This window comes from Narcine bancroftii, chromosome 2 (genome assembly GCF_036971445.1).
Source record: "Narcine bancroftii isolate sNarBan1 chromosome 2, sNarBan1.hap1, whole genome shotgun sequence".
In the NCBI taxonomy this organism is placed as follows: Eukaryota; Metazoa; Chordata; class Chondrichthyes; order Torpediniformes; family Narcinidae; genus Narcine; species Narcine bancroftii.
Window position 1 is genome coordinate 348,935,939 of NC_091470.1, and position 72,089 is coordinate 349,008,027.

Sequence of the window (72,089 nt, forward strand, 5' to 3'; positions counted from 1 at the left end):
AGAAATACTATGTAAATGTAAAAGGAAAATGTTTATTTTGAAACAAAAGTTTTAGCCAAAATTTTACCTTCAGTACCTATAATTCCTTTCTACTTCGTCCATAATTCCATTAAATGTTTCAACACTGGCAAATTATAATTATGTAACTGAGAATTCCATCTATAAATAAACTGATCTATCAATAATCTGAGATAATTCAATATTAGCCCATATCAAAGGTTTATCCACTTCAAACATCTTATTAATACATTTCAACTGTGCCGATTCATAATAATTCTGAAAGTGAAGAAGTTGCAACCCTCCAAAAGCATACTTAATTTCTGTAATGACACCCTCGCCATTTTACCTTTCAACAAAAATTTCCTCACTGAAGTATTCAGATCTTTGAATTTTTTTTGAGGAATCTTGCAAAGTATAGACTGAAAAAGATATTGAATACAGGGAAAGATATTCATTTTAGCACAATTAACACTTCCTATTAATGTTATATGGAAATCTTTCCACCAATTTAAAACATGTTTAATTTTAGACAATAGATGTAAATAATTAAATTCATATGTCATTATAATTACTAACTATTATAATACCTCAATATTTAATCCGGTCAGACCACTTAAATTTCACAATCTGCCTGCAAAGCAAATAATCCACATCAGATAAAGGTATAATTTCACTCTTTTCCCAATTAATCTTATATCCTGACACTTCACCATACTGCTCCAACCTGTCATGCAGACTCCCCAAAGACAACAAAGTTTGTGTTAAATATATCAAAACATCATCTGCAAACAAATTTATTTTATACTCATATGCTTTCACTTTAATACCCTTAATATTATTATCTTGTCTAATCATCTGAGCCAAAGGTTCAATAACTAATGCAAATAGAGCTGGCGACAAAGGACAGCCCTGTCTAGCCAATCTAGATAACACAAAAGATGAAGATAACTGTCCATTTGTCACAACTCTAGCAGTACAAAGCCTTAATCCAACCAATAAAAACTTTTTCCTTTTACACTTAATAATCAACTTTTGAAGTTGTGGGAACAGAAAGGAATTAAATTGGTAGAAGATTGTTATGAAGCTGGATATTTTATTTCATTTCAAAGAATGAAAGAGAAATATGAAATATATTTGAATACTCTTTTTTCTTATTATCAAGTTAAAGCATTATTGTTGGATAATTTTGGGTGTATGTTGTGGCTACCTAGGGTCTCTAAATTTGAAATTCTACTTACTGATGGCAGTAAGAAAGGATTTATATTGGAGATGTATGCTTTATTGCAGAATAAAATGTTTAAGTCAGATGTTTATAAATCTAAATTAAAATGGGAAAAAGATTTGTCTATATCTATTTCTCAAGATGATTGGATGATATTATGTGAGGATAGTATGACTAAAATTGTAAATGTAAGGTATAGATTGGTTCATTATAATTTTCTTCATCAGTTATACTTCAGAGAAATTAAGGAAATACAAGCTTATTTCTTCTGATTTATGCTTCAGATGTCATAAGGAAGTTGGTTCTCTTTTTTTACATGCTACTTGGTTATGCAAGATGGTGAAACCCTTTTGGAATAGAAGTAAGGAACTTTAAGAAGCTGTTTTCAAATTTAAGATTTCACTTGACCTTTTAGTATTTTTATTGGGTTATATTAAGAAATTGAGTTTGGAGTTAAAATTAAATAAATTTCAAATTGCTTTTTTGAGATTAACTTTAGTTTGGCAATTACTTGGAAAAATGAGACTAACTTGTGTATTCAACAATGGCATATGGAAATGAGATCATGTATTCCAATGGAAAGGATAACAATTCACGTAATAATTATTCCTTTTTTGTTAAAACCTGGAGCTCGTATATGGAATACATGCAGTTAAATTATTATTTATTTTCTCACTCATTGGTGGTGGTGTCCAAAACCATGGCAAATAATTGATGGGTGTTATGTTATTTTATCTCCTCTTCTTTCTTTCTTCTTTTTCTTTCTTTTTGGGGTAGTTTAGAGGGAGGTTGGGGTTGTAAAGGGTTAAAATGCTATGTCTTTGTTTATATTTTTATTGGATGAATAATGATGATTAAATAATTTTTTTTTAAATACTATGTAAATTACCTTGTACATGCATGACAGAATTATTTCTTGCCATTTATCAGCCCAAACTTTCCTCCATTCAGACACAAGTTAACTTTTATGAATTAAGATCATCATTAAGCAGCAGTCAGATAATGATGGAGAAAAACTGGACGACCTTCAATGGCCTCTGCATTTCAGTTTTTTGAAACCAACAAGAGCATGCATTTCCCTTGTGTGAAGCATAACTCCACCCTATCAATTTACTTCTTCCTTCTCTCCCCACCTTCCCTCCCCCTTCCCCCCCCCCCAATCCCTGCACACCCCCTCCCCAACAAATTTACTTTTCTTCATGTCTCCTTGATAGAACCCTTGGGAAATTTCAGGTTGACAGCAATGGGAGTGACTCTCACCAAGGTCAAATGTGACAGTACAAATTAATCTGTATTTAGTTCTTTTGTGCAATAAGTGGAGAGGAAATAATTGATAGAATCAAAACCTCAATATTTTAACATTTGACTTACTAATTAAAGTTATAACTTTAAAAATTAATGATACATCACACATCTCCTAATAGTGATACCATGGTATACTATTAATAAAACAATTAAATGAATGAAATAACCTTTGATTTAAAGGTCAACAGCTTTGGATCTTGCATTATCCATTCACAGCATGTGGTCATCACCTGCAAGACCAGCATTTATCTATCATCTCCATTTGAAACAGATGAAGGAGATACAGTAGTTGCAAGTCAGCTACATTGCTTGATCTGCATTAAGATGGCAAATATTCTTCTTCGAACGTCTCTGAAAAGTGGCACAGTTAGCATAGCTGTAAGCGCAATTTGACTTGGGTTCGAATCTAGCACTGTCTGCAAGGATTTTGTATGTTCTCCCCTCCTCTTCCTCCAGGGGCTCTGGTTTCCTCGCACCTTTAAAAATGTATGGTGGTTGTAGGTTAATTGGGAAGCATGGGCTCATGAGCCGGGGAAGCCTGTTACCACACTGAATGCCTAAATTTTTTTTTAATATATTAACATTTTTAAAAATTTAACCTCACTCTTGGAGAGGACTTGCTTTTACACCATTCTTCAAGATTCAAGAATTTTTTTGTCATGAAACCAAAAATGTTGATATTACATAAAATTTTCTTTCATCTACCATAAAGCAAAGATTTGCTATCAGCAGAAATTGCCCAGTGCCTCTTACAGTCAAGAAACGAGAAGCAATAGAGAGACCACCCCCCCCCCCACCAGAGTCACTGAGTACCCTTCTACAGCCACACCATCAGCACCCCAAGCCCCAGATGCAAACCTCTGACACGATCAGGAAACCTTCAGCACCCTCTTGCGTCCCAGTTCAGATATCTGGTACCCCTTCAGCCAGTCTTGAACCAGTCTCCAGCAGTTCGCAGCCTGGACATTAGGTCCCTTGGCCATAGTCATCAACCATCTGCATGGGTTCCTCGCCTCCAGTCACCAACAGCACGCTACCCATGTGCTCTTCAGCCATAGACCTGGTTTGCCACCACAGTTACAGTCCTGTGAGTCATCTGCTTCTCCTTCTCAAATGGGCAATGGTCTCCTCAGATTTTGGTTCCCTGCACCATTCCTCTCCTTCTCAACTATATTTACCAATTTTAGCTTTTTTCATTTCAAATTTAGTTAGTTGAAAAGCTGGATTCAAACTCAGATCTCCACGTTCAAGTTCAATAACTTATACATTCTGTGATCAAAAAGGTGCCTCAAGGAAAATGGAAAAAAAACACTCTTGTAACTATCCAAGACCATTGAAAGGAAAGTTTTATTTTTTAAAAAGTCCTCTATTTTGTATTTCAAAAAAAAAACCTCCGGCAAATATTTGGCAAATTCATGATCAAAGTTCTTTCATCTACTAATAATGTTGTGCAAAGTGGACCATGAGAATTTTGAAGGACACTTAACCCACACAAAGATCCAAAGACCTCACAAAATGTGGTGTGGCATTTAGTCAAAGAGCCAAGCTAAGTGTCTCTTAAATGTTAAGAGATGACATATAAGATCATCATTCTGCAGAGAATGAAAAAGGGTGACTTACCATTAGTGTCTCAGGTGAAAGACTCATCTGTATCAAAAGGAAATTCAGATGGGCAGTGGCAGGATTAAACAACTGGTTAAGTTAAAATCTGTTTCACGGTGTCAGTAATAGAATATGGAAAAATGCGCAGGCAAGTGAAGTTTTTTTTTCTGAATACAAACAAACTGAGCTGAAGACCTTCCAAATCATCGAAGTACAGGTGTACCTCACTTTACAAAACTAGAGCGTTCCTAGGAAACCTTTTGTAAGCCAAAATGGTACAAAGCATAGACCCCATTCACTACAATTGGAGGCTATTTTTGTAAAAAGCTGAAACACATTCAAATCCTTTCATAAAAGTGAAATTTCAAAATTCGAAAATTCGTAAAGCGGGGTATACTCATAAATGTCAAACCTTAAATTAATTAATAATGAGAATAATAAAATAAAATTATATCCCAAAGGTTTAGCAACTGTGTAAGATGAAGTTCAAAACAAAAATGACCCTTATTATATGTCAAAGGCCTTTAGTGTGTTACTTGAGTTCAGGTGAAACAACTTAATTTCACAACCACGTTGGGGAAACATCAAGCTGATATCAATCACTCCCCAGTGAAATAATTGGATGGTCATCAAGTGACTATCAGATTTTGCACTGAAAACTTCCAACATTGGGACAGTTTATGAAACTCCCCTTGCGAACAGTTAGGAAAATTTACCCACATCCATCAGAGAGAAATTATTTGGTTAAGTTAAAAAAAGTAAATATTCCAAATAAAGCCCTATGCAACAATCAAACAGTGCAAAGAATAAAGTGCATTAAATACTAAAAAATTAAAATCAAGAACATATCAGCAAGAGAGTCCTGGAAGAAATGTTGATCATTATCTTTTTTGGCATTAGGTAAGAAATCTTGCCTTCAGCAAATTAAAAAGCAAGTAGGTTTAGATCATGGTTTACATCTATGGCAAGCAAAGGAGGCTTTGTACATACTTATAGATAGTTCATCTATCTACTAATGAAAACCAATGACGTAAAATATAAAAATGTCCATATCACTCATTGTAACGTGATATCAAAAGGGTGTGGATTAAAACAAAGGAATGCTAAATTACAGAGTTGGCCATTACTCCAGTGATATTATTTGGTGAATTGTACATATGGAATTAGAATACATTAAACGGTTACTCACTGACGTCACTAAGAGGGTACAGGGAGTGCGGGCCTCACTGGGTGACACCATCAGAGGGGATGACACCAAAATGATTGTATGTAAAACTTTTGTGCAGTGCTTCAACAGAAATGTATTACCTTTTATGATAATATCCCTGTAATTGGTTATAGCAACCAAAAAAAATTTTTGTAAGCACAGCTTACATGCATCAATATACTTACAAGACTAAAACTCTATTCTAATTTACATTTTGAACCTTCTAATGCACTCTGGTCAGAGCTGTCATTATTACCCAATTACAATGATGCTTTGAATCACATGATTTTGTTTGCACAATCTACCAGCACACGCTGTTGTTTTTGTTGCTGCTGGTGTTTTTATAGTCACTGCTTTTGTCAAATTTTCTGGTGCTTTAGCTACAACATTGTGGTAATTAGTATTTGTGAACCTACATCAATAATCTTTTTGAGAATGAAAGAAAAGAAGGAGAAAAATCAAAATAAGGCTTCCGCTCAATTCCTAACAATGTTGTAACTAAAAATGTTGTATTCAAAGTACAACAATTTTACAAAATAATTTTGTTGTTAGTATTCATGTAATCTAAGAAATATTACATGTAAGCAATTTGCAACTATATTATCACATATTATGCTATATTTAAACAACTTGTTTTTCAAATATTGCTAATTTGTCGTTTTTATTTAAAGGTGTAATTTTAATTTTGCTAATTGTTTATCCCATGACTATTGCCACTGATATACAAGAATTGCAATTTACAAGTAACATTAGTACCAAAAATATTATGAAGTATTCTGTATTGTCTGGTATGGGAGGAGGTCAATGGTGTGGGGTGGTGGGGGGGGGGGGGAGATGACACCATGAGATACTGTACTGGGTGACACCAACCTTCGTGAAGCCACTGCGGTTACTCTCCCACTTGATACGCCTACCCTCAAACTTCATGGTTCCCCCACCCCCAAGCAAAACCAAAGGCGAGGATGCCATTTATTTCTATGTATACTTATCATTTATGGTGCTATGGCCGCATCTAAGCACAAGGAGATACAGATGGAAATTGCTCCTAGTGTTGTGTGCATTTGGGATGAATCACAATTACATTACTGACAATGAGATAGAGATACAATAATTCTTTTTTTTTTAAATTTTCACTTAACTCAAAAGTATCAGGCCCATTAAATATGTCAGTGAACATTTCATTGCCCATTACAAAGTAGAAATTGTGCAGTTTATTTTTGAGGGGGGGGATGGGAGCAATAGTCTGAAATACATTGTTCAGTGCAGATTGGGGATTTGAGGAACTCACGAAACAAACGACAAAGTCCGTTGGATCTGACCAGGGAGAGGTGCTCTGCTGTCTTCAAACCCACACGTACACTTACAATGGGAATTACATTTTATTAAGGTACTAATCAATTTCAGATTCTGCAAAATGGGGGCTTATTGCTGAATATATTGACATGTTCACATTTAATTTGTACAATTAATTACACCTGTCTGCTTTATCTTAAGGAAGTATTTTTATGGATTGAAAAATGAAATAATTGGGAGATTTGTGAAGAATTCCTGTAGTAGAGTTTGTCGTCACCAAACATCCTGGGATTTGTGGGGCAAATACATCTGTTTCCTTTTAATTTATTATCTAATCCAAAACGAGCTCGAAAGGTTGTCATTGCCAAATGATGGTAGTGGGGACAAGCTGCCACTAACTACACAAATGCCCTTCATGGCGTGTGTCTCAAACAGCCTCTGACGTCCAAGTCAAACTCTTGGCCTTCATGAGTGGGTTAGTTCTTATGCCCGTCAGAGCTGCTCTCACTGACAGGAGAAAGGGCAAAAAGCGGGCCACTGCTGCATTGAAGTTAGTTGCTCTGGAGAGATAGAGCTCATTAACCATGGATGATATTTCATCTGGGAGAGGGGGAAAACTCCAATTTCAAACCTCAGCTGCCTTGTGGCGATACCCACTCATGAGAAAGGCTTTGGGAGTAAACCCCGAGGAAAAATCCAGAGTCGGAGTTGTGAAGGCAGCTGACTGCTGTACGTACACCAGCATGGCAACTCCTGCAATGTTGCTGGCACCAAACTGTATTGACTTTCATCATTTCTTTGGACCTGTCATTAAGCATGGTGGAGGAGTGGGGTGACCCACTGCATGGGCAACAAGCGGATCTCTATATCAACTCTTACCTGGCTTACACCCTAGAGAAGCCTCTCCAGTTTCACTTAAAGGCACAGCATGGTCAACCATGGCCAACAGAGGACACAAAATATGCAAACAAAGTGCAGTTTTAGTTGAATCGGAATTATAAAAATGAAGGAGTGAAACATGGAAGTCTGCAGACACTGTGATTGAAGTAAAAATACAATTCTGAAGAAACCCAGTAGGTCAACTGGCATGCCTTAAAATTTATTTTTAAAAACTCAGCAAAATATTATGAATTAGGAGGATGAGCACATAATGTCTTATCTTGGGAAGTGAAGTCAGAGGAAGAGGATAAATGCAATTAAAACAGAAACTGATATTTTAACATACAATCAAAAAGAGATTAATGATATTTTTAGACAATGCTATACAAAACTATATAAATCAGAATCTGCAGGCCAATAAGACTCCGGAGTAGGATGGGTTCCCGCCTAAATTCGATAGACAATTTAAGGATCTGTGGATACCTCTTATAATGGGCAGTGGAGACTCAGACTCTCCCGGACACTTTTTCAACTGCTATTATTAATGTTGCTGAAAAGAAAATCAGAGACCCGCTAAAAACCTTATCAAATAGACCTATCTCGCTTTTGAAAACTGATTATAAGATATTGTTAGCTAATAGACTGAGATAATTGATACATACAGATCAGGTAGCACTTACTAAAGGAAGACACTTTTCAAATAGTCTGGGTAGACTGTTCAATGTAATACGTATGGCTAAATCAAAATTGAATTCCAGTATAACAGTCTCCCTCGATGCAGAAAAGGTATTCACCCGCTTAGAATGCCCCTTCTGATTTAAACCATTGGAGAAATTTGGAATAGTTAGAATATTTATAAATTGGATAAAAACTCTTTATTATAAACCACAAGACAAAATTATAACTAATAGTCAAATGTCAGCAGATTGAGTAGACAGGGGTGTCTCCTGCCCCCAGTGCTTTTAATTCTTATTATTGAGCCACTGAAGGAGATGATAAAGAGAAATCTGGATATTAAAGATTTCAAAGTGGATAAAATGAACATAAAATCAGCCTATTTGCTGAGGATTTGCTATTATATTTATGTGTCCTGGCTGAGTCTCTGGAGAAATTGCAAACAACTCTCAAAAAATATGGAAGAGTTTCAGGAATTTTGTGTAGTTTTCTGATATAATATTGTAATCATACTATTTTTTTTTTTTAATTTTTCTTTAAATGTAATTCTCTATTGTATTCATGTTATAAAATTTTAAATAAAGTCTTCAAAAAAAAGCAAGAGTTTCAGGTTATAAAATTGCTGTTGATGAATTTTGATTATGAAAGATATCAAAAAGGAAGTCAATTTAAATGGAATTAAATACTTTTGGAACATGATTGATAATAATCTACAAAATTTGTAGAAATTAATTTATGCTCCCCTGTTGGGGAAGATAGAGAAGGATGTGAAGAAATGGGAAAATTTGACGATTACTTTGATTGGAAGGGTTAACTGTGTCAAAATGAAAGTGATGCCAAGATGACAATATACTTTGATTGGAAGGGTTAACTGTGTCAAAATGAAAGTGATGCCAAGATGACAATAGACTTTGATTGGAAGGGTTAACTGTGTCAAAATGAAAGTGATGCCAAGATGACAATATCTTTTTCAATCGCTGCCTATTTCTTTGCTAAAAAATTTCTTTAAATTATTAAATAATTGTATTAGGCAATCCCCATGGAATAATAATGTGCTGAGAATTTCACTGGAAAAATTAATGTGGGATTATAAATTAGGAGGATTTAGGCTAAGGGATTTTAGAAATGATCATTTGACAGCACAAGCCAGAATTCTTTCTTGTTTCTTTGAGGAAGGCAACCTTCCTCTTGGATGGGATTATACTCAATGAAAGGGGAGGGCAGCAAAGGATTTTATCTATAAGTGGAATGTTATCTCAATAACAAAAAAAATGGATGATCCTATATTAATACATATGATTAGAGTATGGCAAGAAATCAATGAAGGAATTGGGAAAAAGGACGGGATATTATTAAGAAGACCATTATGCAAGAATGAATATAGAGAACAGTATATTAAATTCATGGTATGATAAAGGAATAAGTTACATAGAAGAATGCTATGCAGAGGGGACTCTTACATCTTTTGATCAACTTAAACAGAAATATGGAGTAGCTAATGGAACTTACTTTTTTTTCCAGCTAAGATCATTCTTGAGAGAACGATGGGTGCCAACATTGGTTCCAACTGAAATTAGTGAAATGGAGCAAACAATCTGGCTGGTGAATACACCCAAATTTATAACAAAAATGTAATATACTCTCCAGATTGAAAGTTCAAAACCAGGTCAAGAGAGAGAGAGAAAGAGATGAGAGTTGGACTTAGGTGTCGTAATATCAGAAGGATGTTGGTCTGATTGGTGTTTGGATAGTATAACATTAATTATACCATGGTTGATTCAGTATAACTTCCTGCACCAATTACATCTTACGCCACAGAAGCTACATCAGTCACAATCTGAAATATCAGAGATGTGTTTTAGATGTGGGATTGAAATAAGAATGTTTTTTACATGCTACATAGTCGTGTGTGAAGGTGAGGCCCTTTTGGCAGGATATTGCAGAAATGTTAACAAGGATAACTGGAGTGCCCTTTGCAGACGACCCAGAGCTTTATCTTTTGGGTAATTTTATTTAAATATGTAATAAGTCAACTAAATTACAATTTTCTTTTGTCAAAGTAGCTCTAGCAGTGGTTAAGAAGTGTATTGCAATTATTTGGAAGTCCGACGCTCCCTTACTTAGAGCATGATGAACTGCAGAGATGAACAGTTGTAGACGTATGTAGAAAATTACATACAATCTAAAAACCAAGTATCACACATTTGTCAAGATATGGCAGCTGTATTTGGGCCATGTAGGGGCCTGATGATAATAAGAGATGCTGTCACAATATAAACAGATGCGACTTCTCCGCAGTTCTTTTATGGATAGTATAAATGTGACCTCTGACGGTGTGCGGATTTATATTTTGTGGGAGGAGCAGAGGGGTTTATCATTGTTTGCTTTTTGTATGAACAAGTTAAATATATTGTTATATTGAAGATTTTGTTATGTATATTTATAAAAAATGAAAAATAAATATTCAAAAAAAAACTAGCATTCTATACATGAGCAAAGATAAAGATGCATGACCTATGTTTTGGGCCTGAGCCCTTCATCAAGTATTGAGCAAAATGTAGGCAGGCACCCAAACAAAATGGTGGGGGGAGGGGGAGGGGCAGGAGTAGAAGTAGAACCCCGTGGGCAGGAGATTATAGATGGATAAGGGAGGCAAGGCACCAGAGAAAATAGGGGGAGCATAGCTCTGTGAATAGAGAGGGAAGGGAGTGGAGACCTGGAGGAAAGGAGACAGAAAGATAGGGAAAAGAGAGAGAACAAGGAGAGGTCCACCAGAAACTGGAGAAGTTGATGTTAATGCTATCAGGTTGGAGGATGCCCAGATGGAATATTAGGTATTTCTTATCCAATTTACAGGTAGCCTTAGTTTGGCAATGAGGCAATGGACAGACATGTCAGCAATGGAGAGGGGCACTGACAGATCACTGTAATTGATGCAGACAGAGTGAAGGTGCTCTGCAAAGCGACCTCCCAGTCTGCATCCAGTCTCTCCAAAGTAGAAAAGGCCACAAAAGTTGCAGTAGATGACACCAGTAGATTAACAAGTGAATTTAATCTACGGGTGTCATTTACTTGGACTGTTTGGGGCCCCTGAACGCTGGTGAGTGAGAAGGCATGGGTGCAAGTGTGGCACTTTCTGCAGTCACAAGGGAAGGTGCTGAGGGGGTGATTAGCAGGAAGCAGTGAGTGGATGAGGGAGTGGTCCCCACAGAAGGAGGAGAGGGGAAGATGTGTCTGGAGGTGGGTCAATGCAGTAGGTGACAGAAATAAATTGTAGGGGATAATATGTTCGATGTGGAGGCTGGTAAGGACAAGGGAAATCCTGTTTTTGTTGTGCCTAGGGCAGAAGGAGCCAGGGCAACTAAGTAAGAAATGAAGGAGATACGGGTAAGGTGTGAGTTGATATGGTACAAGGGAAGCCACATTCTTTAAAGAAGGAGGACATAGTAGATAATCTGGACTGGTAGACAAAAACTCATAAATTGGAGCAGCAACACCTAATATTCCATCTGGGCACTCTCCAACTGGATGGCATGAACATAGACTTTTACGGTTTCTGCTAGACCCCTTGCCACTCTCCCTCTCTTCCCTATCCCTTTGTATTCTTGCCTCCAGTTCTCCATTCCCTTCTCTCTCATTTCACAGAGCCATCCTCCCTCCCCCTTTTTGTGGTTGTGCCCTCCCTCCCTCATCCATTTATTACTGCTTGCATGTGGGCCTGTGCTCCTCCCTTGCCCCTCCCGCCACCATTTTATTCAGGCACCTGCCTACGTGGTCCTCGTCCCTTGATGAAGGGCTCAGGCTCAAAATGTCAGTTACGCTTCTTTATCATTGCTAAATAAAGCAGGCTGTTTGACCCACTGAGTTTCTCCAGCATTGTGCTTTTACTCTTTATTGCAAGCATAATGTCCATCCAAAATTTGTTTGTTCTGTAGACAAGTAAGTCTACAGATGTTGGGCTCAAGTGCAGTCCAAAAATGTGCTGGAGAAAGTCAGTAAGTCATGCAATATTAAGAAGAAAAGGGCAACTAACATTTTGGGCCTGGGCCCTTGGTCAAGCAAAAGTGAAAATAGTTAAAATGCTCTATATCCATTATATTGCAATGTGTGAGGAAGCCTACACCAGTTTTGAAGACAGACACTGCCAAAAACCGATAGAGACATGAACAATAGCCACAGTTATTACAATGGACTTCCAGTGCCCCCATTGTGTTAGACTTTGCGCTTTCAGACTGGGGCTGCAAAGTCACATTCATGTCCACAGATGAAGTGGTCAACAATGTGTCTTCTTCAAACCGAAGGACGACCAGTAAATGATAATAGTAATAATATTGCAATGTTGAAATATTTTCATGAACACCCACCTCATGGATTGACAAACAAGTTGCCCACCCTCAAAGAAATGAGTCACTTGACTACTTTGAAAGTGAGACTGATGACATTGTGCTATTTGGGCAAGAATGTTAACACCTAATGCAGTTTCTTAGTTTGTAATAATAATTATTTTTTTTAAAATTTTATTCACATCCACTTCCTCTTCTTCCAATTAAACTGTTTTGGTAAGTTGCACCTTTTTTTGCTTCTCGTGATGTTCATTCATTGGTACATTTCCAAACGTTATCAATATTCTGGATTTGAATGCAAGTTTTCAAAGTAAATTTGAATAGAAAAATCACAAATGTGAAACGATAATGTTGTGGTTAGGTGATAGGACTAGCGTCCTGAGATCTTGAATATTGATTTGGATGTGTAAATTCTGATTGCATCGTGATGGCAAGGGAATTAATTATTGGAGTAAAACCTAGTCGCCAAAAAAAACCTAGTCGACAAATGAAATGGAGCTGTGCTCCTCTAGGAAATAAATCTATCAACCTTGCCATGTATGGTTTGAATACAGGTCCATATCCATCAAACATGGCTGACTCTTAATTGCCCTCGGAAATGATCCATCAGTCTATTCAGTGCCAAGGCCAGTCATGGTTAGAAGAAACGCAAGAAGAAATACAATGAGGAAGCAGATGGTTTCACTGTAAGTGGCACTCCATTTCAAATGGATTTGGGGAACAAAACTGGAGTAAAATGCACAGGCTTGATCTCTTCTAGAACGATGTAGTTCCCACACATTAGGTACAACCGAGGCTCACAAAGTTGATTTCTGTGTGAGACTGGCATTCCAAACAGAGAAACTGATTATGTTGTGGATATTTTCTTCTAATTTAATGAAAGAAAGGTGATCTAATAGATACACTTGAAATTTTTGAAGATTTGAGAGGGCAAATGCTGTGAGGCCATTCTTCTGAAAGTTGTGGTTTCAGGATATTATGTCAGACAGATAGGACTGAGGAAAATGCAATATTTTCATAAAAGATCTTCAAAATGTTCTCACCCAATGAAATGTAAATGCACAGTGGTTGATCTTGTCCAAAACTGAGATTGAAAGATTTTGAGATCTTGCATCCATTCCTCCATAAATAAGATCATGTTTGATCTTTTCCTTTTGGATCAGTTTCTAGTACATCCCTTGGCCTTCTTGATATCCAGACATCTACTCATCTCCACCTTGAGTATATTCAATGACTGAAAATCCACTGTTGTTGTGAGTAAACAAATCCAAAATCTGACTCTGCTGTGATGAGGAAATTTTCCCTCATATCAGTTCCTCATCTCCAGAAAATTCTGCATGACCATTGAGAACTTTAGATTCTTCTTTGTTCTTAATCTACTTTTATCAATATTTATTAACTGGTCAAACAAGCCGTGAAAGAACGACAGGTAGAGGAAGACATAAGTTCGCACCAACTTGGTCAATTGCAGTGTTCCTCGGAGATATTTCAAAAATCAAAATTTTTCTGCAACTAATTCATGCCCCATACCATAATCGATTGTTTTGTTCTGACAATAGACAGAAAATAAGTCACTTTCAATCATAATTTTTTTTAACTATTATCATCTTACTGTGTGAGAAAGATATCCTTTCCCCTCTCACCTTAAATCCACAACCTCAAGTTTTAGTTTCTTTCACTCTGGGTGGAGGGGTGGGGGGGGGGCAGTGAGAAGATTATGCCTATTTATAGTAAGGGGCTGCAGGATATGGTATCAGGATCACTTTGTTCCGACATAATCTTCCCTAGTTCCCAGACTCTCTCTAGATTAAAGGGTTTTATTTTGTTAAATTTGTTGCTTTATAAAGATTTCCTATCTGACAAAAAGGATATGAGACTGCCTTTCAAATATAGGTCTGTGAAAACCAGGAACATTTCAGTCTTTTTGCTTGATTTAATGGGAAGATGTCTGTGAAGTAAACAAGCAAAACAGTTCTTGAGCCCTCTTCCACATGGCAACAATGACCACTGGTTGAATGATTTGTACTGTGCGGCTTGTCAAAATAACCATGGTTTATCTTTGATTTATTGTAGAATTGCTTCTGACTTCTGCCCACCCATGGTAACCAGTAACCACTGTGGAAATACCAATTTATTAGAAAGGATCATTTAGTAACCTCACCAGTTGGTTAACTAGGGGACGACTTGCATATTAATGATACTGAGCTGGGTATAAGTGTAAAACTCCAAGTTTGCTGAGGGAGAAAATGTTTTGTTTTCATGAGAGGGAATAATGATAGATTTCAATAACTGGGACGTGGCAGAAGCAACGAGGTAAATGTTCCAGCAGTAGGATCATATGAATTCTTTCCTAAACCTCTTGTCAAAATGTGTTACTTCAAAGTGGGTGCAGATATAAGCAGATCCCAAATTAAAGCTAAAAGGGCAAATGGGATCATTTCAAAACCTAATAGGACCTTGGCTTTATTAACAGAAGATGTTCTGTTCAGATAGAAATACAATGTGGAAAGAAAGAAACAAAGCGAAACAACAATTGTCATGGCAGCTTCTGTAAATTTGCTTCTGGGTACAGTTAGCACCACACTGTTGCTGTACCAGTGATCAGGACCTGGGTTCAACTCCCACGCTGTCTGTTAAGGAGTTTGTATGTTCTCCCCATGCGTGCATGGGTTTTCCCCGCGTGCTCCATTTTCCTCTCGCCATTCAAAATACACCTGAGATTGTAGGTCCATTGGGTGTCATTGGATGGCACGGGCTTGTGGGCTGAAAGGGTCTGTGACTGTGCTGAGTGTCTAAATTTAAAACAAATTTTTCATTCAACATCTTAAGAGAATCCAATAACTGGGATGGGAGGAGTTATAAGGAGGCAAAGTTATATTAAAGAGTCATTTGAACAGGTAAGGAATAAATATGATTTGCCAAATAAAACCTTCTTCTCCTATCTTCAGCTAAGATCTTTCATAAGGGATAATTTGGAACCGTGTGTAGTGACATGGAGATTCTAATTCGAAGGGGGAATATGCATAAGTTTATTTCTATGATGTATCTCCTATTCCAAAGTGAGGGCTTACATAAGACAAGGGAAAAGTGGAAGACGGACTTGGGCACAACAATCCGTGAGCGGTGCTGGTCAAACCTGTGTCGAGACAGCATGACAGCTGTCATTAATGCCAGGTATAGGTTGGTGCAATACAATTTCCTGCATCAACTGTACCTCACACCACCAAAATCTTGTAGAGGTGCTTTTGGTGTGGTATGGAGATTGGAAGCTTTATCCATTCAACTTGGCTGTGTACAAAGGTGAGATCCTTCTGGGAGGACCTAGCGGACATTCTGAAAAAAAAATTATAAAGGTGGTTTACCACAGGATCCGGAAATGTACCTTTTAGGGAACATTATGGGTGTGTGTTTTAAACTGATCAAATATCAAATTCAGTTTGTGAAGGTCTCCTTGGTGGGAGCCAGGGAATATACAGTGGTCACAAGGAAGTCTGATACCCAACTAAATGTTTCACGATAGAATACGGAAATGCAGAGTAGTATTCCCCTGGATAAAATTATGTACAATTTAAGGAGGAAATATTACACATTCGTTGGGGTTACAGCAGCCTTATCTGCAACATATAGGTACGCAGATATAGTTACACCCCTTCTAAATAGAAGAAAGGTTAAAATACATATTAATAGTGGAATGACTGAGATAACTGAAATGGGTCCGTGCTCTTGTTTCGTATCTTTTTCATTTTTATGTTACTCTGGGTTTATACTTGATTCTTATAAGGGTCAGTGACCCTATAGATTTTTGGTTCTTTATGTTTGTTTAATTTAAATAATCTTTTCCTTGTGGTATTAGGGTATAAGAGGGAAGGGAGGAGAAGGGTGGGCGGGGTGGGGTGGGAATGGACTCTGAATGTAATATATCATTGTTGTGAAGGTTGTACCGTAGTTTTGGATTTGTGTGAGTCTTGAAAAATCAAAAATAAAATATTCCAAAAAAAAGAGTTGACACATACAATGGGGCAAACAGCCTCCTTCCCCACAATTTCATATAATGAATAATTCCAAGAACCATTCTTGCAAACTTAAAGATTTCTTGGAAACCAAAACATAGAAGTTTTATTGGTTGAGATTTGACTATACTATATTTTAGAGATAAAATTTCCACTAAATTTTGCTGCTTAATGCAAAATCAAAATCTGATATGGTATTTGAATTGACATTGAATGTCTCATAATGTTATTATAAAGATTTATTTGTCTCAGCAGACTGCATAGTTGATGGGGTGTGTTGGTACAGTGTAGTAACAGCTGTTGCAGTAGATGCATTGGCATACTGAAGAACTTCAACTGAAATATATCATTTGTAAGGTCTATGGAGCAAAATTCTAATATAACTCATTTGATTACTTAGCATCACAGACTCAGCTTGAAAACAGGCCTTTCAACGCATCACATCCATACTGACCAATTGTAATGGGAGGGTCACATGACCTCTCCAACAGGCAAAAGATCAGAAGTGACCTCACCTGACAATTAAATTTAAATTAAAATTGTTTTTAAATTACAATTTAAATTTAAATTTAGGTATACAGCACAGTAACAAGTCCTTTCGGCCTACGATTACACCCATTTAACCTATACCCCCCCCGGATTCAAACAGTTGGAGGAAACCAGAGCCCCTGGGAAAAATCCACGTAGACATGGGGAGAATGCACAAACTCCTTACAGACAATGTAGCATTCTAACCCAAATCCAAACTGCTGGAGCTGTAACAGTGTCATGCTAACTGCTACGCCAAATGTGCTGTCCTTCATTAGCTGATGTTAGGCTAATGTGTAATTGGCCCTTGCAGTTACCATGATTGGACCCCCAAATGCTAATCAATCATTAGATCTGCCCACAGGTCACATGGGCGGGCCCTGCATTGTAAGAGCCTACCACGTGGATCACCTCTCTCTCTTTTGGTGCTCCATGGAGATCATCACTGAGCTCCAGGCTGCAGGCCACAGGCGGCATTGGAGGGCGGACTGCAATGTGACCATTGTGGATCCTGAGCCGTGGGCAATGCTGGAGACCAGTCTCATGGTTAGTTGTAGTTAGATTATTGTTTATTAATGTGCTGTGACTGGTAGAGAGAGGGGGGAGGTGGGTACTGTTTGTTTCATCCTTGCATTGCCAATCAGGAATTGAGATGGTTTAGCATTGATGCATTTGCACCCAATGTGCAGTTATTTGTGCATTATTCCTGTGTAAGTGTGTGCCCTTTTGTGAATTTAATAAAGATTCTTATTGTTAATAAAGAATGTTTATTGTGTGCCGGTGCACATTCTCATGGCGAACCTGCCCCGCATGTGATGCCACGTGTCAGGGCAGCCATGGGAAGATGGCGCCGTCAGGGTTTCTCCCTGCTTCAAGTCTCCTGCCCAGCGTGCGCCTAGAGCAGTGATTATGATGTCACCAGGCACGCAGTGATTGAGCTCACGCTCCCCTTAAAGGGGCATGCGCTGAATTTGAAAATAAACAGTCATTAACGACATTCAACATGGTGGATGTGTCTTTCTTGGCTGTGGCCAGCTCCACATTGGTTACCCCGTCGAGCCTCTCTGGTCTCAAGAACATGGATCCGGCAGAGATCAATGCCGTTGCCATCAAACTTCTCCCCTTCTGGACCCATTGCCCACGTACATGGTTCAGACAGGCGGAGGTGCAGTTTTAACTGAGGAACATTTCAGCGGACGCCACAATGTCCTACCACGTCGTGAGCGTGCTGGACGAAGAAATGGCAGCCATGGTGGATGATCTAATACACAACCCACCAGCTGAGAGTAAATATCCTGCCCTCAAGAACCTGCTCCTAGGCACTTTCAGGCTCTCCCCTCAGCAGCATGCCTTCAGGCTTCCGCACCTCGACGGACTTGGGGACCGCACACCATCGACCCTAATGGATGAGCTGCTGGCGCTGGTGGAGGATCACAAACCTTGTTTCCTATTTGATCAGATCTTCCTCAAGCAGATGCCCGAGGACATTCAACTACTCCTGCCAGATGAGGACTTCGTGGATCCATGCTGAGTCACAGTCCAAACGGACACCCTCTGGTGCACCAAGAGGGAGAATGAGGCAGCCTTCAGTCAGGTTGCGCGACCAAGAGCCAGCCAGCTGCAACACTCCCCCAAGCACAAGCCAGAGGAGCACCATTCCACCTGGTGTTTTTACCATCAGTGCTGGGAGCACAAGCTCCTAAGTGATGACAACCATGTGACTACCATGGAAATGACCCGGCCAGCCGCCGCTGATGGCTGCGACGGCTGACCACATGAACAGCCTCCTTCATATTACTAACAAGTCCACCGGCCGGCATTTCCTGGTGGACACATGATCGGAGATGAGTGTCCTGCCCCCACCGCCCTCGAGACATGCACCCAATCTCATGGTCCCAACCTGTGGGCAGCCAATAGTTCCACCATGAAGACCTTCAGTACCCGCAGGGCGCAGATCCAGATCGGGAAAGAGAAATTCTGTTGGAAGTTCGTGTTAGCTTCTGTATTGTTGAGGGCCAACTTCCTGAGGGCACATGGCCTGTTGGTTGACATGAAGAGCAAGAGGCTGGTCAACGCTCGCACCTTCCATTCAATGCGCCTGGATGCCACGAACACCTGCAAGCCCAAGATCACAACCATCGCCACTTCCAGGGACGAGTATTCTAGCATACTCCATGAGTTTCCCACCATCCTAAAACCACGATTCAGCGCCACCTTACCCCAGCACAGGATATACCACCATATCTCCAAGCAGGGCCCCCCGCTGCACGCCAAGCCCAGACGACTTCTACCCGAGAAACTGCAGCTGGCAAAAGAGGAGTTTTCCCTACTGCAGGAGTTGGGGATCGTCCGTCGCTCGGACAGCATCTAGGTATCCCCCCTTCACATGGTTCCCAAATCGTCCGGGGGCTGGAGACCCTGTGGGGATTACCGGAGTTTGAACGACGCAACCACACTGGACAGGTATCCAGTTCCCCACATTCAAGACTTCACAGCCAATCTCTACAGCGTGCAAGTCTTCTCCAAGGTCGATCTGGTGCGGGGCTATCATCAGATCCCAGTCCACCCTGAGGACATCGGCAAGATGGCGATCATCACCCTCTTTGGCCTCTTTGAATTCCTGCGTATGCCTTTCGACCTCAAGAATGCGACCCAGACTTTTCAGCGCCTCATGGACACAGTGGGTAGGACTTGGACTTTGTGTTTATCTACCTGGACGATATTCTTATCACCAGCCGCAACCATGAAGAGCACAAGGCCCACCTCCATACCCTGTTTGCCCGACTGGCAGAGTTTGGCATCACGGTCAATGTGGCCAAGTGCCAGTTCGGCAAGCAGACGCTGCAGTTCCTGGGGCATACCATCTCGGGAGCAGGTGCTGCCCTGGAACCAGAGAAGGTTGTGGCTGTCCAGCAGTTCCCCAGGCCAATCACCTCAATGGCCTGCAGGAGTTCGTGGGGATGGCGAATTTTTATCATCAGTTCATCCCCAGTGCCGCCTGCTCCATGCGACCGCTGTTCACATTGATCGCCGCTAAGGAGAAAGTCCTGACCTGGTTGGAGGAGGCAGAGACCGCTTTTGCTGCAACAAAGGAGGCCCTCGCAAATGCAACTCTATTGGTTCACCCATGCCTGGAGGCACACACAGTGCTCTCGGTGGACGCCTCAGCCACGGCGTTAGTGGGCATACTCAATCAGTTGTTCAACGGACAGTGGTGCCTGCTGGCCTTCTTTAGCAAACAGCAACATCCACCAGAGCTCAAGTAGAGTGCTTTTGACCGGGAGCTTCTGGCGCTGTACCTGGCCATCCGGCACTTTCGATACTTTCTGGAGGGCAGGCCCTTCACAGTGTTTGCGGACCTACAAGCCCCTCACACAGGCACTCGTGATGGCCAAAGATCTGTGGTCTGCTCATCAGCAACGCCATTTCTCTTACATTTCAGAGTTCACCACTGACATCCGGCACAGGGCAGGTAAAGACAATGTCATGGCGGATGCGCTTCTCGCCAAGCGATAAATGCTCTCGCCCCTGGCCTTGACTACACATAATTGGCACAGGCCCAGAAGCAGGACACAGAGACGTAGGCTCTCTGGACCGCCATCTCTGGCCTCGAGCTCCAGGATATTCAGTTGCCCAACATCCCGGACATGCTGCTCTGCGACATCTCCACCGGCTTGCCACGTCCAGTACTCCCACCACAGTGGAGGTCGAGGGTTTTCAACTTAGTCCACGACCTAGCCCACCCCTCGGTGAAGACATCGGTGCGAATGGTGGCAGAGCGTTTTGTGTGGCACGGTCTCAAAAAGGAGGTGGCTGAGATGGCAAGGAACTGCACCAGGTGCCAGGCCTCCCAGGTCCACTGGCATACGCAGGCCCCAATCCAGCAATTCGACCCGGCGGTGCGGAGATTTCAGCACATCCACGTTGACATCGTAGGCCCCTTGCCGGTGTCCAGAGAGGCGTGCTACCTTCTCACAATAGTCGACCGAACCAAAGAGGCTTCCACAGAGACATGCGCCCGGAACCTAGTCAGCCTTTGGCTTGCTAGGTTGGGTGTCCCAGCACACATCACCAGTGACAGGGGCGCCCAGTTCACCTCCGCACTCTGGGCTCAGCTGGCGAACCTCCTGGGGGTTAAATTCCACCACATCACAGCCTACCACCCACAAGCAAATGGTTTGGTGGAGATATTTCATTGTCATCTGAAATCCTCCCTCATGGCTTGTCTCACTGACCCAGGCTAGGCAGACAAACTGCCCTGGGTCCTCCATGGCATCAGAACAGCACCCAAGGAGGACCTACAGGCGTCTTCTGTGGAACTGGTCTACAGCGCACCGCTCTTACTGCCCGGTGAGCTCTTTGGCCTGGATCCCAACGCCACGACTGAGCATGCGAACCTTTTGGCGGATCTCCATAAGAAGTTATCCTCGCTAGCCTCCCTCACATCACAGCGCCCAGCCAACACATTGCCCCAAAGAGCGGGACTCGGCGGAATTCGTATTTGTTCGGCGTGGCCCACATACAGCACCTTTGCAATGCCTGAATGAGGGTCCATGCAAGGTCCTCCAGCGGTCTGGGAACTTACACTTTCGACATGGGGGTAAAAACAAACTTTTCACCATGGACCATTAGAAGGCAGCGCATTTGGACCTATCACAGCCGGTGCAGGCGGCCATGCCAAAACGCCGGGGCCACCTGCCCAAGCGGCAGGATGCTTAGCTGGTTCTGCGGGGGTTGTGTGGCGACACACTCTCTCATGGCGAACCAGTCCCACGTGTAATGTCACATGGCATGGCTGCCTTGGGAAGATGGCCCCGTCAGGGTTTCTCCCTACCTCAAGTCTCCTGTCCAGCGCACGCCTGGGGCAGCGATTATGACATCACCACGCATGCGGTTACTGAGCTCATGCTGCCCTTAAAGGGGCATGCGCTGAATTTGAAAACTAAACAGTCATTAATGACATTCAATGTGGTAGCTGTGTCTTTCTTGGCTGTGGCCAGCTCCACAATTGTTAATAAAGATTCTGTGTTTGGATTGGTTAATTCCCAGACCCATTGACCTTGGTCCTCCCAACACACCAATGGGGACACATTTGTTCTAATTTAAAGTTTATATGTTGTATTTTTACCTATTATAGTGAGAAAGGATCTTTTGTGAGCAGACTAACAGGTTAGCTCTAACACTCATATGGCTGTGAAAGCTGAAGAACACAATTTACAAAGTATAGCATTACAATGGTGAAGAAAATCAATTCGTACCAAACAAGCGTACTTATACACGTACACTGGCAGCACGGTTAGTGTTGCAGTTTGTGCAAAACTATTAAAGCTCCAATGACCCGGAATTGAATCCAGCGCTGTCTCTAAGGAGTTTGCATGTTCTCACTGTGTCTGTGTGGGTTTTCTATTTTTAATTTTTTTTAATTTTTCACACTGTGAACCATATCAATCAAAATACATACAAACATTTCCCTCTTAATTATACACAGTGGCATTTTCTCCCCTTTTTTTCCCCCTCCATTCCTTCCCTCCTTCCCACCCCCTCCAAACCCATTAAATGTTCAACATATACAATACAATAAACCCATTAAACAATGTCATCACACAATGAAAATAAACAAGAAAATTGTGTCATCTACTGTTACACACTGGATCAAGTCATTTTGTCTTCTTCTCATTCTATCATTTTAGGGGGTGGAGGTCTGCGGTAGGCCCTCTCTGTTATGTTCCATGTACATTTCCCAAATCTGTTCAAATAATGAGACTTTATTTTTTAAATTATATGTTTTTTTTTCCAATAGAATACATTTATTCATTTCCATGTACCATTGCTGTACTCTCAGGCTCTCTTCTGATTTCCAAGTTGAAATTATACATTTTTTTGCTACAGCTAAGGCAATCTTAATAAATCTTTTTTGCGCTTCATCCAGTTTGAGGCCTAATTTTTTACTTCTTATATTACTTAGAAGAAAGATCTCTGGATTTTTTGGTCTGTTGCTTTTTGTGATTTTATTTAATACCTGATTTAGATCTTCCCAAAACTTTTCCACTTTCTCACATGCCCAAAGTGCATGTACTGTTGTTCCCGTTTCCTTCTTACAGCGAAAACATCTATCTGATACTGTTGGGTCCCATTTATTTAACTTTTTGGGCATGATATATAGCCTGTGTAACCAATTATATTGTATCATGCGTAACCTCGTATTTATTATATTTCTCATAGTTCTGGAGCATAGCTTTTCCCATATTTTGTTTTTTATCTTTATGTTTAGATCTTTTTCCCACTTTTATTTGGGTTTATAGCTTATTTCATCATTTTCTTTCTCTTGTAGTTTGATGTACATGTTTGTTATAAATATGTTAATTATCATTGTGTCTGTAATCACATATTCAAAGCTGCTTCCTTCTGGTAATCTCAGTCTGCTTGCCAATTTGTCCTTCGCGGCGGGCAGCAACCTCCTTTAAAGAAGACCGCAGAGCCCACCTCACTGACAAAAGACAAAGGAGGAAAAATCCTACACCCAACCCCAACCCACCAATTTTCCCTTGCAACCACTGCAACCGTGTCTGCCTGTCCCGCATCGGACTTGTCAGCCACAAATGAGCCTGCAGCTGACATGGACATTACCCCTCCATAAATCTTCGTCCGCGAAGCCAAGCCAAAGATCTCAACCTGGAAATTAGAAGATAGCCTGAGAATACAGCAATGGTACAGAGAAATGAATAAATGTATTCCATTGGAAAAAATAACATATAATTTAAGAAATAACATCACAGTATTCGAACAAATTTGGGAACCATACATGGAACACAACAGAGAAGTCCTATCGCGGACCTCCACCCCCTAAAATGACAGAAGTAGAAGAAATCGAAATGAACTGACCCAGTATGTAAAAGTAGATGACACAAATTTCTTGTTTATTTTCATTGTGTGATGACATTGTTTAATGGGTTTAATGTATCGTATAGGTTGAACGTTGAGTGGGTGGGGAGGGGGGGTTGAAGGAGGGAGGGGGGAAAAAGGGGAGAAAATGACACTGTGTATATTCAAGAGGGAAATGTTTGTGTGTATTTTGGTTAATATGGTTCATAGTGTGAAAAACTTTTAAAAAATTTAAAAAGTAGGTTTTCAGTTGATGGTATGCAAACATTATACCTTTTCTCTCCCATTCTCTAAAGGAAAGGTTATCTATTGTGAAAGGGATGAGTTGATTTTGTGCACCCTGCTCTCTGCATTGTTTTTCATTTTCCTCCTTCCCCTGCTCTCTTTCTCTATTTCTGTCATTACTGTAGTTATGGGTTTGAGTTGAAGTTTCTCAAGTCCACAGAGAAAAACTAAATTCAAATTTGGGTGACAGAAAGCTTGGGAATTTTCAGAACAAATGTTTCAGGGTAAAACTTGAAGATCAGGGCAGCACAGATAGCATTGCGGTTAGTGGATCGTTGTTACAGCACCAGTGACCCAAGTTCGAATCCACCACTGTCTGTAAGGAATTTTTACGTGGAGATTCATTGCTTAGGATGGAACTTTTCAGTAAGGAGGACAGACTCAGGGCAGGCCAGTTTTCCTGGAATGCAGACCATTAAGAAGAGAGGTAAAATTATGAGGATCATAGATGGGGTACACTGCAGAAAACTTTTCCCCTTATCAGGGGGGAATAAAATCAGAGGGCCATGGATTTAGTCCAAGGAGAAGGAAATTAGAAGGGATCTGAGGATCACAGCCTGAGTGAGTGCTGGAGCAGAGTTGTTGACAGTGTTTAAGGACCTCGACAAGCATTTGAGTTTCCTGGCCATAAAGTTAAGAATTGGAAGATGGCATTAACGCAGCTGTGAATATCATGCAATTTTAAATTTCGATATACAGCATTGTACAGCCCACTCGCCCATAATGCTCAAACACACCCATTAATCTACAAACTCCATAGGTTTTTGGAGGGTGGGAGGAAACTGGAGCACCTGAAGAAAACCCACACATATAAAAGCTCACCGGTACTGCATCATTTACTCAATATATGGAAGAAGATTCACTTAGAAAGGAAAAAAATAAATTACCAACTACCAAAATTATTATTGACGAAAAATCAACTAATTCCTTTTACAATAGATAACCTTTCCTTTAGAAAATGGGAGAGAAAAGGAATTAAAAGAATAGAAAATTGTTTTTTGGGAAATAATTTATTAACATTTTAACAAATGAAGTAAAAATATGGAATAACTCATGGTACATTCTCCCCACATCTGCATGGGTTTCCTCTGAACGCTTGGGTATCCTTCCATCTTCAACCTACAGTTTAAATGGGCAGTACGAGATCATGGGTCGGAAGGGCCTGTTACTGTGCTGTATGTCTAAATTTAAATTAAGTCCGAGGCACCAAGAATGACTGACGTGGTTGTACTGCCAGATGAGACAATAAACAAAGGTCTAAGTTTCTTTTCAATTGGACCTAAAGGAATTTGGGGAACAGAACACAAAATGTACTCCCCTCTATATTACACATTTTGCCTATGACACGGATGGAAAATTTCGAGCCCCTCAATTTTATAACACTAAGGAATCCCAATGTATTCAACTCACTATGTCACTTGACACTATCCCACAGACTCACAGTAATGGCACCTCATGCTAAATCATTCACATAAGTAGTCTCTATGCCCTAGGTGCTTTCTGATCACATACTATTGCTCTGGACCCAAATGTTACTGAAATATTTTGTTTGAGAAAAATTGTCATTGGCTCATTTCCTTTGGAGTTATGAAACCCTGCACATAAAGAGTCAATTGGGTACGATTAAAACAGTGGTTTTCAAACCCTTTTCTTTCCACTCGCACACTTCCTTAAATCCCTTACTAATCACAGAGCACTTATGACCTAGGGATTACTTAAGGTAATATGTGAGTGGAAAGAAGAAGGTTTGAAAACCACTGCTCTGAATTGTGATAGTGATGTCACAAGCTTTTAATTGACGTGTGATGTGCTTAACATTTTGCTGATCTTGAAGTGCAATAGCCCATAACAGGATTTTTTTTGTCATTTACTGCTCAATCCTAGTCTTTACACAAAGAAAAGTAAAGAGGATAAAAGAGTACCATTCCTTATTTTAGAAAATTCCAAATCTGAGACATGCTTCTCGGGTGGCCCAATGAAAGAAAATCTATTCTTTGTGGCTTTGCTGCACAACAAGTGGTCTGTCGGCCAAATCTGCCTTGTGATGGCATTCTGTTGGGCCTTCCCCAGAGCCTCAGTAAAGTATCCTATCACTGTGATCAGTCCTAGTTTCCTGTTACATGATTGCTGAATTTTTAATATTCCAAACTAAATGCCTAAACTCAAACAGACAGAGTGGTGAAGAAGGTTATTGGCATGCTTGCCTTCTTCGGTCACAGAGTTAAGTGTAAGATCAGAGACAGCTATACAAGATATTAAATTTAGATTTTAAAAGTAATATTTAGACATATAGCACAGTAACAGGCCCTTCTGGCCCATGAGCCGGTGCTGCTCAAACACCCTGATGCACCATCAATAACCACAAAAGATTAAAGTTGTGAAACTGAAAGGCTTTTATTATCTATAGACTGGAACAACCATCAACCTCATTGACTGATCAAGGCAGAGTGGAATGGGGAGCATGCAAAGAGCTATGGGTAGGATCAGTCTCAGGAGACGTGTCCAGCTGGCAGCAACCGATCATAGCATAACAGTGGTTTACCACATACCCCAATTAATATACAACCACCCCCCACACCCTGTATATTTCAGAAGGTTAGGAGGAAACTGGAGCATCCACAGGAAGTCCACATGGATACAGGGAGAATATACAAACTCCTTGCAGATAATGCTGGATTAGAACATGAGTCGCTTGTGCTGCAATAGCTTTGCGCTAACCACTATGTTAACCGCGCCACCCATATTGGCGTATTGTGTGAAGTTCTGGTCACCCTGCTACAAGAAAGATATCTGAACTGGAAAGGGTGAAGAAAACAATTAAGACTATTACAATATTAACAGATTAAGAATATCACCCAAACTGGTGGACAAATTACAAGGAGAGGATCAGTAACCTGAGACTTTTCTTCTGGTGCAGAGGAGGCTAGGGGGGTGGGGGGTGGGGAACTTTATTGAGGTTTATAAAATAATGATGCGTATGGATAAGTGGCATGGACTTTTTCCCAGTGTTGGGGAACCTAAAGTGATAAGGTATGGACTAAACTGAGAGGGGAACGATTTAAAACATGCAAGCGGCATTTCGTCTTCAAACAAAGAGTAGTGGGTGCCTAGAAGGAGCTGCATAGGAAGTGGGAGAGGAAGGTCAATTTTAATGTTTAAAATAGATTTGGATAGGTAGATGGGTAGGAAAGGTGGGAAACTTTTTTTTAAACTCACATTCTACCTTAAGCAAACTCTTTGCCATCAGTGCTCTGTGATTGGTAAGGGATTACTTAAAATGGTAGGTGAGTAGGAAGGCCAGGTTGAGAACCACTGCTCTGGACCCAATTGTTACTGAAATATTTTGCTTGAGAAAAATTGTCATTGGCCCGTTTCCTTTGGAGTGATGAAGACGTGCACATAACGAGTCAATGAGGGATGATTAAAACGGTGGTTTTCAAACCTTTTTCTTTCCATCCACAAACCACCTTAAGCAATCTCTAATTAATTACAGAGCACTTATGGCATAGGGAATGTGAGTTTTTTTTAAATAAAGTTTGTCCACCCCTGATTTAGAGGGACATGGGTTGAGTTAAGGCCAATGGAATGAGTTTGGTTGACATGGACAAGTCATGTGGAGGCTTTTTCCATGCTGTCAGACTCCATGATGCGAGTATTACAAGGTTGGTGGGAAATTAATTAATATTTTATACAGCTAGTTTGTTGTTCTAGATAGGGGGTAAGAATTTCACTTGGGTGTGAAATGACCTGGGTTCAAATTCTGGAGGATTCCATGATTTGTTCTTGATTGGTAAGTGTGTCAAAAGTTAGGGGGAAAATTGAAGGAGAATGGGGTTAAGGGGAAAAATACATCAACCTTGATTTGAATGGCAAAATAAACTCTAGATGCCTAATGGCCTAATTCTGCTCCAACATTTTGTGATCTATGGTCTTACTCTAGATAAGATGTACAGATATAGATATGGAATGTTAATGTCTCTTGTTGGCTGATAGAGACCAAAGCTTATCTCAAGCAGATCACACTGTCAAAAATATGACCTGATGAGTATTAATACCCTGTATTTTAAAAGGGATATTTCTCTGGAATAGTTTGAATCCGAATAGAAACTAGACTTTGATAAATTCTAGCACTAAATTATCAGTTTCTGGTCATAAGTGGTTCAAATAATTTTTGATTCATTTGTAAGAAGTTACGTAGAGAATGGATTTTCAATCTGGACTTCTTAAAATAAAAGGATGTGCGCAACACCTTCTGAGGGAAAAGGGAAAACATTTAATGGAGAAACTTTTTTTGACCAAGTTCCTGATCATGTCCAGAATACACTCAAGAGAGGAGCCTGTGAATTTTAATTGAATAGGAACTGTCCCAAGGGTATATAAAAAAATACAGTGAAACAGGTAATTGCAAAGGTGAATGAGATTGTTTCAAGGGAAACCATGTAAAACACCACCAGCAGATAAATCTGCAGTTTTCAAACATGAATATGACTGATGACCAAAGAAAAACCTGCATTTCTTCATTCATGATGTTTTAACAATTGATCCGATTTGTCTCTATTACAAACAGCTGATATTCATGTGAGAAGCAAGATGCTCTGCCACTTTGGGTACTTAATTTTTAAGTTTTGCCTTGAAGCGTTCAAGCAAAATAGAATTGGAATGAATGTGATCAGTGCACTCTCTGAGTTGCATTCTTTGCTAACAAATTGAAAAGGAATAAACATAATTAAATTAGCATTTATTTTTGTCTCGGTTAAATATTATTCATCATTAACTGATGTAAGCCAGAAGAACTTTAAAAAGAGAAGTGCTATTGGACAAAACAAGGATAACTCTGGTATCTGGCACCTATGGCAATTGGTAGATACGGGAAAAGTTAATTTTCTGTTTGCTTGAGATTATATGTTGCGTGAATGCAAGCTGAGGAGCGCCAATTTTAAACTACCTCCTTTTTTACCTATTTATTTTACGCGATTTTTTTTTTTTTGCCGGTTGCTTGAATTCCATTTAACATGGGTCTTACTGTATAATAATTGTTCCAGAATAACAACTCCAAAATTTCCTGATGCAGGATTTTGGAACATGCCTTCTATTTGCTGAACTTGTTCCTGTCCATTTCCTACTGAGGTTGTTTATCCTCGCAGTTTGTTAACATGGCAATTTGAAAACACATTGCAGTGTCCTGCAGAACATTTGGAATCTGACAAAACAGGGCAAATTGCTCAACCTCCTTAACCAATCAGATTAAATCATTATTAAATAAATCAGAAAAGATGAAGAAAGAATACAGGTATATTGCCGACAAATCTCCCCCATATGAATACATTAGGAATTGTAATCAGAATTTATTGTCAAGAACATGCCACAAAATTTGTTGTTCTGTGGCAGCATTACAATGCAAATATCACTATTAATTATATTTCAAATTAAGTAAATCATTTATTTCCCATTCAGAAATCTGACAGCAGAGGGGAAAAAACTGTCCTTGTGCCCTTGGGTACTCATCTTCCGGTTCCTGTACCTCCTTCCTGATGTTAGCAGTGTGAAGAGGGCATGGCCTGGATGGTGCAGTCCTTGAGAACAGAGGTTGCTTTCTTAAGGCACTACCTCTTCTACATGTGTTCGATGGTGAGAAGCCTGATGCCTGTGATGTCACTGGCTGAGTTAACAACTCTCGACTATTTTCCTGTCCTGTGCATTGGCACCTCCATACCAGACAATTATGAAACAAGTCGGAATGCTCTCCTCAATATACCTGTAGAAATTTGCAATAGTCTTTGGTGACATACTAAATCTCCTCAAACTCCTCATGAAGTACAGCCATTGTTGAGCCTTCTTAGTGATTGCATTGACACGGAGGCCCAAGAACAGGATGGTCAACATAGCGGTTAGCGCAATGCCTTTACAACGCCAGTGATCGAGTCCGGGGTTCGAATCCCACTCTGCCTGTAAGGAGTTTGTACGTTCTCCCCATATCTGCATGGGTTTTCACTGTGGACTCCAATTTCCTCCCAATGTTCTAAACATACTGGGGCTGTAGTTTAATTGGGTGTAAATTGGGCGGCATGGGCTTGTGGACCGAAATGGTCTGTTACAGTCCTGTATCTCTAACTTGAAAAATTTAACTACATTTTTAATTTAAAATTTAAATTTACAATTTAATGTTACACCCAGGAATTTGAAGTTATTGACCCTCTCCACTACTGACCCCCTCAATGAGGATGGGTTGTGTTCCCTGATTTCCCCCTGAATTCCACAATCTACTTCTTGGTTTTGCCAACTTTGGCTGCAAGGTTGTTATGGCACTAGTCAATTAGCCGACGAATCGCCCCCATGTGACTTCTTCATTGCCATCTGTGATTCTCCCAATGACCATCATATCACTGAAATATTTATAGACCCTTTGAATTGTGAATCATCACACAGTAATGGGTGCAGAGTGAGTAGAGCAGTGGATTAAGCACACATCCTTGAGGTGTATCTGTGTTGATTGTCAGTAAGGAGGAGATGCTGTTTCCAGTTCATACTGATTGTGGTCTTAAGATGAGGAAGTCAAGGATCCAGTTGCAGAGGGGGGAATCAGAGTCCCAGTACTCAGAAATTTATTGTCACGAACAACTCATGAAATTTGATGTTTTGCCTCAGCATCATTAGTGCAACTTTCATTTTATGGAACAATCTTACAACAATAATATAAAAAATAAAAATAAAAATATTAGTGCACAAAAAGTAGGGCAGTGTCTTTTGATCATTGATTATTCAGGAATCCGATGGCAGTGGGGAAGAAGCTGTCCTTGTGCCACTGGGTGCTCGTCTTTAGACTCCTGTACCTTTTTCCTCGATGGTAGCAGAGTGAAGAGGGTGTGGTCTGGGTGGTGGGTCTTTGAGGATAGAGACTGCCTTTTTTAAGACCGCCTCATGAGGATGTCCTCGATGGAATGGAGTCTGGAGCCTGTGATATCTCAGGCTGAGTTAACAAACCTCTGGAGTTTTCCCTTGTCCTGAGAGTTGGCGCCTCCATACCAGACAGTGATGCAAGCAGCCAGTATGCTCTCCTGTAGAAGTTTATGAGAGTTTTTTGTGACCCGTACCGAATCTCCTCACAAAGTATAGCTGCTGGTGAGCCTTCTTCATGATTGCATCAACATGGAGGCTCCAGGACAGTCCCTCAGAGATGTTGGCACCCAGGGATTTGAAGTTCTTGACTCTCTCCACTATAGGTTCTTATACATTTATCCGTAATTCTGAAAACTGAAAAACTCCAAAAACCGAACATTTTTTTTAACTGCATGTAAAGTATATTTTCAGGTGTTTAACACAGTTTGAGCTAGTTTAAATTTGATGTTTTACTTAAAAATGCAGGAATTGTCCTCCAACAGAGTATTTGACAGAGGGTGTAGCTCAGGGAGAGAGCGACACCATGGCTCGGGCAGGTGAGCGAGTGGGGAGAGAGCAGCAGCACAACTCAGGTGGGCACGTATGGCATAGGAATTACGTGAGTTGAAAGAAATTGTTTGAGAAACCCTGGTGTAGGTGATCCAGGGTTGAGTGGAGTGCCAGTGATATTTAATCTGCTGTGTAGCAATTGTGACAGAAGGTGAATTGCAGTGGATCCAGATCATAACTTAGGTACCTATTAATTCTGGCCATGACCAACCTCTCAGAGCATTTCCTACCAGTTAATGTCAGGGCTACTGGGCGGTCATCATTGAGACAGCTCACGCTGCTCTTCCTGGACACCGGTATAATTGATGCCCTTTCGAAACAGATGGGAACCTCCGACTGCAGCAATGAGAGGTTGAAAATGTCCATGAATATTCCAGCTAGTTCATTCTGGGCATGAACAAAGGTTAAATTTGGGGAATGACAAATTAAAATATTATTTTAACTAAAATAAATTTGCAACAAAAATTCAATTCTAAAAGCATCAGACTTAATTCTTGTGAAGCATCATTGTCGATTGCCAGAGAGATCGACTGGCAGTAATGAACACTTCCCACATTGTCTGTGGAGAGTGAGGTTGAACCAGTATTTACTTTTGTACCCGTGCTTTGAAAAAAAAATCTTCTTTCCTCATTTATTTTACAACTGTAAAGTTTTATAAGCAGCATTATTAATGTCTTGATGCAGGAGCAAAAAATAGACCGCAAATCTAGTACAGAAGGTTGAGCAATATCTGTGGGGGCAGAAAGGAATTATCGACATTTGGGTCAGGACCCTGTTCTCGTGTAGAGTTTCAACGTGAAGCATCAATAATTCCTCCCCACCCCCAAAATTAGGCTGCTCCACCCATTACATTAGTTGGCAGGGGTTTTAGTGAAGTACGCTGAGACATTTTTTGCAAGAAAATAGTATTTACTTAATCTGCAACAAATCTCTGTCAAGTTCAGGTTACCAACAAACCCCAATTATCCAAATATTTTATTTCCCCCTCAACAAAAACAAGGAGATGATTGTGGACTTCAGAAGGAAGTCATGGAAACACAACTAGCTCTTAATCAAGGGCTCAGTAATGGAGAGGGTCAAGAACTTCCAATTCCTGGGTATTAACTTCTCCAAAAATCTGTCCTGGAGCCTCCATTTTGATGCAATCACAAACCAGGCTCGCCAACGGCTGTACTTTGTAAGGCATCTGAGGAGATTCAGTTTGTCACAAAAAACTCTCATAAACCTCAACAGTGGTTACATCACTGCCTGATATGAAGGCACCCACTCTCAGGACAAGAATAAACTCCAGAAGGTTGTTAACTCAGCCTGCGACATCACAGGCACCAGACTTCACTCCATCGATGACATTGACATGAGGTGGTGTCTTAAAAAAGCAGCCTCTATCCTTAAAGTTCCCCATCACACTGACCATGCCCTCTTCCCTCTGCTACCATCAGGAAAAAGGTACAGAAGCCTAAAGTTGAGCATACAACAGCACAAGGAGAGTTTCTTCCCCACTGCCACCACCAGATTCCTGAATAATCAATGAACCAAAGATACTGCCTTACTTTTTGAGCATAATTATTTTTATATATTTATAGTAACGTTGTAAGATGGTTATAATATGAATGTTTGCTCTATGATGCTGCACCAAACACCAAATTTTATGACTTATGAATGATAAAAAAATTCTGATTCTGATTCCCATTTATTCCCTTAAGATCCTACCATTTAACTTCCCAATCAGGTCATCAAGTGTTTGTCAATTGCTCAACCGCACATCACATCTTTTGAATGTGTGCGGAATCTGGAGTACATGGGAAAGACGACAAGGTTTCATGCCTTGCCTCCCTTGCCTACCTATTACATCCTGCCTTTGGGACCATGCTCCTACCCCTGCCCCTCCCCCCCACCATTTTGTTCGTGCTCCTGCCTATATTTTGCTCATACCTTGTTGAAGGGCTCAAGCCTGAAATGTTGGTTATCTTTACCATAAAAAGTGCCCTGTTTGATCTGTGCAGTTTCTCCAGTATTGTGTTTCTCCATCAGTCTCAGTGACTGCGGATTTTCAGATTTTAGTTCTCCCTTTTGAACTCATTGTCATTTTCCTCTCTTCTCACTAGAAATTCTGATACCTTAATTCCCACCAGCTGCTACCTCAACTATAATTTTCTGGAGAATTAAAGCATTGTCTTCTGTCCTGCATTCCTCAGGAATCCACCCCACCAATCTCCACATCCAACAGATCCTTCTCTGCCATTCCCACCACCTAGTACGTGATCCCACCACTAGACACATATTCCTCTCTCCTCCCCTCACTGCCTTCTGCAGGGATTGCTTCCTCCATGACTCCCTTGTCCACTCCTCCCTCTCCACCAATCGTCCCCTTGGGACCTACCCCTGTGACTGCGGGAGATGCTCCACTTGCGCCCACATCTCCATTTGGGGCCCCAAACAGTTCTTCCAAGAGAATCAATGAATTTGCAGGGGTCATTTGGAAAGACTGGATGCAGACTGGGAGATCACTTTTGAAGTGGCAGTTGATGAAGTAGACAAAGACGATGAGATGAAACAATAATCATGGCTTTTATTAGCAGAAACTCATGGTACAAGAATGAAAGACAATAGGTGCATACACAGTTATATCCAAGGGGAGTGTCCTTAACAGTAGAGATAATGCACAGCCAATGTTAGTACAGCAAGGCTCGCCAGAGGGGGGGAGACAGGCAGCTTTGAGGTCTTTCACCACAGTATCCAGCAGTATCCCAGCAGAAGAAGGGTTAAAATCAAAAGGACAGCTGCTAGGAAAGACTGAAGCAAACGATACCTGGATACCATGTTTGGCATTGAGAATACTCTAACAGCCAAAATATGCCAGTATCTAGCAAGCAATCGAAATATAATGAGATGTTTTACGAATATGTCAGCCTATCAGGTTGTTTACAAATTCTGGTGCTTCGTCTCAAAACAGGTGGCTCCTTTGCAACTTTGGGAACTTGTACAGTCCCTGGGTCTGTAGTGTGGGAAGGACTGGCTTCTGGAAAAGCTCCAGAATCGCCAGGGTGAGGCAGTGGAGCCTCAGCATGGCCATTTGAAAGCTTACTAGGGGTCACAGTCTGGGGGGATGAACCCAATCTCTCAGGCTCACTCTGAGTAAGGGTGTGAGGAAGGGGAAAACCAGGCAAAGCCAGATCTCTTATGGGTACAGTGTCAGTATTAATTTAACATGAGCGTAGTTGGGGTTGGTATGCATTAGCTGAATTGGTTGGACTAGGGGGTCTGTTTTACGTGCCCGAGCGTGGCTCTTCAGCAGTACGGTTCCAGGCTCAGATAAACAGGCTGGCCAGTCCATCACAGTTCCTGATTTCCTAGGAAAGGCAAACATACGTTCATGAGGTGTTTGATTTGTTGAAGTACACAATAATGACTGAATAGAATGTAGTGCCTCAGGCAGCACCTCCTGCCACCGGGTAATAGGGTTACCATGTGTTTTTAAAGCAAGATTAATAGTCTTCCAGTCTGTAGCATTAGCCCTTTCGACCTGCCCATTGCCCTGCGGGTTGTAGCTCGTGGTACGGATGGTGGTAATCTCCTTCCATAACAGGGCTCTCTGCAGTTCAACGTTCATGAATGCTGAGCCCCTATCAGTATGAAAGTAATTGGGAAAACCAAAAATGCTGAAAATTCTGTCACGTGACTTAATGACAGATGCTGACGAGAAGTCAGGGCAGGGTATCGCAAAGGGAAACCTGGAATATTCATCAATTACAGTAAGGAAATATACATTTTTGTTGTTGGAAGGTAACGGTCCTTTAAAATCTAAACTAATCCTCTCAAAAGGTTGGGTTGCTTTGATGAGAGTGGCCTCCATAGCTTTGAAGTACTGCGGTTTGCATTCTGCGCAAACGGGACAGCTTTTAGTCAGTTTCCTGACTTCTTCCAGAAAGTAAGGAAGGTTGTTAGCCCTTATGTAGTGGAAGAACCTCGTGACTCCTGGGTGGCACAGTCTGCTATGGATCTCCTTTACTCCCTCAAGCTGAGCACCGGCAGCAGATCGTGACACTGCGTCAGAGGGATCATTTAACCTGCCCGGTCTGTACTGGATCTCATAATTGTAAGTTGAGAGTTCTTTTCGCTAGTGTGCCATCTTATCGTTCTTGATTTTACTTTTGTGTTTAGTACTGAACATGTAGGCTACAGATTTCTGATCAGTGACAAGAGTAAATTTTCTGCTGGCTAGAAAGTGTCTCCAGTAGCGAACAGCTTCAATAATAGCCTGGGCTTCTTTTTCAATGGCAGAATGTTTAAGTTCAGGTCTGCGTAACGTGCGGGAGAAGAATACCACCTTTTGATTGGGTTCCTGCCAAGACACAATCTGAGGCATCAGTTTCCACGGAATGGAATATCCTTGTCAATGGACAAGAGTCCAGCTTTGACAATATCATCTTTAATTCTCTAGAAAACCTTCAAGGCCATTGGAGAGAGAGGAAAAGATTTGGTGTCAAACAGAGGGTATGCCTTCATGGAGTAGTCCCGAACCCATTTTCAGTCGTAGGAAAAGAATCCCATACACCTTTTAAGGGTTTTTGCTGAGTCAGGGGGTGGTAACTCCTTAAGGGGGGCCATTCTTTCCAGGTCAGGGCGGATTTCGCCCTTGTGGACAATGTAGCCCAGAATGTCGCGTTGAACACACATTTGCCCTCGTTAAATGTAAGGTTGAGTTCTTTAGCTGTTCCTAAAAATTTCTTTGTTGTTGTCGTGCTCAGCCTGTGTTTTCCCACAGATAGTGACATTATCCAGATAGGGAAACATACCCTGTAACTCATACGTCCTAACAATTTTATCCATTTCCCTCTGAAACACTGACACACCAATAGTGACTCCAAAAGGTACCCTTTTAAACTGGTATAACCTCCTATCAGCCTCAAAGGCTGTTTAGGGTCGTTCTTTTTTTTAATGGGGATTTAGTGATAAGCTGCTTTGAGGTCGATAGTGGAGTACACTTTGTATTGCGATATCTGATTAATCATTTCATTGATGCGTGGCAGGGGGTAGGCATCCAGGTTCATGTAATGGTGATTGTCTGGCTGTAGTCAATAGCCAGTCGTTTCTTAGTGTGATTTTTCATGACTACCACTTGGGCCCGCCACGGACTCTTACTAGGTTCAATTACTCCCTCTTTAAGCAGTCTCTGGGTCTCCGCTTTGATAAACTCACGATCCTCTTTGCTGTAAGAACAGGTCTTAGTGGCAATCGGCTGACGCCCAGGGGATAAATCACTGAAAAGGGAAGGAGCTTTGACCTTTAATGCAGACAGACCGCAGTAACTAGCGCAGGGGATGGTAAGTGTGGGTAGTGGCCCACCAAAATTTAACACTACACTGTTCATCTGAGATTGAATATCTAACTCCAGTAACACAGGGGTGCAGAGTGCTGGCATTATGAAGAGCCACACATCAGCAAGGCAATGTCCCTGCAAATTTAAAATAATTTTACACTTGTCCCATACAGTTTTTGTCAGTTCACTACAAGCCATTGATATCTTACGGTTCGCTGAATATCTCTGCAAATTTAAGGCTCTGGCAACTCTCTCGTGGATGTAGCTGTCAGTTCTTCCCGAGTCTATTAGACAATCAAGAATCTCACCATTCACCTCCTCCCTCATAGTCGACCGTTCTAGTCCGTAACATCCCCCAAGCTTTGGAGTTAATTAAGCTATTACAGGGGAATCTCACCTCAGCCTGCTCATCTGAAGATTCCCCCTTTTCATAGCTGTCTTCCATTCCTGCAGCTCCAGGATGCATTTTCTTGGTACTTCTCTTCTTCTTATCAGTGGGAGTACTTTTTGCCTTACACGTTTTAGCAAAGTAGCCGAGTTTCCCACAATAGCTGCAGGTAGCAAATCGAGCCGGGCACTTCTGTCTGGGTGCCAGCTCTTATCACAGAAGTAGCATTTTTCAGGAGTTCTCCCTTTTCTTTCCTTCGGGGTTCCAGCACTCCTGGATGTTTCCTGTTTGGTTTCTAGCATTTCACTGGACCGCATGGCACTTCTCAGTGTTTTGGCTAGAGTAACTTTGGCTAGGTTAAGGACTCCGTCTCCAGCAGGTATGGATGGAATTCCCCCCCCCCCCCCCAGAGGTCTGGAAAGCTGGCAGCAAAGCTCTGCATACCAAACTGCATGAGTTTTTCATGCTCTGCTGGGACCAAGGAAAACTGCCTCAGGACCTTTGTGATGCCATCATCATCACCCTGTACAAAAACAAAGGTGAGAAATCAGACTGCTCAAACTACAGGGAAATCACGCTGCTCTCCATTACAGGCAAAATCTTCGCAAGGATTCTCCTAAATAGACTAATACCTAATGTCGCCGAAAATGTCCTCCTAGAATCAGAGTGTGGCTTTCACGCAAACAGAGGAACTATTGACATGGTCTTTGCCCTCACACAGCTCCAAGAAAAGTGCAGAGAACAAAACAAAGGACTCTACATCACCTTTGTTGACCTCACCAAATCCTTTGACACCGTGAGCAGGAAAGGGCTTTGGCAAATACTAGAGTGCCTCGGATACCCCTCAAGTTCCTCAACATGGTTATCCAACTGCATGAAAACCAACAAGGTCGGGTCAGATACAGCAATGAGCTCTCCGAACCCTTCTCCATTGACAACGGCGTGAAGCATGAAAAACCTCAACAATGAAGATGCTGTTTACATCCGGTACTGCACAGATGGCAGTCTCTTCAATCTGAGGTGCCTGCAAGCTCACACCAAGACATGAGCAACTTGTCCGTGAACTACTCTTTGCAGACGATGCCGCTTTAGTTGCCCATTCAGAGCCAGCTCTCCAGCGCATGACGTCCTGTTTTGCGGAAACTGCCAAAATGTTTGGCCAGGAAGTCAGCCTGAAGAAAACTGACTACCAGCCCCCCCACATCTCCATCGGGCACACTGAACTCAAAATGGTCAACCAGTTTATCTACCTCGGCTGCACCATTTCATCAGATGCAAGGATCGACAAAGAGATAGACAACAGACTCAACCAAGGCAAATAACGCCTTTGGAAGACTACACAAAAGAGTCTGTAAAAACAGCCACCTGAAGAAACACACAAAGATCAGCGTGTACAGAGCCGTTGTCATACACACGCTCCTGTTCGGCTCCGAATCATGGGTCCTCTACAGGCATCACCTATGGCTCCTAGAACACTTCTATCAGCGCTGTCTCCGCTCCATCCTCAACATTCATTGGAATGACTTCATCACCAACATCGAAGTACTCGAGCGGGCAGAGTCTGCAAGCATCGAATCCATGCTGCTGAAGACCCAACTGCGCTGGGTGGGTCACGTCTCCAGAATGGAGGACCATCGCCTTCCCAAGATCGTGTTCTATGGCAAGCTCTCCACTGGTCACCGAGACAGAGGTGCACCAAAGAAGAGGTACAAGGACTGCTTAAAGAAATCTCTTGGTGCCTGCCACATTGACCACCGCCAGTGGGCTGATATCGCCTCCAACCGTGCATCTTGCCACCTCACAGTTCGGCGGGCAGCAACCTCCTTTGAAGAAGACCACAGAGCCCACCTCACTGACAAAAGACAAAGGAAGAAAACCCAACACCCAACCCCAACCAACCAATTTTCCCTTGCAACCGCTGCAACCATGCCTGCCTGCCCCGCATCAGACTTGTCAGTCACCAACGAGCCTGCAGCAGACATGGACATACCCCTCCATAAATCTTCGTCTGCGAAGCCAAGCCAAAGAAGAAAGAGACATTCAACAAAGAAATTGGTCCATATGAAGATACCTTTAACGGATCTCTATCTAGAAAACCTTCAAGGCCATTGGAGAGAGAGTAATTAAGGCACTAGAGCATGATTCAGGTAACTCATAATGTTCCTTAATCTGTCGTAACACATCTCCAAACACTGTAGATAAATCATCATAAAATGCTTTATAAAATTCAACTGAAAATGCATCATCACCAGGTGATTTTCCATTCAGCATTTCCAACATAGCTGATTTAATTTCTAAATCAGTAAAAGGAGCTTCCAGCTCCAATATATCTTCTTCTCCTAGTACCGGTAATTTCAACACAGATAAAAAGGAGTCAATCAAACCGCTCTCCTGTTTTTCCTCAGAAGTATATAATTTGTTATAAAATGTGTAAAACTCATCATTAATCTCACGAGGTTTGTAAGTAGCCGTCGAATTCCGTCTGACTGTATTAATAACCCTTGATACCTGTTCTTTCTTTAACTGCCATGCAAGTACCTTATCTGCTTTCTCACCCCCATTCATCATACAGTTGTTTACATCTATTAATCAAACATTCAAATTGATAAGATTGCAACGTATTATATTTCAATTTCAATCTAGACAACTTTATCTTCTGATTTTCTGTCACATCTCTCTGAATTTCCTTTTCTAATTCATCAATCCGTTTCTCTAATTCAAGACGCTTGGTCAAATAATTCTTTTTAACCTTAAAGGTATAACTAATTATTTGACCTCTCAAATAAGCTTTCATAGAATCCCACAATATAAATTTACTCTGAACGGAGTTAACATTTTCTTCCAAAAAGAGATTAATTTGTTTTTTAAAAAATTCAATAAATTCCGTTTTTTCTAACAACATCGTATTGAATCTCCAACGAGAAGCTGCATGAGCTTTTTCAGAACTTTCATAAGTAAAATACAACAAGGAATGATCTGAAATTACCCGACTTTTATATTCTGCTTGTAGTATTTTCCCCTGTAAATGTGCCGATACTAAAAAAAATCAGTTCTGGAAAAGGATTCATGTCTAAATGAATAAAAAGAGAAATCCTTCTCTGTTGGGTTAAGACGTCGCCAAATGTCCACTAAATTAAAATCTTTCATCAAAGCTCGAATTTGAATTGCCATTTTAGATTTTTTAACATTTTTTGGAGATTTATCTAATAAAGGTTCCAAAATACAGTTAAAATCTCCTCCAACCAGAACATTTTCATTAGCTTGTCCCAGAAGCAGAAATGCTTCCGAAATAAATGCTTCATCATCCACATTCAGTGCATAAATGTTAAGTAAAGTCCAAAATTCATGAAAAACCTTACAATTCAACTTAAGAATACATCCTGCATTCATTTCCATTGATTCTAATTCAAAAGATAAATTTTATGCATCCAAATTGCTACTCCCTTAGCTTTGGAATTAAATGAAGAAGAAAAAACATGTCCAACCCAATCCCTCTTCAATTTCATACTTTCTTTTTCATTCAAATGCGTCTCCTGTAAAAAAGCAATATCAATCTTCATCTTTTTAATGTAAGCCAAAACTTGCTTACGCTTGATCGTATTATTTAATCCCTGAACATTAAAGGTAGCAAATTTCAAATTCAGCATATCTAATACAATTTCTAGATACCAAAAATAGTCACAAAATTAAAAATAACAAATAAAAAAAAAAGAAGAATTTTTTTTATATATAGAACCATCAAATTAAAATATCTAGGCCCTCCAAATAAAAATAATATTCATTAATAAGAGAGAAAAAAAAACAACAAAAAAAACTACCAAAAGATAGTAACTCCCTAAAAAAGCTGGGTGTGGATTACCCACTAGTGACTGATGACTAACAAAGAAGTTAGTGCAATCCCTTCCTCCCCAGGGAGCCAGTCAGAAATATTAACATATTACAAACAAAATCAGCCTTGAGATTCCAGTCCAGATGGTGATCTCATTTCAAGAGTAGATGAAGTCTTTCCATTCCCATTCTTTCCATTTCCGCCATTTTGTCCATTTCCAAGTCTATCAGATTTTCTTTTAGGAGATAATGGTGGACTCTTTCTTTGTCCTCTGACATCTGGTAACGAATTAGCAAAAAACATTGCCTCATGCTCATTCTCAAATATTGATACTGATAATTTCCATAAACACTTTCAACACAGCAGGATTATGAAAAGCAAATTTGTAACCTTTACGCCATAAAACATCTTTAACTGAATTAAATTCACGCCGGCGTCTGATGACATCTTGACTCAAATCAGGATAGAAGAAAACTCGACTATTCTGAACCATCATTGGAGCTTGTCTTTGTCTTGCATTTTGAACTGCAAGTCGAAGAATTGTCTCTCTATCCAAACAATTCAAACAGCGAACTATCACAGCTCTTGGCGGCTGACCAGATAAAGGTGGTCTTCTTAAAGCTCTATGTGCTCTTTCCAATCAGGAAAGGACTCTTCCCCCAACATCTGGGGAAACCAATTTTTAAAAAATTTGACGGGATCTTGACCTTCGATACCTTCTGGCAAACCCACAATTTTCACATTATTTCTTCCGCTTTGATTTTCCAAATAGTCCATTTTTTTAATTAACTCTTTTTCCTGGGCTCCTAAATCTTTAACTGAATTTTCCACCTTTACTATTGTTTCTGTATTGGATTGTACCTGTTGTTTACATTCAGAAAAATAAGCTTCAAATTTTTTGAAGTTTTCCCAGTTTTCTTTAACTTCTGCCTTAACCACATATAAGTCTGAAATTATATCAGTATTCATTTGAACCACCTGGTTCAATTGACCAGTAATAACATCCAAATAAGAAGCAATACCTTCAAACATCATGTAAACAGGCTGAAGTGCAGTTTGAATTACAGGATCCAGTTCCATAATTTGTAACTCACTTTCTTCCAGCTCTTCCATTTCCTGTACAACAGTAGAGTAAGGTAAGTCCTCTTCTTGTTGCTCTTCAAAAGGTAGCATTCTAGTAGTTTTACTGCGAGTTTGGACACCCAACGATGACCCCCCAACTTCCTCAGGGGGTCGTCGCTGCTGTCCCCCTGCAGACCATTTTTAATGTCTCTGTAATTAACAGAGTTCTCTGTAATTAACAGCGCCACCCAAGCCCATAATCGCTGCAGACTGCGGCATCGGAATCTTCTACCTCCGCGCTCCTGTCTATTCCAATGAGAGAATTCTTTGTAGCAAGCCTCTAGGCTTGTGCCCAACTTCTCAGGAGCGTGCTCCTTCCTCCGCAGAATGGGTCGAACCAGCGCCATCTTGAGACTGGTGAATAACTGTTACCTTCGCTTTTGTCCCCACCGGCGATCGTTGAAGCTTGGGGATCGCTGAAAACGGATCCTAGGCTGTTCCATGTTGTTTAGGCCCCAGTTCTTCTGCACTTCAAAACTGTATTTTCTTTTGTAACCGAGACTTAGATTTTTTTACATTAGTAGCCATAATGGCTCACCAAAATATCAAACTAAAAATTAACTTTTAAAATTAAAAATAAAGGGTTAAAAAACAGACATTTAAAAGTCTCTGACCAAAGAGGGCAGGGATTACACGTCTGATCTCTACGCCATCTTGCTACGCCCCCGATGGATCCATTTCTGCTAATAAAATTGAAGTGCCAGTTAATGAAGTAGACAAAGACGATGTGGTCAAACAATAATCATGGCTTTTATTAGCAGAAACTCATGGTACAATAATGAAAGGCAGTAGGTGCATACACAGTTATATCCAAGGGGAATGTCCTTAACAGTAGAGATAATGCAGCTTGGCAGACATTCACCACAGTTTTGTTGAGCACCTCGGCTTTGACTGCGGCAATAGCGTGGATCTCCCAGTGGCCACTGTGAAGAATATGTTGTGTTTTATATTGTATATAGATATGATCTTGCAGCTTGTCCTTTCAGATTGAAAATTGGAGTTTTGGGATCTTAAACTTTTGGAGTTTTTGTCATTTATTAGTTAATTGGTTTTTCCAAGCTAATTTAAACCTTGCGTGCATGCGTGCATGCGCGAGTGCGCGTGCGCGCGTGTGCGCGTGTGTGCGTGTGTGTGCGTGTGCGTGTGTGGAAAAACAGCAGCAATGGATGTTGATACATTTTTGTCACAACCATCACCTGCAGAGCAAAAGAAAAGAGGAACTGTTGGCTATTTCTAAGACATTAAAGCTGACCGAAGTCAAGCATTGGATGAGGAAAATACAAATACAGAGGATTATAATTAAATATTATATGGGTGAGGGAAAATTTGATGAGAAGGACTTAGATAATTTTCCGGAGGATAGATCTTTTGAATTGGAATTGGAGAGAGAGAGAGAAAGAGAGAAAGAATGAGAATTGAGTTCAGCAGCAGCTGGGACTGGAACAGGACAAGCTGGCAAACTTGTGGGAAAAAAAAGATTTTGAAGATGGGTTCCGAGTGCTTAGTTCAGCCTGGTTAAAGTCCTTGTGGTCCATACAAGAGGAGAGGACTGGCTGCCTCATGTTTCACTTGAAATAAGGGAAACAAAAATGAACCCTCTGGTGACCTGAAAGAAAGAGGTTATCATCTGGAAAACCCTGATGGACCAAGTTTCTTGGCAAGACACTAAAGTGGCTGATTAAAAGAGATCAATTTGTGTCAGCGAACAACAAATCTCTCTCTGAAAACTGACAAGAACCTTCCTGAGCGGTAACCATTTACCTTTCAAGCACCAAAGCCTGGTGAACTTCATAAATGTTAAATTCTGTGCACAGAATAAGAATTGCCTGCAACCAGTGAACTTGGAGGAATGAGAAGTGAGATTGGACTGTGAATTAAAGAAGTTTTCTGAACTTACATACACACATTACATACACATGTGCTTAGAATTAGTAGAGGGTTATGTGAGGTGAGTTAAGTTAATAGTAATAAATTAAAGTTTGATTCTGTTTTCATGTTTAAAGATAACTAAAAGCAAATTTTGTTTAAGTAACCATTTGTCTTCATGACTATCTATTGCTGCTGGGTTTTTAGGTCCTCTTTGCTCATAACACCACCCACTTCATTTCTCCATCCTGTTCCCTTACTGACATGATTATCCATGGTCTCATGTACCGCCAGACTGAGACCACCTGTAAACTGGAGGAACAACACTTCATCTTCCAACTGGGCACCCTCCAACCGGATGGCATTAATATCAACTTTCTCTGGCTTTCGTTAAAACCCCTCTCCACCCCTTTGCTTCCCCATCATCTTTCCATTCCGTGTCTCCTTTTGTACAGACATGATAAATTCTACCTAGTCCCTTGTCATGTCCAATTGCCGCCTTTTGTTGGTCTTGATTCCTCCCCCATTGTTTGAATTCTGAGACTTTATAATATATCCTGCTTCTGCTCTTTCTGATTTTTCCTTGAAGTCCTCTGGCCTGAAATGTCAACAATATATCGATGCTGAAATGACCAGCTGAGTTCCTCCTGCATTTTGGTATTTTCACTACAATCACAGCATCTGCAGCCTTTCATGTTTCTCCTCTGCCCTGCATTTCATTATCATCATCTCTCATCCTCTTTCTGTCAACTGCCTGAGGCTTTAGTATCATCTTTTACCTTAATTGAGTTTCTGACACATATCCTATGTGAACAAGAGTGTGGCCTTAAGCCAGATTTGTTAATCATCTGACAGCCACTGGAGACAAGGTCAGATCCACAAACTGCAAAGGTTTACTGTGGAACAGCATGGGCTTTGACAATGTTGTGCCAACACCACTGCCGAAGCTCCATGGGGATGCCATCATTAATTTTAGGATGTGTACTGACAATAACCACACCAGCAGTGCGAGTATAAGAAGCTTTAATAAACTAATATGTACACTAAGAGGTCTTGTCTCTCTGCAAGACGAACCTGGAAAGCTAGACTGTAGCTCTGGACTGCGTTATATACAAGGTCACTGGGATGACCCCTGGTGACCTAGTGGTGTAATTACATATCACCACATTCACCCCCCCCTTTAAAAAATTGTTATTCCCCCACCCCCATCCTCCTTCCCTTCTTTGTAAGTTCATAAGTCCAAAATTTTTTGTGGCTTCCGTTGCCTTTTGGACTCCCTCGGTAGTGGTATAGGGGTGGGGCGTGCAGTCTGCCTTTCGGCCTTTCTTGGTGGAGGCGTGGGAGTGGGAAGTACTAGATGGCCATGTGGTCGTGTGGGCTGGGGATCCTCTTGTGGGCTGGGAATTAGGTCCTGCCATCAAGTCTAGGGTGGTGATATTTTGTGGGGCGGGCGTACCCAGGGTCCTGATTTCTGGGGCGGGTGGTATAGTCCTCTGGGGTGACTCGATGGACGACAGTTCTAGTGACTGCTGCTGTGCTCCTTGTGGATCCGTAGACATCTGTGTTTCCTCCGCGTTGTTGACACATCCGGCCGGCGCGAGATCCCTGGTGGCCACCGAGTCTTCTCTTCCATCTGGGAATGTGATGAAGGCATACTGAGGGTTCGCATGCCTCAACTCCACTTGATCCACCAGCAGGTCCGCTTTGTGGGGTCTGCAGTGCTTCCGGAGGAGAACAGGTCCCGGTGTCATCATCCATTTAGGCAGCACTGAGCCCGTGGTGGCTTTCCTTGTGAAAGAAGATACGGTCATGTGGTCATATTAGTGGCAGTACACAACAAAGAACGTATAGAGTGTAGGGCTTCTGGCAACACTTCTTGCCATCTAGTAACAGGCAATTCTTTTGAAGAAACGGTCAAGAGGATCGTTTTCCAGATAGTGGCATTTTCCCTTTTGATTTGTCCATTCCCTCTGGGATTGTAACTTGTAGTGCGGCTGGTAGCAATCCCTCTCTTGTGCAGGTACTGCTGTACTTCTGCGCTCATGAATACAGCTCCCCTGTCTGTGTGTATGTAGTTCGGGTACCCAAATATGCTGAAGATGGGTTGGAGGCATTTTATAACAGTGGCTGTTGATACATCAGAACATGGGATTGCGAAGGGGAAACGGGAATATTCATCTCCTGAAGACTGTGTCCTCTGCTCTGTAGCTTTTGTCCAAGATGGACGGCTGCACATGGCATTTTTCTTCTTCTGTTTGTCTGTGGAGAAAGAAGAGCTTTCCCGCCTCTCATTAGCATGAGAATGGGCCTTGGGTGTGACCTTGGGGCTTCTGCAGATTTTTGCATAATGCCCACGTTTTTCACAGTTGGAACAGACATTTTCTCTGGCAGGGCAGAGGGCTCTGGGGTGTTTTTTTTTGTCCACAGAAAAAGCACTTGGGACACTCAAGGTGTTCTGCTGCTGTGAATTCCTGTGAGGCAGCATATTTTTCTTTTCGTGGTGCTAGAGAGTCCAGCAGTGTGACGTTGGTCCCAGCCCCAGGGTCCTGTGAGTACTCCTCCAATTCTTTCCTGGTGCTTTCTAAAGCTTCTGCAATAGTCTCTGCCTTATCTAGCCCCACCATTGCTTTCTCCAGCAATTGACGTCTCGTCTCAATGGACTGTATGCCCACAACAATTCTGTCCCTAATAAGGTCCTCCGCATATTCCTGAGCTGATACTGCTTTAAGGTTACAGCCTCTCGCCAGGTCTTTCAGAGGGAGTATAAAGTCTCTGGCAGACTCCCCTACTTGTTGTGACCTGGTCATGAGCCTGTACCAGGAGTGGAGTTTGCTATGCCCCTTACTGTAATACCTCTGTAAAGTGCTCATTGCCTCTTGATAGGACCTGGCATCCTGTATAAGGGAGTAAGGGTGGTCTCCCAGCTGCGCTAAAAGCAGCATTAATAGCTGTTTATCCGATGCCTTAGCACCCTCCACGTAATTCAGAAAACGTATCTGCCTGTGCCCGAAGTGTGTGCCAGCTCCGGGATTTCTGGGGTCGAGCTCCAGCCTGTCTAGTTAGTGCACATAGCTAAGCCGCAGACTCAGGTCCCTTAGGTAATATGGGGGCATGCCAGGGATTGTTCCTGGTCTCCACGTGGTCTCTGGGTCTAGGTGTAGCAAGGGGGAACCTTGGGGTACTGGGGAGCTGCTGGTAGAGCCTATGTGTGGCTTGTGTTTGCTGGAGGAGTAACCCAGGTGCTTCAGGCTGTTGGCTGAGTCTCTGCTGGTAGAGCCTATGTGTGGCTTGTGTCTGCTGGAGGAGTAACCCAGGTGCTTCAGGCTGTTGGCTGAGTCTCTGGTTTTGGGACATTTGCAGTGGGCTTAGGGGAGATCCCAGCAGTAGCATCAGGTCTCTGTGGTACTGGGGAAACTGCTGCTGGGGGAGTGATGGTAGCGGTGTCTGCTTTCCCTGGCTCTGGAGTGGTCGGGAATTCCTGCACATACATGGCAATCGGGAGCACGACTTGTGGAGCTCCTTCCACCCACGCTTGTAGTGGCCCTTTTCTGATTGGACCGGGGTTTAGGGCCGGCGGGGCCTGTACCAGCGAACCCATGGGTGGGCAGGGCTCTTGGACATATTTCTTACCTGCCCTATTGTGCTTCTGTGGTCTTCCCCACATTCCACCACATTTCCAGTACAGCGGTCCCTTGCCATCTCTGTCCTCGGATGCACGTGCATGCTGGTCATCCCCGGATTCCATTCCTCAGGAAGAGTCTCCAGGTAGTCGGGAATGCACGTTGGGGCAGAAGCAGCTTCCATCCTAGTAGCTATCATATTAGTTTATTAAATTGTACTGACAATAACCAAATCAGCAGTGCGAGTATAAGACAGCTTTAATAAACTAATATGTACACTAAGAGGCCTTGTCTCTCTTCAAGACAAACCTGGAAGGCTGGACTGTAGCTCTGGAATGCTTTATATACAAGGTCACCAAGCTGACCCCTGGTGACCTAGTGGTGTAATTACATATCGCCACAGGATGTAAAATCTGATCATGCATAAAGATCCATTCTCCCAATTGTCCACAGCCGTTCCCATCAGAAAATGCAATTTATTCCACATTTTATGAAAAAATGCCTGATCACAACTAGATCGAGCCAATCTACAAAGAAAACTATCAAAAGAGCAACGGTGTATTTTGAGCTCAATTGTTCCAATATACAGTAATCCAGCACCTCTGGGGATTGGTAGATGCCGGATAAGGGTATTTTGTGTGTTGCATGATTGGCGAACTAATTGCGAGGTGTGCCCATTTTAATCTTTCTTACTTTTAACATATTTATTTTCAACGGTTTTTTTTTCACTGGTTAATTGAAGCTGCTGGTTGCTTGAATTCCACATAACAGGGGTTTTACTGTATCTGCAATGTGACAAAATGGAAAATTAACTACATATTACAGTAACAGAAAACAGCAAAGGTCCAATCGTGCCTGTTTCCGTCCATCAATTTGTAGTCACAATTTTGAGCAATGTTATTCAGCAGAATTTTCTCAAGAATCATCTACAGATTGAAGCTGGCAGAACTACTTGGCTGCAGCCATTTTTTTCATATTTTTTCAGTATCTCTGTGAAGTTGGCAAGACCAGTATTTTCTGCCATTCCATAAAAAGATGGAGGTGAGCCACATTCTCAAACCATTGCTGTCTTGTTGAAGGTATAGACACAGTGCCATTTGGAAAGAAATTCCTGTGTTTAGACTCTGTTGCAATACATTTCCATGTCAGCCTGGTTTTCAGCTTGGAGGGTAACCTTCAGGCTTGCTGCCCTTATCCAATCCCAGACCTGTTTCCACCATCATGATCTGTCAACCTGATTCCATCTGTCTCCCTTTTTTCTTCCATCTGCCTCTTTTTTCTTCCATCTGCTTCCATCCTCTTCAGTCTGCCAACTCTGCTGCTCCTACTCCTCCACTTTGTTGCTTCTACGCATCATCCTCAGACCACCTACCACCTATCAGCCCATGTCTCACCCCTCTCCTTTTCCTCTATATGTTAGTGATCTTCCCTCTCCACTTGCAATGCAGGGTTTGACCTCAAACTTCAGCAATTCCTTTCCTTCATAGATGTTGCTCAATCCATTGAGTTCCTCTAGCAGTTCATTTTTTGATCGTGTTTTCATGTGTTAACAATGTGGGTATCTTAGCTAACTAGATATTCTTATTTGTGTAAGGGTATTTCCAATATTCCCAGAATTATGTTTCCTTTCAGATTTATGGCAATTACAATATTCAGTATCTCATAGTTTCAACAGAGTCAGGAGAAAGTCAGGAGAACATGATCCAGTCTCATCGAGGGCTCAGTAGTGGAGAAGATCAAAAACTTCAAATTCCTGGGTGTCAACATCTCCAAGGATCTGTCCTGGAGCCTCCATGTTGCTGCAATCACGAAGAAGGCTCACCAGCAGCTGTACTTTGTGAGGTGTTTGAGGAGATTCGGAATGTCACTGAAGACTCTCGAAAACTTCTACAGGTGCACCATGGAGAACATTCTGGTTGGTTGCACCTCTGTCTGGTACAGAGGTATTAATTTTCAAGACAAAAAAATACTCCAGAGGGTTGTTAACTCAGCCTCCGACATCACAGGCACCAGACTTCACTTTAGTGGGAACATCTACAAGAGGTGGTGTCTTTACATAGCAGCCTCTATCTTGCAGATGGTGTGGGGAGGGGGGTGGGGGGTGGTGGCCAAGCGAAGGACTTAGGCAGATGTGTTTTGATCGAGCTCTCTGTGAAGAAAGTTAACATTTTAAAATTAAGAAATTTTCACTAAAAACTGTGGGGAAAAAAACAAGTACTAAGAAACCAATGCAGCTGAGAACAAAAAATGAAGAAGTTTCTACTCAGCCAAGAAAACCAAGCGAAAGCCCAAAAGGGAGCAGCACAAGAGTGGCCTCGGGGATAGCGGATCCTGGCAGAGCTGGAGAGTCGGGACAAAATCTAAATATTATCCTGGATAAAATGGAAAACCTGAACAGCCAATTTGTTGGTGTCGAACATGTAATGAGAGACATGACTGAAAGGATGACTGAAATTAAAGAATTCGCTGAAGACTTACCTGAAAGAATGACCCAGTTAGAAGTAGACTTGGTAAAAACACAAGATGAGCTAAAAGCTTTGGAGAAAGATGTGAAGCAATGGGAGACAGACAGACAAGGTCTGCTGGACAAGATCGACGACATGGAGAATATTAGCAAACAAAATAATGTGGTGAACTTTTTCAAAAAATGGATTTCATGAGTACTGTGAGAAGACAAATTCAGAGAAAAACTGCATATTGAAAGGGCTCACAGGACCCTTAGACCCACAAGAGCCAACAATCGGTGACCACGACTGCTGCTGGTAAGACTTCTGAGTTACCGGGAACGGGAGACAATTCTGGGAGCAGTATATGAACACTCTAAGCAAACTAATAGTCCACCTGACATTGACCATGAAAATGTGCTATTTTTCAAGATTTTAGTCCTACTTTGATTAAGCAAAGGAAGGAGTTTGATGATGTAAAAAGACAACTATGTTCCAAAAACTCCAAATATTCAATAATATACCCCATGACTCTGAGGGTCGAAGTCGCAGAAGGTAATCGAAGATTTTTCAAGACTAAGAATGAGGTTTATGAAAAAGCTAAGATTGCCAAAGAGGAAGACTGTGTAAAATGTTTATAATGGGACCAAGTAAAATTTGTATTTTGTTTTTAAAAATAGTCTTATATTTATTGTTGAAAAGTAAATTTTATTGAAATGTTCTTCAGAGTTCAGAAAAGAGAGAAAATTTGGGAAAAGTAGTAGCACGGTGAAGACTCCGTTCTAAGAGGGAGAATGGTGGCCAGAGAGGAGTATCTATAAAAGATGGTGCTAAAGGGAGGGGTTCTTCTTCCTCAAGAGATTCCGCAGGCTTTTCTCGTGGGGTTTCCTGTTTACATCACCATGAGGGACATTATATGCTATTTTTAAAAAGGAATAATCACTCGCATTTAAAAATCAAAAATATTTTGTTATCATTTTATTGTTAAACATATTTGGTTAAAAAATTAATATGGATAGAACGTTAAAATTTTTTAGTCTTAATGTTAATAGAATAAATGGAGAGATGAAAAGGAGGTCAATCTTGGCACACGGAAAAAAATTAAAGGCAGATCTAGTCTTTCTGCAAGAAACGCATCTTACCAAATCAGAACATGCTAAATTAAAAAGAGGATGGGAGGGATAAGTCATATTGTCTTCATTTGGCTCAAAAGCAAGAGGAGCAGTGATTCTAATTAACAAAAGGGATGCTGATTGACCAAGCTGGATGATTTGTAAAGGCACATTGCATAATGTAAGCAGAATCATGGACATTTATGAATATCAATGCACCAAATTATGATGATGAAGCCTTTATGAAGGATAGTTTTTTTTAAAACTGCAGAGGGAAGACAAAATATACTGGTCAGAGGAGACTTCAATTTCTGTCAAGATCCAATACTGGAATAACCAGCCAGAACAGTAGCAAGGGAAAGAGCTACAACAACTATCATTTACGAAGGATTTAAATATGAAGGATTTAAATTTGATTGATATATGAAGGCAACTTAACCCCGTAGAAAGAGACTATTCGTTCAACTCAAGGGTACATGATTCACATGATTTGTTTTTAATGTCTGCCCAGCTAAAAAATAGAGTGGTAAAAATGGAATATTTGGCGAGATTTCTATCAGATCATTCGCCATTAACTTGAACTATTGCAATAATGGAAAAACAAGAAAATGTTTATCGATGGCATCTCAATGCCACACTGTTGAAAAGAAAGGACTTCATAAGTTTATTAAGAGACAGATAGAACTATTCTGTGAAACTAACCTTCTGATAATAGTTTTTTTTTTAATATGGGATACACTTAAAGCTTATCTAAGAGAACAAATTATTTCTTATACAAAAAATCTTAAGCAAGATATGCTACAGATCTGAATGGTTTAGAGAAAGATATTACAAAATTCGGAAAAGCAAATCAGAGAACAGAGTCACAAGAAAAATATAGACTGTTAGAGGATAAAAAATTAAAAGATAACACATGTAGTGGCCATGTAGCGGGCCGAGCGGACGCACAGTGCAGCAACACGAACTGTCGCTGGTGCAGTTCTGCAGGCGTGCAGAACCACAATATGCATGGTGCATACTCATCTAATGAATGGCATGTTGAGCTATTGAGTCTCCTGCCAGAAGGCAAGGGACACTTACAAGTCTCAATTTAAACCTGCCAGTCCCGTGGATAGGCAGAAATCTCATAGTGATGTCTCACTTTGTCCCATGAAGCCCAGGACATATGGTATATAAAAGAGGCCTGTAAACTCTGAATAAATCAGTCTTGAGTGGACTAGTCTGGCATGTGTTTTTGTATTACTTCAGTAGCTCTATGGTAGTAGCCACTACAATTGGTGACCCTGACTGCAAGATTCAGCCGAAGTCTGAGTCTACAGTCATAATGGACAGAGCTACAGCAGCAGCGGCAGTTGACGCAATTATTCTTCATTTGCCTCCTTTCTGGACCCATCAACCTCAGCTTTGGCTCACTCAGGCTGAAACCCAGTTTCATCTTAGGGGCATAATGGCAGAGGACAGAAGGTTCTGGCATGTTGTAGGTGCGTTGGACGCCACTACTGTATCTCGAGTGAGCAAATTTATTGCCAATACCCTGACGGAAAACCAGTACACCAGGTTCTGCCAATTTCTCCTGGATACACTAGAACTGATAAGGCATGAGTGCGGCATGGGGCTTTTGAACATGGAAAGCCTGGGTGAAAGGAATCTATCGGACCTAATGAATAAAATGCTTGCATTGGCAGATGGTAATTCTCATTGAAACCCTCTTTGAAACCCTATTCCTATCAAAGCTCTCAGCTCCTGTCACCATAGATGGCATGGATTTCTGCCATCCCAATGACAGGCTCTATTGTACTCCTACAAAAGAGTCTGCTCAAATACAGTCTGTTTTGGAAGCAGAAACATCTCCCACATCATATGAGCCTCCCGTATCTGCAGTTCAATCAAAGAAGGAGGAACGTGCTGACGTGCATAGTGATTGGTGTTTTTACCACCACCGTTGGGGAAAAATGCCCATAAATTTGTCCAGCCATGTACCTATTACAGGAAAAAGGCAGGAAATGCCAAGAGCCAACTGCCAGTAGTGGCCACGGCAGCTGGCGCAAATACTGGCCTATTGTATCTTCAAGACGACACGGGTAAGCGCAAGTTTCTTGTGGACACAGGTGCTGAGGTCAGTCTACTCCTGCCTACTTATTTTGAAAGAACACATAAACGACAACACCTGGCTCTTCGAGCGGTGAATGGAACTACCATTCCAAGCTTTGGCATGAGACAGATCACAATTGGAACAGGAGAGACCACATTCCATTGGAATTGTGTCTTAGCTTTTGTTGCTCAGCCAATTTTGGGTGCGGACTTTTTACGATCCCATGACTTGTTGGTGGACATGAAATAGAAGAAATTGGTTCGTGCCTCCACTTTGCAGACATACCCACTGGCATGCAGCAAAGGGAGGGTTTCCCAGCTCAGGGTACATACGCTGCACAAGAATGCCTATGCTGCCCTGCTCAACGAATTTCCCTGCATTCTCACTCTTAATTTCAATGCCTCAAAAACAGCTCATGGTGTGTCTCATTACATAGACACTTCAGGCATACCAATTCACGCCAGAGCTCGTCGTCTTCCACCTGATAAACTGTTGCAAACAAAGGCGGAGTTTACAGCAATGGAGGAGTTGAGTATTATTTGACACTCCAACAGTCCTTGGGCATCACCATTATACATGGTACCAAGGAAAACAGGTGGATAGAGACCCTACGGCAATTACCGTAGGCTTAACAATGTTACTACACCCAACAGGTACCCAATTCCTCATATACAGGATTTTGCTACCTATTTACATAATTGCCACATTTTTTCCAAGGTTGTTATGGACAAGGGATATCATCAGATACCTATCCATAAGGATGATATTGCTAAAACAGCCCCTTTTGGGCTTTTTGATTTTCTCAGAATGTTGTTTGGATTGAAAAATGTTGCTCAAACCTTCCAGCAGCTAATGGACGCTTTAGGCAGGGATTTGGAGTTTTCATACATTTACTTGGATGACATCCTCGTAGCCTGTCAAACTGAGCAAGATCACCACCTGCATCTGCGCCGCCTTTTCCAACGGCTAGAGGAATTCCATCTTACCATCAACCCTGGCAAATGTCAATTTGGCAGATCCACCACCGATTTCCTAGGACACAAGATCACGGCCAACGGTGTATTTCCCTTATCCAGCAAGGTAGACGCAGTCCGTGCTTTTTCCAATCCTACCACGGTGAAAGGACTGCAGAAATTTTTGGGCCTGATAAACTTCTATCACCGGTTTATTCCTGCAGCTGCTGACATTCTTCGACCACTGTTTCAGATCATCTCCACCAAGCACAGGGACGTTACCTGGACATCAGAGGCGGAGGTTGTATTTACGACTGCCGAAGAGGCATTGGCCAAAGCAGCAATACTCACCCATCCCAACCTTGAGGCTACCTTGGGACTTAGCACTGATGCCTTGAGTATGGCCATGGGTGCAATTCCGAGGCAGTACGTCAATGGCCATTATCAGCCCCTCGCTTTCTTCACCAGATATTTAAGGCCAGCAGAAGTGAAATATAGTACATTTGATCGGGAACTGTTGGCATTATACCTAGCCACACGGCACTTCCGATATATTTTGGAAGGTTGCATTTCACTGTGTTAAAATGGAAAAAAACAACAAAGATATTATGAAATAGGAGGATGGGTGCATAAAGTTTTATTTTAGCAGTTAAAGACAGTGGAGTTATATAAAATGATAAATCCAATAAAAATGGAAGTAGATATTATAACATATAATCAAAAATAAATAATTTTTTAGGCAATACTTTATAAAACTATATAAATCAGAATTATTAGGAGATGAAAATGAGATAGACAAATTTCTAACAAATGTTGAACTTCCAAAATTAGAAGATAGAGAACAAATTGATTTAGATGCTTCTTTCACAAGAGAAGAAAACGAGAAAGCCTTGGATACTTTACAAGGGGAAGGCTGGGTTTCTTCCTGAGTTCTACAGACAATTTAAAGATTTATTGATAGCTCTCATGATCGATGTATTGATCTGGTTGGTGGAGATCCAGACCCTTCTGGAATCTTTCTCAAGTGCTATAATTACAGTGCTACCCATTAAAAACTTCATCATATTGGCCTATATCACTCCTCAATGCTGATTATAAAATATTGGCAAAGGCGTTAGCTAATAGTCAGACAATATCCACCATAATTAATGGATACAGATCAGGTGAGATTTGTCAAAGGAAAACATTCATCAAATAGTGTAAGGAGGCTATGTAATATATACTTATGGCAAAATCAAAGTTGAATCCAAGGGTAGCCTTCTTCCCAGATGCAGAAAAAGCATTTGATCAATTAGAATGGTCTTTCTTATTTAAAACATTGGAAAAATTTGGTATAGGCAGAAAATTTATAAACTGGTTAAGAACTTTCTATCATAAACCACAAGTCAAAATGATAACTAACAATCAGACGTCAATGGTTTTTCCCTTGAGTAAATTGAGTAGACAGGAGTGTCTCTGGCACTTATCCTAGCTATTGAAACACTGGCGGAGATTATAAGGAGAGATCTGAATATTAAGGGCTTCAAAGTTGGGCAGGAAGAACATAAATTTAGTTTAATTCCTGATGATGTGCCATTATATATGTCTGACACAGCTGAGTCCTTGATAACATTAGAAAAATATGAAAGAATATCAACTTAGAAAATAAATATGGACAAGAGTGAAATAATGCCATTGAAAATTTTTGATTATGAAATATATTAAAAAGGTTGTAGATTGAAAAGGAAGATAGAGAATCAAATATTTAAACATAATGTCATAACAAATGCAGAACTTATATAAATTTAATTATGCTCCTCTTTTAAAAAGATTTACAGAAATGGAAAAGCCTGCTGATTACTTTAGTGGGAAGTGTAAATTGTATGAAAATGAAGGTAATGCCAAGGTTACAGTATCTATTTCAATCGCTGCCTCTTGCACTACCTAAAAAGTTCTTTAAATTATTGAATAATTACACAAGGCAATTCCAATGGAAATAATAAAATGTCGAGAATTTCATTGGAAAAGCTACCATAGAATTATAAATGGGAGGATTTAGACTTCTGGACTTTAAGAAATACTATTTATGAGCACAAGCAAGATTTTTATCATTCTTTTTTGAAGCAGACTGTCTTTATTCTTGGACCTGAATAGGATTAAATTCAATATAAGAAGAAACAGCAAAGGAGTTTATTTATAAGTGGAATGCTATGTTAATAACAAAATGGATGGATAATACATATGATTAGAATATGGCAAAAAAATAAGTGAGTGTATTAGAAAAAAAAACAGGTATATCATTAAGGATACCATGACGTAAAAATGTTGGATTCATGGTATGATAAAGGAATAAGATATATTGATATCTGTTATGTGGAGGGATCTCTCATGCCTTTTGAACAAATAAGAAATAAACATGGAATAGCTAATGTGTCTTCCTTTTGTTTTCTCCAGCTAAGATCATTCCTAAGAGAAAGATAATGGGCCAAGATTGGCCTCACCTGAAATTAGTGAAATCCAATGAATGATTTGGATGGGGAATGCACCTAAATTTATAATTAAGATGTATTATGTTCTCCAGAATGAAAGTGCGAAACCAGGTTTACAGAGATCGAGATAGTAATGGGAGTTGGAACTAGGTGTTGCAATAATGGAAAGATGTTGATCCGACTGGTGGTTGGATAGCATGTCATCAATTATAAATATAAGATTTGGATTAGTGCAATATAATTTCCTACACTAATTATATCTATCACCACAAAAGTTGCATAATTCAAAATCTGAAATGTCGGAGATGTGTTTTAGGTCTGGGATAGAAATAGGAATGTTTTTACATGCTATGTGGTTGTACATGAAGGTAAGACCTTTCAGGCAGGATATTACTGAAATATTAACAAGGATAACAGGGGTGGTCTTCACGGGTGACCTGGAGCTTTACCTTTTGGACAACTTAATTGAAATAAGTAATAAACTAACTAAATTCCAAATTTTATTTGTTAAAATAACCTTAGCAGTGGCTAAGAAATATATTGCGATTACTTGGAAATCTGACTCCCCTCTACATATAGCACGATAGACTGCTGAGATGAATAGTTGTATACCTATGGAAAATATTATGTTCAACTTAAAGAACAGATATGACATATTTATTAAGTTATGGCAGCCATATTTGGATCATATAGGGGCCCAATTGTAATTATAAATACAATAATAAAAAAGGATAATAAATGCCGCTATATAAAAATGCAAGTGATTTCCCCACAGAATTTTGGATGATCAACATAAATGTAATCCCTGACGGTGTGTGGGTTTATAATGAGAAAGAAAGTTGGGGGGAGGGTTGTTTGGTTTGTTTTTTGTGAAGAAAAAAATTTATATTAAAAATTGGAGAGTTTTTCTATGTTTATTTATGAAAAACAAAATATTTTTTTTTATAAAGCAGCCTCTATCCACATGGAACCCCACCACCAAGGCCATGCCCCCTCACTCTGCTACCATCAGGAATAAGGTACAGGAACCTGAAGATGAGCCCTCAGCAACACAAGGACAGCTTCTTCCCCGCTGTCATCAGATTCCTGAATGAACAATGAACCAAAGACTTACTTTGATTTTTCATGCACTCATTTAGTTTTTTTTTGTAAATGGATTTATAGGAATGTGATGCTCCCTCAAAACAACAAATTTCAAGGCTTGTTCATGACAATAAATTCTGATTCTGATTCTGAGTTGTATTTCCATTTGATAATCATGTCCCTCCTATTTACATCCCTCCAGACAAATCAGCAATAAATTAATATATGTTCACCACCCTCTGTCAAATCATACCAACACTCAATAAATTATTTGATTTACATTGAACTTTAATTTAAAATTTTACATCTATGTACAACATGGTAGAGTCCGATCCCAGCCATTGAAATCTGTACCTCCCAATTGCAGCCAATTAACCTAACGTTTATGGAGGATGGGAGGAAACCGAAGCACCTGGGGAAAACCAAGGAGGTAGTGGGGAGAATGTAGCAATTCCTTACAGACAACACCAGATTTAAACTTTAGCTCACCAGCTCTACCTTATCACAAATGTTTCATGTATTCTCTCCACTAACTCCTCTCTCTTCAACTGAAAACAACAGCTTTACCACTTTTCTAATTAATTACCGTGGATTCGGCTCCAGTGCTCCTGCAATCTCTGCAGCCACATAGACTCCTGTTCTATCCATCGGCAACCCGAGGTCCAGATCCCAACTTATGATATCAGGAAGCCTTCACTGCTTGATGACTGTTATGTGACTTGAGGTCGTGGGAGCTGCAGGCTGCTAGAGACTGGCTCTTGAGAACCAGGGACTGGGGCCAGGATCAAGAGGGCAACAAGGGCTTCCAAAGGGACTCAAGCAGTGAAGGCTTCCTGATATCATAAGTTGGGATCTGATGGATAAAACAGGAGTCTATGTGGCTGCAGAGATTGCAGGAGCTCTGGAGCCGAATCCATGGTAACACAGTGACTCTGAAGGGGTTCTCCTTTGCTTTTCTTTCTCTTATTAGGGGCTCTGGGCAATGCTAATGGCGATTTTATTGCCTGCCTCATGACTGGCAAAAGGCAATTACGTGTAATATTACATGTTGTGCACTATATCATGACACTGTGACATTTTGAATTATCAAGGTTCCTTTTATTGTCATGTTATAATACTTAAAGACAATGGCAGATTAACTATCACCCCGGCCCCTAGGCTGAGCATTAGTAAAGCTCTCTCAACCTTTCCCCCCACCTCACCCTCATTGAATAGAATAAAATGACATTGTTACATTAAATAACTTGTATAGTTGTACTATATATAATGTACTTCATTATCAGACGAGCCTGCAGCAGACGTGGACATACCCCTCCCTAAATCTTCGTCCGCGAAGCCAAGCCAAAGAAAGAAAGAATGTACTTCATGTATAAGCAAGAAATTTAATTGTAGCAACAATCCTTTCCAGAATTGCTTTCATGTAATCACATTTTGACTGGTATTGCCAAGTAATCAAGCATGGTCTTCAGATGAAAACAGTCTGCAGTTAAAGCAGAACGCCTTACCTGTGCTTGGAGAATTAGCACAGCCAATTTCTCCTGATTTTCTCGCCGTTTGTAAGAGACTTACTAAAGTAACATCTCTGTTTACCGTCATATTTTATTCTGGCATTCATGTTCCAACTGGCTTCACTCCCTGTCTTTAACCAGTAAAGCCGTGTGTTAACGCCAGCTCGTGATATACTAACACCATCATGGCAAATACAATTTCGCAGCTGCAGTACTAAGTCCTAAAAGCATAGCTTATAAATGGTTGTAGGTTTGGAGCCTAATTTAGAAAACAAAATAGTATTTTTAATATTTGTAATATTCCAGATATTTTAAAAAATGCAAAAGTACTGAAATGTCATCCAAAATACTCAGGTGTACACTCAATTAAACCTTTATTTTTGCTCTCGGTCCCTCCCCCACTTCCGGGCTCCTAGGTTTAAGCCAACTCATCCTAATGCATAAAGATGTAATATACCTGATACACTTCAACATTTTGTCTACCGTAAGTCACCATGCTGGCACCCCTAACAATAGGAGAAAGAGAAACAAGAGAGTCCCTGCTTTTATTTCAGATGTGTCTTATCTTTTGTTTTGCTTCATTGTCTGAGCTGGGAGCTGCAATTGTGAAATTGAATGATATTTTGTTTTCAGTGTGGCGATCTGTTTGTGAACCTGCACCTGTTCAAAATGACTGAAATGCAAAAGGGTTGTAGGTCATCTATGAAATATAGGGACCATACTTTTATCCACAGCTTGAAATTCAGTGGAAGTGTGGATTGTATCACATGAAGGAATAGGTATGAGAGATTTCGTATTCCACGGGTTCAGGCTTGCAGCATCTCCTCTTCAGGCAATGTACATACACATGTGCCTGGGACCCTCTGATGACCTTTTAGTGCCTATAGTTCCCTGTCAACATATCCTCCAAGAAGGGATCTCTGTAAGTAAGTGAAACAATTATGATTGCGGTGAATACACAATACCTTGACGAACAGCTCAGGCCCGAAACATTGATTATATATCTTGCCTCCCTTGTACGCCGTGGAACTTGCTGAGTTTATTCAGCACTTTGGTGCATTTATGACAGTAAGTATCTGGATACTTGATAGTGAATGCAAGGCTTTATGCAAAGTTTTGATGGGATTGGATTGAATTGAACTGTTTATCATCACATACATCAAAAAAACAATAAAAAGCTGCATCTTGTGTGCTCTCCAGGCAAGTCCACTTTGATAGCAGGTAGTGTGCACGAATTATAAATAAATAAAACAACAGCGTAGAAGTCATGAGTAAAACACACGTCATGAGCAGTCACCATGGTTAAAGTAAAAAGACAACACTGGAGAAACTCAGCTGGTCAAAAAATGTACTTTATAACTTAAAGATAAAGATACATAACCAATGTTTCGGGCTTGAGCCCTTTGTCAAGGTCTGATGAAAGGCACAAGCCCGGCACCTTGATGAAGGGCTCAAGCCCGAAACATTGGTTATGTATCTTTATCTTTAAGTTATAAAGTACAGGGATTGACTGGCTGAGTTTCTCCAGCGTTGTGTTTTTACAGTGTGGGAAGTCATGTTACACTTAGTTAAATATTGTATAATGTAGAGAAAACTATAAAGGGTAATGTAGGATATAGAGAAAAGTACAGTTAAAACAGTGCAATGGCATCATCTTTACCGAGTTGGTTTGTTTGCCTAGTAAGAATCTCACTTTGGGTGTGAGAGGTCTTGGGTTCTAATCCTGAATGAGCCAATTCTTTATTCTTAAAATTATTCCTGGATTGAAGGGATTAGCATTGAAGCCTCTTGCACTGCACTCATTGGAGGTCAGAAGAATGAGGTGGGACCTCATCGAAGAATTTCAAAATGTGGAAAGGCCTGGATAGACGAGATGTGGCAAAGTTGTTTCCCGTAGTTGGGGAGTCAGGGCCAAGATTGCACAACTTTGGGATTGAAGGGCACCCATTTAAAACAGAGATGTGGAGGAATTTCTTTATGCAGAGAATGGTGAACTTCTGGAATTTGCGACCGCAGACAGATATGCAGGCCAAGTCATTGGGTGTATTTAAGGCAGAGATTGATAACTATCTGAATAGTCAGTGTATCAATTAAAAGCACACAATGCTGGAAAGTCTCAGTCAGTGTATCAAGAGTTACGGGGAGAAGGCAGAGGTATGGGACTGAGTGGGAGAATGGATCAGCTCACGATGGAATACTGGTGCAGACTCAATGGTCTGAATGGCCTTCTTCTGCTCCTATATCTTGTGGTCTTATTGTCTTTCCCAATTAAAGATCAACTTGAGAATTTGATAATTGCAGGAAAGAAACTGTCAGTTCATGCTATAAAGCTTGACAGAAGGAAAAAGAAAAAAAATGACCAAGATGCAATGAGTCTTTATTGTATGTGAAGCTTCTCAAAGACAGCAGGAAGTAGAGACAGAGTCAATGAAGGGAAGGTTAGTTTGCATAACCCATATTTATAACTCTTTGTAGTTTCTTGTGCTCTTGGAGAGACCAATTCCTGGACCAGGCTGTGATACACCCGAACTGGAGACTTGCAGAAATGCAGTGGCCAAGCATTTGAAAAAAAATGTGAATCCTGTTTGACCTTTTTGTAACTCTTAAGCAGTAATATCTGATACTTTATTTGCCCTTGCTGTGTGAGTGAAAGTTAATATTTATTGACACATGCGGATATAAAATATTTTTGTCTGCAAATAAAAGGGGAACTGAAGTCACATTGAGGCTAGACTTGCAAAGGATGGCAGGTCTCTTCCCTGGTAGAGATTATTGGATCAGTTTCTTTTTTGCTTTTAACAGACTTCATTTCTTCTGGTTTTACCAAAGATAAGCAAGAATTATGGAATTCCATTTCAAAGCATTCATGTTGAGATTCAAACTAATGGCTTTTGAATGGTTATCTTCTTAGAAAGAAGAAAAACCACTAGGCCTCTGAACCTTTAGAATTAAATTGTAATTCAACCTGTCTCAAGTGGTGCCAATGCATGGAGTCATACAACAGGACAATGTGCTCTTCACCCCAGTGAATTCATACCAAGCCCTTATCATCCTATGAATAAATCTACACTGATTTTCATTTTATTCTCCCCACACTCCCCTCAATTTCTGCACAGTGCTATCATTTACTCTAGGGGAAATTGTCCACAGCCAATTAACCTACCAACCCACATATCTCTGGGATGTAGATGGAAAAGCTATGGCACATAAACATTTATTCAACACCTTCCACCATCTCTGGATGCCCAAAAGTGAAGCATCAAATGCAATCTCAATGATATTTCATGAATGAGGTATTTATAACTGATCACAGCAGCCCTAATAATATGATCAATGAAAACACGAAAGGCAAATAAATTTGCATATAATTGCAGTCACTGGAAGTCTGAAATAAAAAATATAAAATTCCAGAAAGACGACAGAGAAAAACTGTCTTTATTTCACATTCGTGAACTAGCTCAATTCTTTCTCTTTCCACAGGTTCTGCCTGACCTGCTGACAAAGACAAAAATACAGGAAAAAAATTGGAGCAGGAGTAGGCCATAGGCCTCTCCAGCCTGCCCTGCCATCCCAATACAATCCTGCTCGATTTGCACCAGGCCTCATTTCTTCTTATGTGCTAAATCTCATGTCACATTGCTCCAAATGGGTTGACATTCGGTCCCGACTTAACTTTAAATACTTCTAAAGGTGTGGATAAGTTGAAGGTTTCGCTTTTGCAGTTTGACTCTACATTGGTCAATTCATTCAACAACTGCAGACATGCAGATAAAGAGCAGAAGGCCAGATGAAAATCAAAAAAAGCCGCAGATCCAGCAAACTGGAAAAGAGAGAAAGTGCTGTAAACCCTCGGCCAGTCAGGCAGCGACTGTGGAAAGAGAAAAAACAATGTCTCATCTCAGAAACCCTACATCTGATATGTTTTTTCCTCAAAAAAAAGTGATTTTTTTCTCTTGAATGCAAAGTTAATGTTGGTTGTCAAATCTATGAATTATGCAGGGGACTCAATAATTAATTGTAATGGCCTGTTTCACTCACAAAATGATTCTTTCTGGTTATGGATGGGTGAAGGTATAACTTGGTTTATTGTTTGTGGTAGACTACTTACACTGCTCCTTGTCTGATTCACAATGCAGTGTTAAATATGTCATAAAAGGTGACCTTCTCTGCACAAATCAATACCAGTTTTAAGAGTGTAACTTTAGAATCTTTATTCCTTGTGGATGATGTTTCCAAAAAAAACGACAGGAACTACAGGAGTATTATAATGATGATCTGTCAGTAATTATACATTTCACTGTCAAAATCTTGTCATGGTTGGTACTTGTCAATTTCTAAACAGTGGCAGATTAACTACCACCCAGGACCCAAAGCTGAGATCCCCCCAGGGTCGGAGTTATTGGGGGGGCATTCGTGGGCCCTACCCCAACTCACCTCCTTCCAACCCTCTCTCTCTTTCTCTCTCTCTCTCTCTCTCTCTCTCTCTCTCTCTCTCTCTCTCTCTCTCTCACTCACTTAGAGTTGCACGTGTCTGTGGTGTGCTGTTAGCCAGAATCAGACACACACAAGATAAAGACTGAACAACAGGCTTTAATCCACAAAAACCTCCACAGAGCCAGGCTGGCTGTGGCTGCAACAACTCAGTGTGAGGCCTCGGGAGGCCAGCGCAGGCTTATATCCCGGAGGGTGATTGACACCCGACCGGGTGGGGCTTGATCCATTCAGGCTGACTGATTGGCAGCCGGCCAGGTGTTGTCCTGTCCCCTTACATTCCTGCAGGTACAGAGGTTGCCCCCTGCAGTAGGCCGGTGGTGTACCACCACATTCACTCCCTTCTTTAAAATTGTCCAGGGTGGGGGGGGTGGGGGGCAGTAACAAGGAATCGTACCCACTATGTACATACAATATTTTCAGGTTGAGACAATTCGGCAGCTGCCGGGGTCTCTGTGACCGTCATAAGACTGGCTCCTGGTCACTGGTCAGAGGGAAAGTGCGGGGGGGCTGGCGGCAGGGATTTGTGTAGCTGGTGTGGTGCTGCGCAGAGGGGTGGCCAGGGGGGCCGGCGTCGATGTATGTGGGTTGTATTGGATGGGTGGGGGAGCGGGTTTGTCTACTAAGGCTGAAGTGGACCCCTGATGGTCAAGGAGGCCCTGCATGCCCCATGGCTGCCTGCGGACGGGGATGTATGCCCGGTCAGCGTTGTCCTGGGTTGGAGGGTATCGTGGTGTGGTGGGTCCTCCTGCTGGTGCCAGGTCCCTGGTTGATACGGTGTCCTCCCTGCCACTGCTGAACCTAACCTAAGTATAATGTACTTAGTGCTAGCATCTAACGTAATAAAATATCATGAAGAAAAGTTATATGAATCAATTATAATCCATATTATTATCCATTACAACTCACTCACATCATGCTGATTTTTTTTGCTCCCCAGATTATTTAGATGGTGTTAAGGTTTATGGAAAAGAGAGTGACTTGTTGTTGGGGTGGGAGGGTGTCAGGCATATGCTGGAATATAGCAAGGAAGATTTGGGAGCCTTAGCCACCTCGAGTCCTAACGAGCACGACACATGAACCAGGCCAGCAGCAGGCACCGAACTACATATGTAACCTATCCCAGAAGTGGCACTGGTAGTTCGGTGCCTCAGCTGGAGGCCCAGGTCATGTCGTGCTGGTCAGAACTCCCTCCCAATCTTCCACCTTCCCAACCACCAAACTATTAGATTTTTAACATCTCTCCAACCCGTTATGAGCCCAAAGGACTCAAAAACCAGCAACAACAAAATTCACTAAGATAATGGCTACTTAAACAAAAGGTTTTTTTTTCTTACTACAGAATAATAAGGTTAATACTTAACTTATTACTATTAAATTAACTTCACTCAACCTAACTTAACTCCCTTCTAATTCTAAGCACACGTGCATGCAATATTTATGTCCTCAGGAAAGTTCTTTTTCACTGTCCAATCATTCACTTTTCACTTCTCCAAGTTGACTGGTATCAGGCAATCTTCCATACTGTGCACAAAATTTAACAGATATTATATTCACCAGGCCCTGATGCTTTAACTTAAGTTGTTACTGCTCAGGAAGGTCTTTGTTGGTTTCAGAGAGATATTCGTTCTTCATTGGACACACAAACTGATCTCCTTCAATCAGCAGCTGAAATGTCTCACCGAAAAAACTTAACTCCCTCTTGGGTTTTTCCAAAAGATAACCTCTTCTTCCAGGTGACCACAGGAGTTCTTCTTTTTCAATTATTTCAGGAGAAACACAATAACCAGCCACAACCTCTGCAATTGACTGCAGAGATTTAGAATAGGCTGAACTCAGAACTCAAAACCTGTCTTGAAATGGGGTCATGCAGCAGGTCTGCCAACTTGCAGCCTTCACCACAAACTGCTGCAGAATACCCCTCAGTATCTCTCTCTCTCTCCCAAACAATCAATGTTTTCTCTCTATTTGCAAAATCGCGTGGCTCCTCTTAGGACAACAAAGTTCAACCAGAAAATTCTAGCACCAGTCTAAGAGCCAAAATATTTCACAGTTCTTGAGCCTGGACACAGCTCAAATATGTTGGTCCATTAACACCTACTTGTGAAACTCTCACATGCACTTCCCATTGTCTCTGCAAAGCTAACTGCAGACACAAAGTCTACCCTTCTGTAGCTTATGCATGGTAAAGGAGATGTTTGTTTGTGAAATGTGATCTGATAACTAAACCTCACAATTGAACCCTTTTAAAATATATTTTATCATAATTTTATTAACTTATTCCATAATAGAACAAATTGGATGTTAAAAATCTAATAGTTTAGAGGTGGGGGGAACTGAAGAAGGTGAAGGATGGGAGTTGAATTTTTAAACCAGAGCACCCAGAACCTAAGTCGAGGCAGCTAGTTAGTTAAGTAAGTAGTGGCACTCTTGTTGTGGGGTGGGTTATTGGATTATATTGAGAGGCCACCTCTCTATGACCTCAGTGAGATGGCCTCTCAGTCAATCACAGCAGCGCCCACCAGGGTGCCACTAATTATTTAAGTGTCTGCCTCCAAGCACTCTCTGGGACAAGGTGAGTGGCTTTTCAACCTGTCCTCCCCCCCCCTCCAAATCATCCTCGATTCCTCCACCTTCACACCAAACTATTAGATTTTTAACACCCAATTCAATCGGAGTCCAACCAATTGGATGTTAAAATTCTAATAGTTTGGTGGGAAGGTGGAAGATCATCCATCCTCAATCATCACACACACGGGACACGTCACAGACTGAAATTCTGCAAAAAATGCAAGTGATGCTGCCTGCCCACCGCCTCCGGCTTCCAGAAGCCGCTGACCGCATGTTGCCCCAGCAATGGCGTGACACCAACTCTGGCCACACCTACACTACCACCGGCTTCTCCCATACAGGTACAGGCGCAGTAAATAGAGACCAAACAGCAGGGGCCTACCCTTAACTGAGTAGGTGTTGAAGCCTAGGGGCTCGGGCCACCTTACCCTCTGGGCCGCTAGGTTTCAGCCTACTCAGCCTCTAATGGGTTAATCCACCACAGTTTCAAAACCTGGCAAAGAATGTGAAGAAGAATTCATTCACTAGAAGCAGACAAATATGTATTTAAGCCTTAATAACGAAATACCACAGTTAAGAACTGATTAACTTGGGAATTCTCAATAACAGCTAAAGACAATATAATCACAAGTTCAACTTTTTTTGGGTAGGATTGATCTTTACTTTCCACCTAATTTCTCACTTCTGGCCACCTAATTATTTTCCACCCATCTTTTATTTGAAGAAATTAAATAATACTTGTGGAATACCAGTCTACAACATATTCTGTGAACAGAATATTCTGTGTCTTTTCAACAGGAATAATGTACATTACAACTCTATAGATATAATTGTACTTCGAATTAAATCTAAGCAATCGTCTCCATAGCAACAATACGGCCTCTCAGAACAAAATTAATTTGATTTTTAATGAAAGTATAAAGTGTTGCAAACATAAGGCAGGGTGGGCAGCATGTGCGACAAGTGAAATAGTTAATATTTCAAGTCAGCTAGTCTTTGGCAAAACTGGGAAAGAGAGAAGACAAGATACTTTTATGTTACAGAGAATGTGGGGGTGGGGAGGAGGATAAATGGACATAAAGAATGTCTCTGATTAGGCAAAGGGAAGATTGTCATTGGAATAAATCTAGCAAGTATATTCAAAGTAAAATGATTGTAAGGGACAAATCTGTGTATGGAGCCTCATGAAATGGTGGAGATCTTAAACATTTTTTTGTATCAGTACTTACGCAAGAAACTGACATAGTGAATAAGGATGGAAGGGAAATAAATAGAGGTGTCATGAGTATATGTAGTTTAAGGAGAAGGAGGTGCTTGCTGCCTTGCAATGAATAAAGGTAGACAAATCCCCTGGACCGGATATGATACTCCCAGAACTTCCCCGATGAATGCAAAGGCTGATGGAGTGGAAAGTGAGAATGAGGGAATTGTAGTAAACCACTGTGGCTTATTAATTGTCTGGTCAGGTACATCTATTGGTTGATTATACCTGAGGCCCCTCCCCACAGGCTCCTGTATAAAAGTGGCTGTTCCACAGCCTCCATCTCAGTGCAGGACGGTCGAACAGTATGGATGCGCCGTTGTTCTTAAGCGAATGAAAGCCTATTGGTTTCTGAACAACAGTCTTTTGAGTTATTGATCAGGATTTCTATCATTGATCTCCTCAGGAGGAAAGGAAATGAAGGCAGAGGTTCAGAAAATACATTCAGTGCAGTCAAAGGCTTTGTCAGCTATGAGAGAAAAAATTTCATGGTTCAAGAAGAAGGAAGATATTTTCAAGATTAAGATCACAATTCAATTTATTGTCATGTACACAAAAAGCTTTTCTTTGTTTGTCCTGATAATTCAGCTTCATTAATCAAACAAGAAAGAGGAGCAAAAGAAAGTCCTTTCAGAGGCATTTGGCACTTTTTAACACAGCTGTTGATGAGCAGAAAATTTCAGTGATGCACCATCAATAATCACAAAGGACTGTGAAACTATCAGGCTTTTATTAATTATAAACTGGAACACCCTTCAACCTCATTGACTGATTGAGGCAGAGTGGAATGGGGAGCATGCAAGGGGTTATGGGTAGTATCAGTCTCAGGAGGTGTGTCCAGCTGGCAGCAGTCAATCATGGCATAACAGTGGTTTACCATAGTCAGGAAATTTTCTGCTCCAATGTCAGTGTAAAAATGTCAAGATGGAATAGATTCACAAGATCACAAGATCACAAGACAAAGGAACAGAACCAGGCCACTAGGCCCATCGAGTCTGTTCCATAAATCTACACTAAGCTACTCTACACTAGTTCCAATTTCTGTCCTTTTCCCCATATCCCTTGATGCCCTCACCAATTAGATACTTGTCTATTTCTTGTTTAAATACTCCCAGTGATCTGGCTTCCACTGCTGTATCTGGCAGTGAGTTCCACAGATCCACAACCCTCTGGCTAAAGAAGTTCTTTCTAATCTCTGTTTTATATGGATAATTTTCCGACTATGACCCTTGGTCCTTGATTCACCCACCAAGGGAAACATCTTACCTGCATCCACCCTATCTTAACTTTTCAAAATATGAAATGCCTCTATGAGATCTCTCATTCTCCTATACTCCAATGAATACAACCCAAGAGCTGCCAAACACTCCTCATGCATTAGCCCTTGCATTCCGGGAATCATCTTAGTAAATCTCCTCTGTACCCTCTCCAACAACATCACATAGATTCCATCCTGTAATTTTTCCAATGGGACCCGTACACATTTTTATGGAGTGGTTGCAGTGTAAAATAACCACAGCCACTCCATAAAAAACAGGCATAATAAATATGATGTTCCCCCTCCGACAAACTCCGCAACACAGGAAGATAGTGTAAAAGTGCCCCTGTGTAAATGACCACACCAGGACACCAGAGGTAAGTATGCTAATTTTTTTGGAATAATTGCAAAGTTTCTGAGTAAAAATGCCAATTGACTTCTGTAGATCTCACTGCCTAAATCAAAGCAAATACAGTGATGGCAGGGACACTGGAAGATTAGAATGGATCTGTGTAGAAGGCAGGGTGAGAGGAGGTACAGATGAGATGGCTAAGGGAGTCTATTGGCTTGGAATAGAAGTTTGCCACCAGCCTATCTCCTGAGGTGAAATAGATACAGAAGGGGAAGGAAAAAAAAATCACAGATCAACAAGTGATGGTGGAAATTGACTGCAAAACATATGGATTTTTACTTTCTGAACAAGTGCAGGAATCGGCACCTCAATGTACCGGAGAACAAGCTGTACCAGAAACATTAACTGGTTTCTCTTCCCATGAATGTGGCTTGACTGGCTGAATTCTTCCAGCATTTCTCATTTTGTTTGTGAAAGAGTTGAGGGAAGTATCGAAGGAGAAGCCAGTCGATGTGTGAAGAATGTGTGTGGTGATGAAGGGCAAATGCGAAGGATACTGGTCAAGGCACAGTGCAGAGGTGTATCACCCCTTATTAATATTTCTTTTCAGTCTCCAACATTCGGGATGTAAAGTTATAGTCTTGTTTATGTCTTTGGTCAAAACCCTGTCACCTCCCATTTTTCCTCGCTCTCTCTCTGCCACAGAAAATATCCTTGTCTTCTTACATTTGCAGTCCCTAACCTGAAACGTTCACTATGCTTCTTTCTTTACTCTGGCTGCCTGGCCCAATGAATGCTTCCAGCTTTTTCTATTTTTGTTTTATGCAATATGACCACTTTTGATTTATGCCCTGTGCCTTTGTTAGTTTAATTTCGTGGCATATTTGTGTATTCCATGTGAAAAAAAATGAATTAACGGGTTCATTGCTTGGTGCACAGCAAGACATAAATCTTTCTTGATCATTAGACAAGAGACGCAGATGCTGAAATCTGCTGCAAATATTGAGTTGTTTGAGGAACTCAGTGGGTCCGGCAGCAACTGGGAAGGGAAACAAAGAGTCGAAGTTTTATGTCAAGAACTTTCAAGGATGAATGTGGAGAGGCAAGATAGCCACAGTAAAGAGGAGAGGAGGAGGGGTGAAGCCTGTGACCCTTTGGTTGACTGAAGGGTGATGGATGATGGAGAGAAAGACCCAAAGAGGGGGAGATGGTTGGATTTGGGAGAAGGTGACAGGTGAATGATTGGTGACAAATAGAGGGGGGGGGAGGATAAAATGAGAAAGAAAAAAAGAAGAGAGAAAAAGGGGGCAGATGGAGCCAGGCGAGGGGTCGGAGTGGGGGGGAGGAGAGGGAGGAGACAAGTGCTGGAGGGTGATAGCAGGAACAGGAATATAAGGTGATAAGGAAGAGGTGAAGGACAAATAGAACCATGAAGGAGAGTAGTGGTAGTTGGTTGGAACTGTGGTAGGGAGGGGCAAGTAGATGGGGGGATGATAAGGTGAGGTGGGGGGGAGGCCTGAAGGTAGATTATAGGAAAGGAAAAGAAAGGAAGAAGCAGAGCCAGTTAGGAAGGAGAGCAAACAGGAAATAGGTTTTCTGAAGTTGGAAAATTAAATGCTCAGGCCATTGGGTTCTGGACTACATGAGGGGAGTAGGAGAAGCCACATCAGAAGAACAAAGGGCAGTAAATGAGGTTGGAGGAGGTTGAGGAGAGTGGAAGAGCTGTTTAAGTCACTGGACAGTTGTGATGGAGGGGGTGTAGGAACAAATTTTACACCTCCTGCTGTTGTTGGGGAAAGTGCCAGACATCTCGGAGGGCTAGGTGGGAAAGGAAAAATGGAGCAGCGAGTCACAGAGGGAGAGATCCCTGGACAAGGTAGAAAGGGAAAGACGTGACTGACAGAAGGTTCCTGTTGCACTTGGCAAAAATGGCATCATTTGACCACCCCCCTCCCACCCCCCACCCCCCAGCTCTTTCCCCAGAAAATGCAAGTTTTAATCTTTGTGAACTTAAAGGGGTGAAATAGGGGAGAAATTTGAATACATGCAAGAAGGAGTTTGATCAGAAAGTTGGAACAGGTAAATATAGCTGTGTGATACAGTGAATGATGTGCAGATATTTGAGTTTAAGAAGAGAATTTGCAAACCATAAAATAACACAGGATCAATCCAACATAATGAGACCAAAGGTTTTACAGGTAACAAGGATTTCAAAGGAGGAGATGCTTGGGAAACACATTAGGCAAGAGGAGAGACAAAATTATCCTTTGATTTGAGAAAGCAATTATGGAGAATTGTTTGCTGGATTTAATTATACCTTGCTGAGGTTGAATTACAATTCTCTTGTTACTATTTTTGATAAGGAAGTCCCTTCCGATCCCACCAATTATTTTATTGTTAATTGAACATTGCATGCTAAATTACAGTTTTTCATTATTCTATTGGCAGTTTTGGTTAAAGCCTGAAGGAAATTTGGTGAGATGGTTAACTCAGTGCTTGGAGCTGTTATTGTGATGTGTTACACAAAAGGATAATATTTTCAACTGGAGAATTGATTTATGGATTGTATCTGTGCTTTTGAGTATTGTTTGCATTGATTTAACTTAGCCCTACTCTTTGGTTCGACTACCCAGAGGCACACCATGTAACTGAATGGATATTACATGGGCAGGAG